A 71,864-nucleotide genomic window follows, 5' to 3' on the forward strand; every position below is an offset into this window, starting at 1 on the left:
AAAACAGGGCCTCAAACAGGGTGGTCTTTTCCCGACTTAGGGAAGCATTCTTCCATGGCAGTTTGGGCTTTGTGTTCATCTGAACTAGGCCTTTCTCTTCGGTACTTATTTAAATGTTATCATTGCTACTGAAGCTTGAGTGTACCATCAATTAAGACAATCCCTAGGTTGTGTTCATTCATGTTCTCTACTGAACGCTTTGAGCTCTGAATAAAACATGAAAGAAAACCTCATAGAAGTGCACCTCTCAAAGCAAAGAAGTGCCAGAGAATAGAGACAACCAAAACTGTATTTTATGCCTCACTCAGCACCACAGAAACAACTTGCTCATACAAAGTTAAACATTCAAGGAGGCATTCATAGTTTGAATACTTCTTGGCACAGGACACGATTATGTTTTATTTGTTAAATTGTATTTCCACATGACAGCATGCCAACTCTATATCTTGGCAAAGTCTTTGTTGCTTAAGGTATGCAATTATTAATGTACCTGTAAAAATACATCACGCCAATTACTAAGTAAACTGACATAAATTAATGAGCGAAGTGAACATTACAAGTGCTACTGATGCTTTTTTTGCAGAGTAAAAACTGCATTCAGATCAAACGAATCATGAGATTGGTGTTTAAGTCTCACAGCTTGCGTAATGTTGTTTGCAGCTGCGCTCAGTGGATTTTGCGCCAGATCGTACTTGGTCTGACCAGTCTGTCATCTCTTCTTCAGCATGGACTACCTGGGAAAGAACAGCCCTTCACAATGTTGCAAAAAAAAAAAAGTCTAATTCTGGGAGAATGTCATATTTCAGATGCATGGTATCATGTCTAGATGCCATATACTAATGCCATACTTTTAGTGTATAACGAGGCTAATGGCTCCCCAGGGTAAAAGGCACATTTGATTTCATTTTCTCCCAAAAGACTGCATAGCAACAAAAATGATCACTGTACACTTCTTTCTCAAACACCTGTTTTGTCACTATGCACTGCAACATTTTCCATGATCCTTGAGGTCATCATCATATGCAATTTCTAAAGGCTGATTTTGAGGTAATTTGATGTAATATTTAATAACTTATAATATGTTGCAAATTCACGTAGCTATTGAGAATCCCTTAAATTGTAACACACACACACACACACACACACACACAGAACATATTGTATGTATATATATATATATATATATATATATATATATATATATTCATATATACAGTATATTCTGTGTGTGTGTGAACATTTTGATTCAACTTTGAAGTGCACACATGTCATTTAAAATTTTATTCAATACTTAATCAAAATGTTTTCAATATATATTAAAAATCTCCCCCTGCCCCCCATCAATATTCAATACAAATAAATTATTTTTTTCATTCTTGATAAATTATACATAAATGATTTATATAACTTATATATTTTTTAAAAGCCAATTTTCCTAATGGGGTGTCTTTACACTAGCTCTATAACCTTTATTGCAAAATCGATGTCTTCTGTTTTATAATTACAAGATCTAATTTCTTGAACTTACATCCTTAAATGTACACTCAGTATTTTTTACTTAATTAAAAGTTTTAATCCTAAAGAAATGAATAGTATTTTTGAAACATACGTATGCATAAAATCATGACCATGACATGTTAAAACACTTTATTCTTGCTCATGTTAATATGCACAGATGACTATACATAAGTAAGCAACAGTAATTTTATTTAGCTGAAAAGTGTAAACTCTGTGATTCTGTATAGAGCTACCAAAACATTGCTATTTGTTTCCACATCCTCAACAATCTGACACAGCAACATTGGCTCAACCAATTTGTAGCAGGACAATCTGATTTTCTGACTAATAGAAAGCGGGGGAGTGTTTGGGAAAACTGTTTGAAAACAATCATTATTCTATTTGGTGATGCTAGTGGCACAGAAAATACACTTCACCTTTAAGGCCAGAAGATCTGAAAAAAAAAAAAAAAAAAAAATTCTTAAAATGACTTGAAGATCTATACTCAAAAATAATTTTAAGATTTATGCATAACAAAATTCCATTGAATTGTGTTGAACCATAACGAAGAAAAAAAATAAAAATAATCTTAAACATATATATATATACATATATAGTGTGTGTGTGTGTGTGTGTGTAGTCAAATTATAGAGTTAATATATTGGTAAAGGCTTGCGAAAGAGCAGAAAATTTGGGTGTGCATTTGTCTTTCAAATGTGGTGACTGGCCATAGGTATTCTTATGATCAACTGAAGATCCACTCCCAAAATTCCATGTCGGCTGAGGATATTTGGGACTAGGATCTATGGCACCGCCACCTAACAGAGTCACGCAAGCTCTCATACAGACACACAGGTGCACCTCCACTCCACACACATTCAATATAATAATCAAGGGAGAAATATTTTGATCCCCATCTAAATATTGAGGAAGGCAACTCAGCCCCTTTGACATTTTTTCTCTTCCAGGCTATATTTGCACAGCAATATTTACCTATGCTGGCATTTCTGCCGTTTGTCAATTTTCCTTATGAGGCTGTCATGTCTGTCGGAATGATGCACAGGCTGACTACATATTTGGCAGGGTAAATGCCTGATATTTGCCTGGACCAAGCACAAGTGAAAGGAATGTGTCTCATATCTGTCATGGTAAGCACAGAGGACAAATCGATATTCTTCATTAGAATTGGATATTCAATTGCCTTTTTTTTTTTTTTTTTTTTTTTTTTTGGCATCTCCACCTTATACTGTCTGTCAGTCAAATCAAGAAAAACACAGAAGGTGCCTTTTTGATTGGCATGTTATTTAAAGTGGCATGCAATCATTTTTTAATTACAATGGCATAAATAAATGATCAAGCCAAGATAGTTGTAAAGTTGGATTTTTTGACTTGGATGTCTGCAGTCACAGTGGAAGAACGTTTCCATTAAATCAGTACTCCCTTTCATACATGAAACCCATTAAATTGCCTTTTCTGGTGAACGTACCACATCTGTTGTTCACGTTTTTTTTTTTTTTTTGTCTTATATGTTACTACTGTACCATTCACCCATCAGAACCAAAATGTCTCAGTCATGTCATTTGCATTCTGTCCTTGCTACTTTTTTTTTTTTTTTTTTTTGTAACGGTCATGCCTTTTCAGAAATTTTAACCTTAGCATTTTTAGTTTACTGATGTGGATTTTGGTCCTGTGTATACCTCGTTCCAGATGGAAGCTAGTTATTTTATCATAAGTAATGGAACCACTTACTGCTCATGTAAACTGTCAACAATTGTTTTTTTTTTTTCATTCACTTGGATGATTTTAAATCTTTGTTCACACACAGCATCACAACTGATCTTTTCCAGTAATGCTACAACTTCTCATTCTGAGAAATTGCCAGAGCTGATTTTACTGGTATTTCCCAATGAGTCTTGTGCACACGTTACCTCTAAATGGAAATAATGGTGTTGATGACCAAGAAAAGGCTGTATGTGTGAAAGAACCTGACATCTTTGTCTCAATGGACTGAGGGGATGCATTCATATAATTAAGTTAGTCTGCATAACCCACTTGAACAGGTTACACACATGTACATTCAGAGCATTCTACTTTTTAAGCAGCAGTAGCGTGATATTTTGAGGAAATTATTCAGAAAGGAAATGAAAGAGAAATGGATGGAGATATCATCCCAGACATGTCACTATTTGACAACTATAGTGGTACTATGTAAAATTGTCCCCCTACAGAATTCTCTGCATCCACAAATGAGCGCACCGAACGAGCACCTGTCGCATCTTGTCTTCTTTTGATGTGTCCATTTTTCATAGATCTGGTTTCAATGGAAAGACCAAAAAAGAAAAAAAAAAAATCACACCTTTGATTATTACTTTATGTAAAATGGAAAAAATGATGTAAAGATGGAAAAGTGTGTGTGTGTGTGTGTGTGTGTGTGTGTGGGGCAGGGGGCGGTCATCTGGACAGCCATCCTAGTTCATAATAGAGTCATTCCCCAGTCAGCCTTTTGTCTGTCTCTGACAGGCCACAACTGCTGTTCTAACCCTCAAGAGCATGCTATATTAAATCAATACATAATACTACCAAGGTCAAAATGCACTCCATGCTCAGCTACATGTGTTTCCCCAACCCCCAGTAACACGGACGCATCCACCTTCCGATGACAAAATTGTTCTTTCTAGAGGCTTCTCTCACACAGCATGTCCTGCTAGAAGACAATGAAGGCACAGATGATAATATTTGATGATAATTTGGATTTAAATTGGAATAATGGTAAATATTTAAGAGACTGGATTCCTAGTGGTTTGCTCTATGGATATTCCACAAAGTCACAGTTAAATAAAATGATACAGGTTAGACTGGAAAAACTTTACTCTGTATGTCACAATACAGACAGCAGTGGTGGAATACTGACTCATGCTGCACACTAAGAAGAGAGAGAAAGTGGGAATGAATAAGGGTTGTTTTCAGTGCAAGCTTGCCATCTGCTGATAGAGTGCAGACACAACCAAATCAAATGCATCAGTTTAAGATTTACTGTGTGGAACAGACAACTGAATAGATGGACAGGGAGTGTCTCAAGATATATTTCTTACAAATACAAATATTTACAAAGAACTATATCAAGATTCAGGAGTAAAACATTTTTTTTGAAATATCAGAATATGACATTTCCTTTCCTGTGGACAAATGTATTTTTCAAAATCTCTCTCTTTTTCTTTTTTTAAATGAGAAAACAGCCCTTTTCACAAGACTACCAGGTATTCAATGGACAGCTGACTGACAACACAACAGCAGTACAAATTTTTGAACTTTTTTGAAGGAGATGGGACGTCACTTCTATTTCACATCTTGATCACTGTCCGAATACTGAAAGAGAGAGACTGATTAGGTATATACTGTAGATCTGAAGTGTAGTACTGTGATGATCTTTCATCATAACATTGAACATATAAATTGATGAATAATTGCATAATTAATTTGCATTTCATGTGTTTTCAGGCATATTGTAAAATACTTTGCTTCAGAAGATAATTAGACACCATAATCTACTTATTTCTCAACTGATGTTTGTGATGCAAGTACATACCAGCAGAATAGTGTTAAGCATATAACAAAAGCAATGCTTGTTGTTTTATCAGCGCAATATAAATCATGACTGTATTCATTAGTAGATGCATAGAACTGACCTTTTCCCAGTGATCATGAGATCAAAGGCTTCGTTAACGTGATCTAGACTCAGTCTGTGTGTCACAAACTCATCCAGTAGAAGCTGTCCGCTCATATAGTCCAGCACCAACTTGGACACTCCCTCTGCACTCTTCCATCCTTTCATTCAGAACAGAAGAACAGGGTAGTAACTTGTATTTTTGCAGATGTCATCTATCCAAACAACTCAAAGTATACTAATTATGGTTAAATTTGATCAAACGGTGATCGAACGAGACTGTAAAAATCATATGCTGAAGTAATTATATAATAAACTGACAACAATGACAATCCTTACCACCAAAATAGGAGCCTTTCAGAGTTTTCCCCAGCAGGATATCCTCAGAGACCAGAGTAAGTTCCCCTACTCGAGTCCAGCCCACCATCACACAGACTCCCCCTGCAGGACTGCATGCTTCCACAGCAGCCCGCTGATCAGAAGACAGGACAATATATTAGTTCATTAACCATAGGTATACAAATCCACATCAATAATTTTCTTCTTTGACTACATGTTAACTTGACATGCTTACAGCATGTGCTATGGAGACCCCCTTGTAATTGTGGTCTATGGTTATTTCAGCTACAAACATACTAATAGTTTCATAAAATCAAGCATACAACAATGCAATCTATAGTTCTGGTATTAAATGTTGTACAGATATACATACAGTACGAGTGTGATGTTCAAGTATCTGTATACTTTTGGAATGTAGTGTATGAAACACCTTTAGAAAATATTTTTCGTATGCTAATATGCTTCAAGACACTTGCTTTTGCACACGTAGGGCCAAAACATACTTCATGCAAGTACGCAAATGCAGACGCAAGCCCTTCACCAATATATGGTCAACACATGGTCCCATTGTACATACATTACATGCACTCTTGAGTTGCTCTGGCGGTTACAAACCTTGCACCACAAGGGGACGAAATAGTTTTTTAGGTGCCACGAAACTGGATATGGTGGAGTCAACATGTCGACAGTTGAGGAGTGTGTGCTTTTATATTTGCTGAAAAGACGACAGAAAAATATGTTTGTATAATCTAACTTGTTCGGAATGACTCTCCTCAGATTGCTGCTCGGCCATGACAGTTGTTGATTGAAAAAAGAAAATCCGCTGTAGTGCCCCTTACGGCAGTGCTGAGAATACAGTGCATACTTGCATTAGGTTATGAATTGCGCTCTGACACATTTCACAATGCAACGACACGTGAAATCAAACTTGCTTAGCAAGATGCGTCTGCGTACTTACATAGAGTATGTTACTGAGCGCACTGGTCATTTGAACTTACCATTACACCCACGTTCCCCACACACTCAAGAGCATAGTCAACACCACCATTAGTCAACTCCTTCAGCACCTCCTGAATAGGTTTACTGTGGTCTTTAGGGTTCACAAACTCAGTTGCTCCAAATGTCTTGGCGATCTCAAACTTATTTGGGTTGATGTCAACGGCAATGATCCTGGTGGCACCAGCAGCCTTGCATCCCATGACAGCTGCCAGCCCAACAGCTCCCAAACCAAACACTGCACAGGTAGAGCCAGCTTCTACCTGGGAAAAGAACATTAAACACCAAACAGTCTGGTACACTGCAAGACAGTGTTTTTCCCCCCATCTTTGGACTTTTTCCCTTTGTGGCATATGGCAATAGAAATCCCTCACAAACACACACTTTTCCTGTGTTCACTGCCGCTCCGTATCCTGTAGATACTCCACAGCCCAGCAGACAGACTTTGTCCAGTGGAGCGTCTGGGTGAATCTTTGTGACGTTGTCCTCAGGCACAACAGTGAATTCAGAGAATGTGCTGATACCAATAAACTGATGAACCTGCTGATTCTTACAGGTGATCCTGCTAGTGCCATCTGCAAGAAGACACTGCTGAGTTTCTTCCCTGAGAACCAGGGAAGAGGAAAGCGAGAAATGATCACAATGCATAATGAACTAATGGACAACAGAACACCATGAACAATTTGGATGATTTATTATTTCATGACTCACCTTGTGAATCATTTGCAGGAAAAAAAAAACATTAATATCAGCAACAACAATATTAACAAACCAGTTTTTTGTGCAGAGGTTTGTCTTTGGGCTCAGGCAACGCTGACATTGTCCACACTGTGGCAACACCAGAGGAATAACTTTATCTCCTGCAGACACATGGTACTGCAATGGTAATGCATTTCAATTGCTGGATATACTGTTCATTTCAAGCTTGCATAAATGCCATTGTTATGATAATGCATATATACAGTATATATACACTGTATGTATGTATGTATGTATGTATGTGTGTGTGTGTGTATATATATATATATATACACACACACACACACACACACACACACACACACACACACACACACACACACACAAAGTCAGAAGTTTACATACACCTTAGCCAAATACATTTAAACTCAGTTTTTCCATAATTCCTGACATTTAATCTTAGAAAACATTCCCTGCTATAGGTCAGTTAGGATCACTACTTCATTTTAAGAATGTGAAATGTCAGAATAATAGTAGAGAGAATGATTTATTTCAGCTTTTATTTCTTTCATCATATTCTCAGTGGGTCAGAGGTTTACATGCACTTTGTTAGTATTGGCAGCATTGCCTTTAAATTGTTTAACTTGGGTCAAATGTTTTGGGTAGCCTTCCACAAGCTTCTCACAATAAGTTGCTGGAATTTTGCTTCACGGTTGGGATGGTGTTCTTCGGCTTGCAAGCCTCACCCTTTTTCCTCCAAACATAATGATGGTCATTATGGCCAAACAGTTCAATTTTTGTTTCAACAGACCAGAGGACATTTCTTCAAAAAGTAAGATCTTTGTCCCCATGTGCACTTGCAGTCTGGCTATTTTATGGTGGATTTGGAGCAGTGGCTTCTTCCTTGCTGAGCAGCCTTTCAGGTTATGTCAATATAGGACTCAGTTTACTGTGGATATAGATACTTGTCTACCTGTTTCCTCCAGCATCTTCACAAGGTCCTTTGCTGTTGTTCTGGGATTGATTTACACTTTTTGCACCAAACTACATTTATCTCTAGGAGACAGAATACATCTCCTTCCTGGGCTGCATGTTCCCATGGTGTTTATACTTGCATACTATTATTTGTACAGATGAACATGGTACCTTCATGTGTTTGGAAATTGCTCCCAAGGATGAACCAGACTTGTGGAGGTCCACCATTTTTTTTTCTAATGTCTTGGCTGATTTCCTTTGATTCTCCCATGATGTTAAGCAAAGAGGCACTGAGTTTTAAGGTAGGCCTTAAAATACATCCACAGGTACACCTCAAATACAGTACACCTCCTATCAGAAGCTAATTGGCTAAAGGCTTGAGACAATTCTTTGGAATCTTCCAAGCTGCTTAAAGGCACAGTTAACTTAGTGTATGTAAACTTCTGACCCACTGGAATTGTGATATAGTCAATTAAAAGTGATACAATCGGTCTGCAAACAATTGTTGGAAAATTTACTCGTGTCATGCACAAAGTAGATGTCCTAAATGACTTACCAAAACTACAGTTTGCTAATATAAAATCTTGGTTATAAAAAAAAGTGGTTAAAAAATTTGTTTTAACGACTTCAGCCTAAGTGTATGTAAACCTCTGACTTCAACTGTGTGTGTATGTGTGTATATATATATATATATACATACATACATACATACATACACACACACACCTGTATACATTTGTCTTACAACTACATTCATGTATATAAAATGAAGATATTGAGATATCTGAAATCCTGTGATACTGAAAACACTTCATAACTGGTTAGTAGTAATATTAGTGGAAAAAAAAAGTCTTGTGGTTTACCTTTGGCCAGCTTTGTGACACCTGGTCCAACACTCTCCACCACTCCAGCACCCTCGTGCCCCAAGACCAAAGGAAAGGGCTGAGGATTCATACCTTTACCAACCTCATACAGCATAGTCCAATCGGTGTGGCACACTCCAGATGCTACTATCTGACATGAACCAGTTAAAAATCATTGTTCAGTGACATACTGCATGGTCCTTAATACAAAAGCACAGTAAAATATTAAAAGTAATTGGAAACTCCCAATCAGTGTGTTGGGAGTTTTAAGCCACACACATTACTGACAGATACAGTATATCAATTCAAGAACACATACACACTATCCTATATTTCATTAGTCATTATAAGTCATTTTAAAATGTACAGTTCCTGGATGCTGATTAGTCACTATAGAATCTGACGCAAAACAGCTGTTCATAATATCACTCTGAAGCACCCATAGCTGATCGTTATTTTATCTTCAATAAGAAGTGTGGCACTTAGTGAAATTGCTTAATAAAAAAATTACACAGTTTTTATATACACACACACACACACACACCCCTCTCTGGAAAATATTAAGAGACCACCAAATTCCAAATAAAACACTGTCATTTAGAGCATTTATTTGCAGAAATTGCTGCCTTGCTGAAGCACCCCCTGATCATCACCGATCCTCCACCAAATTTCACAGTGGGTATGAGACACTGTGGTTTGAAGGCCTCTCCAGGTCTGCGTCTAACCATTAGATGCCCAGGTGGAGGATCATGATGTTCTGGGGGTGCTTCAGCAAGGCTGGAGTCTGGCAGATTCATCTTTGTGAAAGACGCATGAAACAAGCCACATACAAAGGTTATCCTGGAAGAAAACTTGCTTCCTTCCGCTCTAACAATATTCCCCAACTCTGAGGGTTGTTTTTTCCAGAAGGGCAATGCTCCATGCCACACAGCCAGGTCAATCAAGGTGTGGATGGAGGACCACCAGATCAAGACCCTGTCATGGCCAGCCTAATTTCCAGACCTGAACCCCATTGAAAACCTCTGGAATGTGATCAAGAGGAAGATGGATGGCCACAAGCCATTAAACAAAGCTGAGCTGCCTGACTTTTTGGACCAGGAGTGGCATAAAGTCACCCAACAGCAATGCAAAAGACTGGTATAGAGCATGCCAAAAAGCTGTGATTGAAAATCAGGGTTATTCCACCAAATATTGATTTCTGAACTCTTCCCAAGTTAAAACATTAGTAATGTGTTGTTTAAAAATGAATATGAACTTGTTTTATTTGCATTATTCGAGGTCTGAAAACACTGCATCTTTTTTGTTATTTTGACCAGTTTGACCATTTTCTGCAAATAAATGCTCTAAATGACAATATTTTTATTTGGAATTTGGGAGAAATGTTGTCAGTACTTTACAGAATACAAAAAAATTGTTAATTTTACTCAAACACCTACCTATAAATACTAAATCCAGAGAAACTGATCATTTTGATAATTTCATCCTGAGATGCAATTCTTCTCACCACAACTGAGTTACCGTAGACTTTGTCAGTTTGAACCAGTTTTGACATTCTCTGTTGATCTCTCTCATCAACAAGGCATTTCTGTCCATATAACTGCCGCTCACTGAATGTTTTTTTGTTTTTGGCACCATTCAGAGTAAATTCTAGAGACTGTTGTGTGTGAAAATCCCAGGAGATCAGCAGTTCTATCTAGCCTCAACAATCAGCCATGCGATTATCTAATCAGCCAATCGTGTGGCAGCAGTGCGGTGCATAAAATCATTCAGATATGGGTCAGGAGCTTCAGTTAATGTTCACATCAACCATTAGAATGGGGAAAAAAATTTATCTCAGTGATTAGGACTGTAGCATGACTGTTGGTGCCAGATGGGCTGGATTGAGTATTTCTGTAACTGCTGATCTCCTGGGATTTTCACGCACAACAGTCTCTAGAATTTACTCAGAATGGTGCCAAAAACAAAAAAAACATCCAGTGAGAGACAGTTCTGTGGACAAAAATGCCTTACTGATGAGAGAGGTCAACAGAGAATGGCCAGACTGGTTCGAACTGATAAAGTCTATGGTAACTCAGATAACCACTCTGTACAATTGTGGTGAGAAGAATAGCATCTCAGAATGCTATTCAGAGATGCGGGTAGGTGCTGTTTTGGTGGCACGAGGGGGACCTACACAATATTAGGCAGGTGGCTTTAATGTTGTGGCTGATCGGTGTATATATACACTGGTGGCCAAAACTTTGGAATAATGTACAGATTTTACTCTTATGGAAAGAAATTGGTACTTTTATTCACCAAAGTGGCATTCAACTGATCATAATGTATAGTCAGGACATTAATAATTTGAAAAATTACTATTACAATTTGAAAAAAAAAAAATGTTCAGAACTTCTTAAACTACTTCAAAGATTTCTCATCAAAAAATCCTCCACGTGCAGCAATGACAGCTTTGCAGATCCTTGGCATTCTAGCTGTGAGTTTGTCCAGATACTCGGGTGACATTTCACCCCACGCTTCCTGTAGCACTTGCCTTAGATGTGGCTGTCTTGTCGGGCACCTCTAATGCACCTTACAGTCTAGCTGATCCCACAAAAGCTCAATGGGGTTAAGATCCATAACACTCTTTTCCAATTATCTGCTGTCCAATGTCTGTGTTTCTTTGCCCACTCTAACCTTTTCTTTTTTGTTTTTCTGTTTCAAAAGTGGCTTTTTATTTGCAATTTTTTCCCATAAGGCCTGCACCCTGAGTCTTCTCTTTACTGTTGTACATGAAACTGGTGTTGAGCGTGTAGAATTCAATGAAGCTGTCAGCTGAGGACATGTGAGGTGTCTATTTCTCAAACTAGAGACTTCTGATGACTTATCCTTTTGCTTAGTTGTACATCTGACCTTCCACATCTCTTTCTATCCTTGTTAGAGCCAGTTGTCCTTTGTCTTTTAAGACTGTGGCGTACACCTTTGTATGAAATCTTCAGTTTTTTGGCAATTTCAAGCATTGTATAGCCTTCATTACTCAACACAATGATTGACTGACAAGTTTCTAGAGAAAGCTGTTTCTTTTTTGCCATTTTTGACCTAATATTGACCTTAAGACATGCCAGTCTATTGCATACTGTGGCAACTCAAACACAAACACAATGTTAAGCTTCATTTAATGAACCAAATAGCTTTCAATTGTGTTTGATATAATGGCAAGTGATTTTCTAGTACCAAATTAGCAATTTAGCATGATTACTCAAAGATAAGGTGTTGGAGTGGTGGCTGCTGGAAATGGGGCCTGTCTAGATTTGATCAAAAATGACTTTTTTTTAAATAGTGATGGTGCTGTTTTTATATCAGTAATGTCCTAACTATACTTTGTGAGCAGTTTGACCACTTTGGTGAATTGAAGTACCAATTTTCTTCCGAAACAGCAAAATCTGTACATTATTCCAAACTTTTGGCTGCCAGTGTATGTGTAATATATATATATATATATATATATATATATATATATATATATACACACACACTGTGTATTACTTAATCAAATAATAATAAATAAAATGCAATATCACATGCTTACGACTACCATGTCCAATGCAATGAGTTAGCTGGTGAAAAGCCCACCAACACTGGACAAATGCCTCAGTAGAAATGCAATTTCATGTATCATTTGATGGATAAATGGATTTGGTGGATACCAAGAGAGAATGCTACCATTCTAATAGCGTGATGCTTTCTGCACCAATAGTAAATTTTGGTGGAGATGGAATGACATTGTAGATAACCCTGTGTTTGCAAATAAGTGGAAACAATTTAGGGAAGGACATTTGTCTTTTCTGTTTTTAACATGGCAATGCCCACATAATGAGGTCCATACAGAAGTAGTTTGTGTAGATTGGGAAGTTGTGGAAGAACCTGACTGGCCTGCTCAGAGCACTGACCCTGTCAAACATCTTTGGTATTTAATGAAACTTCTACTTTGAGCCAGGCCTAGAAATATGTCTATTAACTTTATGCAAGTCTACATATAGACTTTAAATACCTGTGTATACATTTATATATTGCCTTACAAGGCCAAGGTGTAGTTGACCTACCTTAATGCGTACTTCATGGGCTTTAGGTGGTGCAACCTCCACTTCTTCAATGGAAACTGGTTTTCCTGGTTCCCAGGCCACTGCTGCCTTGCACTTGATCACCTTAGAGGGGAAACAATGACATCTTAATGTATATATATATATATAATAATAATAATATTTCTCTGATGACAACATCCTAGTCTTTTCTTCCCCTTATGTCCTTACCTTGCCCTCAGTATCCATGGCAAACACTTTTAATAGAGTGAATCTTTCCACTGTTGTCCTCTATAGACAGCCTCCTTATGTTGCAAAGACAAAATATTTCAAGTATAAAAGTGTACGATAAAGTTGTACACTGATGCTTACTATACACATTATGTTAAAGGTACTCAAATTTTACGTTACAAAGCCTCAAAATACTATCTTTCGTCACTCTCAATAGTAGAATCAATGCACCAAATATTATTTTTTAAGCACCTAAATTGCGGTTAACATATGTTTAATTTAAATATATAAGTTAAATTTGAAGCAAAATGTAAAACACTGCGCCCTTTTTGATGATGCTCTGTTACTTTATCCAAAAACAGTTCAAGCGTGTTACATCACACAAAACACTTTATCAGTAGTCTACGAATGTCCTAAAAGCTTTCCAATTTTTGCATTTTTCACCCCATTTAAAGCATGTTCGTTAAAGCAGATGACAGCATGCAAAGATTTTACAGGTTACATATGTACATACATAATGTTCGCATGGTATTAATAATAACTCACTCAGAGCTGTTTTATCGCGGCTCATGTGGACCTGTTGGTACTACTTGTGTACTTTGTACCAACGATCATATGCTATTCTGATTGTTGAGAATGTGTGTGGCCGAACAAAATGGTTAACTCTCCACAGCTCTGCAATGGCGTCAGAACCGAAACTAATTTGATCATGATCGCAATCTGCTGTAGCCTTTCAGAAATGTGCAACCCTTTGTAAAATGTGTTGTGTTTGTAATTTTCAGTAGAAATGAATAATTTGGGAAGTCATTCTCTGATTTGGAAAAAAAAAAAAAAAAAAAAAAAAAAAAAGGGTGACATAATTTGTGCAAATTGTAATTGACAATCCACTCAAAAAAATTCGGTAACAGTTTACAATAAGATTGTATTTGTAACATTAGTAAACTACATTATTTTATATGAACTAACAATAAACAAATACTTTTAAAACACTTATTAATCTTGGTTAATGTAAATTTGAACATATACTAATATATTATATTAGTATATATACCAATGCATTTACTAATGTTAATGAATAGAACTTTATTATAAAGTGTTACCAAGGTCCTAATTTTTTCTTATGAAACATACAGTGTAATCAGATCCATCCATCTCCCTGTTACACAACTCTGTTTAAAATAGAACACATTTGATTCTAGAGTGTCTAGAGGGTTCACATTCTCTCTTAAAGCAGTTCAAAGACAATAAAATATTTCCTTTATATAGGAAAGTTGTTTTGCAGGGCAATAATGGTAAATATTTAACTATTTACACTAATAGACCAAAGTCCAAGTTTGCTCTGTGACTGTGTGGAATATAATCACTCAACCTCTTAATAGGTATTCTGCCAGGACTAAATGAAATTATGAGTACAGTATATAAAATAATATGTAGGAAGGACTGGAGAAGCTTTACACTTTAGGTCTCAATGCAGACAGCAGGGGTTGATTACTGACTCAAGATTTAATGTGTGGAACCATATAAATAATTACTTAAAAATGCAATTAGTTGTGCCTGTAAACTATAGTTCCTACATACTGTATTGGAACTAAGAAAGTACCTGTGCATCAGCAGATAATTGTCTCAAAATCTCTCTTTACCACTGTTTAAAGTTTGCAATGAACAACTGACTGTTAGCACAACAGCAATACCACATTTTGTCCTTTTTAAACACTTATACATTGAGATGACGTTGATTCTGCTCTTCATATTCTGACAATGAATAGCTTTGAGTTTCGGAAGGATCCTCTGTTGTCAATAGTGTGAACAAAGTGTTGTCAATAATGTGAAGTGTTCTGTTTGAAGGAGAAGGAACGTCGCCTCCATTTCACATCTCAATCACTGCTCGAATACTGAGGGAGAAAGAGACTACTGTAAATAAAGGTTTTACATTTAAAATGTTTAAAACTTGTGGCAATTTCCCACCCTTGTTGTAATTTTTCAAGCAAATAAATGTATTTTAAATAAACTGGCATTTTTATTATAAAGAATGAATTATATTTTTGTATTTTTAACCACAACATATTACAACAACTGTTTCTTGACAAAATTTTCAAGTGTTGTCATAGTGAATGAATCCAAACAGCTTTCGGTCAATAGTTAAGCGTAGAGGTATCTGACATATAGAACACAGAAAAAAAAAAAATTATAATAATAATAATATATATTTTTTTAAAATTTATAATCAAGCACATAATAGTAACTATGCGTTTTAGTTTTATACAGTACAATACAAATACACACACACACACACACACACACACACACACACACTTTAAGTCAGAAGTTTACATACACCTTAGCCAAATACATTTAAACTCAGTTTTTCACAATTCCTGACATTTAATCATAGAAAACATTCCTTGTCTTAGGTCAGTTAGGATCACTACTTTATTTTAAGAATGTGAAATGTCAGAATAATAGTAGAGAGAATGATTTATTTCAGCTTTTATTTCTTTCATCACATTCCCAGTGAGTCAGAAGTTTACATACACTTTGTTAGTATTTGGTAGCATTGCCTTTAAGTTGTTTAACTTGGGTCAAACGATTTGGGTAGCCTTCCACAAGCTTCTCACAATAAGCTGCTGGAATTCTGGCCCATTCCTCCAGACAGAACTGGTGTAACTGAGTCAGGTTTGTAGGCCTCCTTGCTCGCACATGCTTTTTCAGTTCTGCCCACACATTTTCTATTGGATTGAGGTCAGGGCTTTGTGATGGCCATTCCAATTCCTTGACTTTGTTGTCCTTAGGTCATTTTGCCAAAACTTTGGAAGTATGCTTGGGGTCATTGTTCATTTGAAAAACCCATTTGCGACCAAGCTTTAACTTCCTCGCTGATGTCCTGAGATGTTGCTTCAATATATCCACATAATTTTCCTTCCACATGATGCCATCTATTTTGTGAAGTGCACCAGTCCCTCCTGCAGCAAAGCACCCCCACAACATGATGCTGCCACCCCATGCTTCACGTTTCGGATGGTGTTCTTCGGCTTGCAAGCCTCACCCTTTTCCTCCAAACATACTGATGGTCATTATGCCCAAACAGTTAAATTTTTGTTTCAGCAGATCAGTGGATATTTCTCCAAAAAGTAAGGCTTTGTCCCCTTGTGCACTGGCAAACTGTTTTACTGTGGATATAGATACTTGTCTACCTGTTTCTTCCAGCATCTTTTCAAAGTCCTTTGCTGTTTTTCTAGGATTGATTTGCATTTTTCGCCCCAAACTACATTCATCTCTAGGCGGCAGAATGCGTTTCCTTCCTGAGTAGTATGATGGCTGCGTGGTCCCATGGTGTTTTACTTGCGTACTGTTGTTTGTACAGATGAACATGGTACCTTCAGGCGTTTGGAAATTGCTCCCAAGGATGAACCAGACTTTTGGAGGTCCACGATTTTTTTTGAGGTCTTGGCTGATTTCTTTTGATTTTCCCATGATGTCAAGCAAAGAGGCACAGAGTTTGAAGGTAGGCCTTAAAATACATCCACAGATACACCTCCAACTGACTCCAATTAACCAATCAGAAATTAATTGTCTAAAGGTTTGACATAATTTTCTGCAATTTTCCAAGCTGCTTAAAGGCACAGTTAACTTAGTGCATGTAAACTTCTGACCCACTGGAATTGTGATATAGTCAATTAAAACAATCTGTCTGTAAACAATTGTTGGAAAAACTACTTGTGTCATGCACAAGGTAGATGTCCTAAACGACTTGCTAAAACTATAGTTTGCTAATATGATGTCTGTGGAGTGGTTAAAAAATTTGTTTTAATAAATTCAACCTAAGTGTATGTAAACTTCTGACTTAAACTGTGTGTGTGTATATATTTTAATAGATGTGCAAAACTGACCTTTTCCCTCTGACTATGAGATCAAAAGCCTGGTTAACTTGATCTAAAGTCAGTCTGTGTGTCACAAACTCATCCAGCAGAAGTCGTCCAATCATATATTCCTCAACCAAAATGGGCACAGCTTCTACACTTTTCCAACCTGTAAATCAGAAGGGAGGAACAGAGTCGTTACTTTTCATTTTAAAGATGTTTTCTATCCAGACTACCTGGGTTAAACCTTCTCGAAGGCACAATGTTGATTGTAGGATTACAAAATCAGTTCTAAAATCACACCTACCTGGTGCTGCACCTGCAATATTGATATTAGCAGTACAACTATTAGGCTATAACCACTGCAGATGGACCCTTTTCACATTCCCAGGTTTGAAATGCGGAGTAAACTTCTATAGTAGTAAACGGGAGACCACAGCGTATTATTTTTGATTTCTTATTTGCTCCAACAGCAAAATAAAAAAATAAAAAATAAATCCACTATTACATTTCCACAACAGTCCAAGAGGGAAACAAATTGAGCAAGATAGAATATGGTAGTCAGAAGAGACTAAGATTCTGAAATAATTGTCACTCCCTCAGCAGCTGTATTGGAAACCCCATCACAGTAGTGGTGCCTAGTTTTTATATTAATGCCAGGGTAACATAACACGAAGAATAATGTCTTAAATATACAATAAATAATGATAATAATAATAATAATAATAATAATAAAGGAAAACACAAAAACATTTGCTAGATTTAAGCTGAGAACTTTCTAATACATTCATTGAAGTATGCCGCTACTGGGAATTGAACTGATATTGCTCTATAAACTTTTCCATTTTGAAAACTTATGTGCTTTACCTCCAAAATAAGTGCCTTTCAGAGTTCTTCCTAGCAAAATATCCAAAGGGGCCAGAGTAAGTTCCTCCACTTCAATCCACCCCACAATCACACAGATTCCCCCAGCAGGACTGCACACTTCCAAAGCAGCCCTCTGATAAGAAAACAGGACACTGTTGTGCAATTATGTTCAACTTTCTTACTAAATATGAAACTGAAGCCTCTAAAGTTTAAATAACTTTTGAAAATACACAGCTCTGCAAATATACTTCCATACATCAACATCTAAGATGGCGTGGCCAGCTCGGTATGGAGCTCTCCAGTTCTTTTGTTGTTTTTGTTTGTTTGTTCTGTGTTTAGTAATTTATTTCTGACCAGTTTTACCAGACAATCTTTTACCGGTTTTTGATTATTCGGATGTTCTATTGGACATTTTAGTCGGAGGAGCAGCGCTGTACAAATCGCGTTAAAATATGCAAACGTGGGAATCGAGCCAGCATGCTGGTATAACTCCGAAAGCACAGCTTTTGAACCACATTGCCAAGCATCCATCTAGCAAATCTCCGCTCTCTTCCAAACAAAATGGACGAATTACTTCTCACCTGCAAAAATAAGGACTTTGCAAATTCTGCTGTATTGTGTTTTACGGCAACCTGGCTGAGTGAAGCCATTCCGGACAGCAAATTACATCTGCTGGGCTTCCAGCTGTTCAGAGCACATTGCACTGCAGAGTTAACGGGGAAAACAAGAGGCGGTGGAACGCGTTTTCGTGTCAACGAATGTTGGTGTACAGATGTAACAACGCTGAAGAAGATGTGCTGTCCTAATTTAGAGGCGCTCTTCATAAACTGTAAGCCCTTCTACTTGCCGCGGGAGTTTTTCTTGTGTATTCTTGTGAGTGTTTATATTCCTCCACACACGTGTGTGAGCACAGCACTGCAACAGCTGGCTGATCAGATCGCCAACACGGAGCAACAACACCCGGACTCATTTATTATTATTCTTGGAGATTTTAACAAGGCAAATAAGCACATAACATACCCCACCAGAGACAGAAATAAACTGGATCATTGCTATACAACAAAGGATGCAAATCGCTCTGTCCCACGTGCAGCTTTAGGACTCTCTGATCACTGTCTGGTTCATCTTTTTTCGACCTACAAGCAGAACTAAAATCAGCTAAACCTGTAGTAAAGACTTGAAATGAAGCAGAGCTGGAACTACAAGCCTGCTTTGACTGTACTGACTGGAGTGTTTTTGAAGCTGCAGCCACCAACCTCGACAAGCTCACAGATACTGTGACATCATATATCAGTTTCTGTGAGGACATGTGCATTCCTACTAGGACTTATTTAATATACATCAATTACAAACCACGGTTTACTGTAAAACTCTGGCAGCTTCGTCAGGCCAAAGAGGATGCTTACAAAAGTGGGGATAAAATCTTGTACAATCAGACCAAATACAGAATGACAAAGGAGATTAGAGTGGTTAAAAGAAGCTATTCTGAAAAGCTGAAAAAACTGTTTTCAGTTAACAACCATGCATCAGTGTGGAGAGGCCTGAGAGACTTTCCCAACTACAAGACATCACCCCCCAGCACTGTTGGGAATCAACAACTGGCTAAAGACCTGAATGTGCTTTACTGTAGATTTGAAATGCCGAGTCACACCCGCACCACCCTCCTCCCCTCTCCTGCTACTCAACATGCACTTAAGATCTGTGAAGGTGTATGCTGGGTCTTCCAGAAACAGAAGACAAGAAAAGCACAGATCCCAGATGATGTTTCACCCACTTGTCTAAAATCCTGTGCTGACCAGCTGGCCCCCATCTTCACACAGATCACTGCAGCAGTGTGAAGTTCCCTGCTGCCTCAAATGCTCCACAATCATCCCGTCTCAAGAAACCCAAGATCAAAGTATTTAATGACTACAGACCCGTCGCTCTGACATGAAGTCATGAAGTCATTTGAGAGACTGGTGTTGGCCCACCTGAAGGACATCACTGAACCCTTTCTGGATCCCCTTCAATTTGCTTATAGAGCAAACAGGTCTGTGGATGCAGCCAGTATGGGACTGCATTACATTCTTCAGCATCTAGACAGACCAGGGACCTGTGCAAGGATATTATTTGTTGACCTCAGTTTGGCTTTTAACACCATCAACCACAATCTCCTATGGACAAAATGAACCCAGCTCTCTATTCCTGGCTCTATCTGTCAGTGGATCACCAGCTTTCTGACAGACAGGCAGCAGCTAGTGAGAATGGGGAAATTCACCTCCAGCACATGTACCACCAGCACTGGTGTCCCCACTACTCTTCTACCTCTACACAAATGACTGCACTGCCAAGGACCCCTCTGTTAAGCTCCTGAAGTTTGCAGACAACACTACAGTCATCGGCCTCATCCACGAGGTGGTTGAACAGTTGACCGTCTGGTGCAGCAAAAACAACCTGGAGCTGAACACGCTTAAAACAGTGGAGATGATAGTGGAACACCCCAGCATTAACCCCGCTAACCATTCTGAAGAGCACTGTGGCAGCAGTGGAGTCATTCAGGTTCTTGGGCACTACCATCTCACAGGACCTGAAGTGGGAGACCCACATTGACTCCATTTTGAAAAAGGCCCAGCAAAGGTTGTAGTTCCTTCACCAGTTGAGGAAGTTCAACCTGCAACAGGCGCTGCTGATACAGTTCTACTCAGCAATCATCGAGTCTGTCCTTTGCACTTCTATAACTGTCTGGTTTGGTTCAGCTACCAAGTCAGATATCAGAAGACTTCAAAGGATAGTTCAAACTGCTGAGAGGATTACTGGCACTCCCCTACCCACCCTGCTTGAACTGTACACATCCAGAGTGACAAAAAGGGCTGGTAAAATCACTCTTGACCCCATTCACCCAGCACACTTCCTCTTCAAACTGTTGCCTTCTAGCCGGCACTACAGAGCACCAGAACAGCCAGTTACAGAAAGTTTTTACCCCCTCAGGCAATTCACCTCATGAACAGTTAAAACTGCTCCCAAATGCTTTCCTTTGGTCAATACAACCATGTGCATTATTCAATCCATCCATATTTCATTTATATTCTTTAACATATCCTACCTCTTTTCAATACATCACCTGCACATAACTGTATATAAAATATTCTAACAACATTATTGTGCTATTGTATATTTCTCTTTATTCTGTTATATCGTATTTTTTTATTATATATTTTGTAGTCACTATACGTACATATGTTTAAATGTACATGTGTGTATGCATGTATATACGTTGCATTCTCTTGCACTGGAAGCTTCTGTCACCATGTCAAATTCCTAGTGTGTTTACGTATACTTGGCAATAAAGCTCATTCTGATATACATGCTTTTCCACACGTGCTCAGCAAATTGATTATTGAAATTTACCATTACACCCACATTCCCCACACACTCAAAAGAGTAGTCAACACCACCGTTTGTCAGCTCCCTCAGAACCTCCTGAATAGGTTTACTGTGGTCTTTTGGGTTCACAAACTCAGTTGCTCCAAATGTCTTGGCGATCTCAAACTTATTTGGGTTGATGTCAACGGCAATGATCCTGGTGGCACCAGCAGCCTTGCATCCCATGACAGCTGCCAGCCCGACAGCTCCCAAACCAAACACTGCACAGGTAGAGCCAGCTTCTACCTGAGAAAAGAACATTAAACATCAAACAGTCTGACATGTTACAAGCTGGTGGCACATGAAGTCAGATTGTAATCTAACTGAAACTGAAAGTCATATCAAAGAACATCACACAGAAACACACACTTTGGCTGCATTCAGTGCTGCCCCGTATCCTGTAGCTACTCCACAGCCCAGAAGACAGACTTTGTCCAGTGGAGCGTCTGGGTGAATCTTTGTGACGTTGTCTTCTGGCACAACAGTGAATTCAGAGAATGTGCTGATACCAATAAACTGATGAACCTGCTGATTCTTACAGGTGATCCTGCTAGTGCCATCTGCAAGAACACCTTGTTGAGTATTTGCCCTAGGAGGAGAACAGTGTCCATGAATTTTAAAGAGAGAAAGAGAAGGATATGATGAATTACAAAGGGAACTGGTACACAAAAGCATTAAAATGACATATTCAATGCAATTTAATCTTCCATAACAAAAACACTTGTTGTATTTTAATTTTCACCAGTTTTTTGTGCAGAGGTTTGTCTTTGAGCTCAGGCAGCGTTCACACTGTCCACACTGTGGCACGAACAGAGGAATAACTTTATCTCCTGCAAACATGCATTATGGTAGTCCAGTCAGTGTTCTTCTACGGTCACAAGCAAGGCTCTAAATGTATACTTCACTAGCTAAATCTTCTAGATATCTATATCAAATATCCACAGGATTTTTCAAACATGCACAAATTAATATAAAGCTTGTATATGCCACATGCGTAAGATATTAATAAGAAAACATATACCTTTATCTAACACAATGTATTGAAGTGATTAAGAAATCTGAAATCAATTTTCAGGTTTCAACACTTCATAGCTCACTAGTATAAAGGCTACTAAACAGTCTTCATAATAGATTTTTTGGTTTACCCTTAGACACCTTTGTGACACCTGGACCAACACTCTCCACCACTCCAGCCCCCTCATGCCCCAAGATCAAAGGAAAAGGCCGGGGACTCATTTTACCAGCCTCATACAGGTAAGACCAATCTGAGTGGCATACTCCAGATGCTGCTATCTGACAAGGGTCAATGAAAAATCATAGTGCAGAGCAAAATACAGTTCACAGCAAGAAGTATGTGAACACCCCTTCTAATTCTAAATACCCCTTTTAATAACACCCCTTTTTTTTTTGGAATTAACATGCCCTACCCCCTACCCCCACCCCAGCCAATGTATAAATTTAAGTACATATGCTGTACAAGCAATCCCATTTTTGTTTCATAACTTTCCATAGCTGTCTACTTATAGACTTCATTTGACTACATAGCCTAACCTGGCCAATGTAGTGTAATGGGCCTACCTTAATGCGTACTTCATGGACTTTGGGAGGGGCAACCTCCACTTCCTCAGTGGAGACAGGTTTTCCTGGTTCCCAGGCCACTGCTGCCTTGCACTTAATCACCTTTGAGAACATTTACATATTCAGCAGACACTTTCATCTAAAGTGACTTAAAAATTAAGAATACTGCAAGAAAAATAATAATAATAATAATAATTCCAGTCTTTTTTGTATACATGAATCATTCATAATTTCTCTCCTTATGTGCTTACCTTACCCTCAGTTTCCATAGCAACCACACTTTTTAATACAATGAATCTTTCCACTATTTCCTGCTATAGGCAGCCTCCTAAAAGTTTGCAGAGAGTGAGACAATATGAAATGAAACATTTAGGACAATTAAAGTGCTGGCAGTTGTGTTACAGCAACATTCTAAAGATAAATGTAGCATTTAATTGACGCAGTGCATTTAAAGAGTATTTTCTTTTATTTATCAAATTAAATCGGTCAAGAATGTATCCTGACTACTATCTTCTAGTACTTTACCAAGTACTTCTGCCACAACAGCAACAGTCTATACAATTCTGCATATGAAAACAAACATTCATATATAACTGCATAGAAAAAATGCTTTACTGCTGCATATGTATACATGTTTGCATTGTATTAATTCTCATAACTTACACATTACGATGTGTTTTTTAGGGCTTAGTAGTGATTTGCTGATCATTCTGTACTTTCATTCCTATTCTGACAGTCAAAATTTGGGATACTGACGAAATATAAGATTGGCTAACCATCATTCTTCAGTGGTGGCGGAATCAAAACTAGTTTGAACGTGATCGCCATCTAACGTATCATTTTGGAAATGCGTTTAATCAAGTCCTGAAAAGATGCTCCCGAAAAGGCCATCACCATTTCAGGCAGCATGTAGTAATTCCACTTATAAAATCCCATCCAGTTGCTAATGAAGAGATTAGCATCTTATTTAAAACAGCAATGGCCAAAACTTAGAAATTTGAACAGCTTATCTCCGTGGAGTTCACATGAACAGGTAGTACTAACAAATCCACTGAAACCACACGGACCTCCCACCAACTTACAGTTGATCCCTAATGCTTAAACAATTGGGTTAACGTTTTCAGTATGATGGTGAAGCATTCATTTGAATATACAATAATAACTGAATATACATATACAATTCTATGGAAAATTCTTTTTCTTTGCAATTGGTCGCCAAAGTCTACAGGTAATGAGTTAATTGATTCACTTGATTAGTGAGTCGGAACAGTGGGTCCAATTAATAACAGCTGGTTTACAAGCAACTTGGCCTTACAATTCTCATAATAATATGTAGTGAGTGTATCACTGAGGTGAAATCCAACAGACCACTGATGGCTTTATTAGCTGTTGTTGTGCTGTTTGTTTTAAGATGCTCTAGCACATTGATAGCTGAAGGTAGATTAAAAAATATGAAAAAGTAAAATGATTTGACTGAGCTGTGTTTTTGACTAACCACATGTCTTTAAGACTATCGTGTGGCCTTTTGGAGTGTGACTGTGTGGTTTTGAAAAAGACTTTGCCTCATTTCAAATTTGACAATTGTTGTTGTTAATATGCTTTAAATATTCCTTTAAGAAAGTATTAGCCGTAAGGGCAACAAGCGTCTTTTAAACATGGTCAAGATTACCTATTTTCTCATGAGCTGTGTGGCCAAGTTTCTTGAGCATGTTCTTGACTGATGGGTTTATCCTGTTTTATGTCTAGAGCCCCCTCGCACAAGCAAGAGCACTTATGAAGTTTTGTCCTCTAATGGAGCCAACACGACAGACACAACCTATGGCTTTGTGGCCTGTGTGTTTGCAATGCTGTTGTATGGCAGTAACTTTGTTCCTGTTAAAACAATTGATGCTGGTGATGGTGAGGAGTTTAACTGTACTTTTATCCCCCAAACCATTATTCAAACCACCTCTCAAATTTTGTTATTTTTGTAGGACTGTTTTTCCAGTGGGTATCCTGCTCAGCTGTATGGATTGTTGGACTGGTTGCTGACATATTGTTCCACCCCTCCAGAGCCCATCCTGCAGCTATGCTTGGGGGAGCGATTTGGGCTACTGGTATTGTGGGAGCGAATAAACACGTGTTTGATATATGTGGATGTTTTTTTTTTGTGGTAACAGGTTTTCCTTTTAGGAAATATAACAGCTGTCCCAGTTGTGAAGTTTATTGGTCTTGGACTTGGAGTTTTGATTTGGGGATCCAGTGGATTGCTATTTGGATGGGCAAGCTCAAGGTAAGTCTGCTTGCTGTTTGACAGGAGATCACACTTAACCTGATGTAAAAGCTTTGCTACAACCCTGCTGAAAAGACCCATTTAGACCAGCATGAATTTCTATACTGGTCCTGGCTAGTTTATGCTGATTAGTGGTGAATGTCTAGCTAGTAGACCAGGCTAACCATGCTGTTAATTGGCTAAATTTAGCTGGTGAGCTGGTCAACCTGCTGGTTAAGCAAGAACACCAGCATTCCACACAGCCGTCAGTTGTTATTTTAGGTCTTTAATATTGATAAAGTCCTATTGTGATCTGAATGTTTTTGTTTGTTCTCGGACTTTTTTTTTTTCTTCAATTGGGGTCATGCTGTTTTTTTTTTTTGTTGTATTTTGTTGTACTGTAACATGCACTTCACTTTTTTTTTTTTTAACTATAAAGGTATGGTTGGTTTGGGCTTCATCCAGAGGAAGTATCCAAACCGATACTCAATTACTGTGGAGCTGGCCTCTGTTTGCTTAGGTAAAGGAGAAATGTTTTCTGTATTATTCTTCAAGCAAGGAACATGATGTACTGCATCATTAGTTACATGCAAAATATTTGGTGGAAGACCATTAAGAGGATGTTTATTTGTATAAGTTTGTACAGTTTTAGGTTGCCATGCTTCTGTTTCTGGAATTTTACACACATTCAACTACGAAGTTGCTTTCAGTCCTCACCAGAGAGGATAGACACCACACCCATGGAAAGGAAATATTATAAGCAAACCTTTTAATATGGACAGACAATATTTCCATCCCCTAAGGATTTCTGGTATACTTAAGAGTAAGATTTCTCAAAGATGCCTTTTGAGATCAAAATGCTGCTGTTTTACTCACCTTAAAATCAGTTTCTCTGATATTGAAAATGCAATATTCTGTCTAAGGTTAGGATAGATCTCTTCCTAAGACCTGAAGTGAAGTTTTATTGGATCCACAGTTCCATCTGACTCTTAGATATACAATAAAAAACATCCTTGCCTTTTATTTATTATGAGGAAAGCCCTTTTGGATTTTTTTTTTTTTTTTTTTACATAATCATACCTTTTGTTTCAGTGCCATCATTTTCTTCTTTGTGAAAAGTGATGTTCAAAAACCTCAGTCTACTGAATCCATGCCTTTGTTGATTGATGATAGGGTGAGTGAGTTCAAGTTATCCACAATGATAGCCTTTGGATGTTACACAGAATGTTCTTTTTACTGACATTTCGCGTGTGTGTGTGTGTGTGTGATTTGCTTGCAGAGGTTGAATTCTGAGAGCGCAAGCCCCAGTGATTCATGGGTGGACACGATTTCACCAAGGAGCAAGAGAGTGTTGTAAGTGTCTGCAGGCCTTCCCATTTCATTCTTCTGTGTTTCCCAGACATATTTCTAGTTCATGTACACTGCAAGACAAAAAAAAAAAAAAAAATGTGCATGTGATAGTATTAGCAGCATGCTGAGATTTAGGGATTTTATGATTGATAAATTTCAGAATTTATATTTGTCTATTTTAGAAATATTGTGAAATCTACAAACTATCCAGCACTATACGTTTTTCATAATATCCTCTCGTTATAGCGGCTGCATCTTGGCCATATTTGCAGGTGTCCTTTATGGCTGTTCTTTCGTGCCGATTTTCTATATTAAAATTCATGCCACAGCCAATTCAAGTATGTTCACTGGATCCAGTCAGAATGGTATGTGCGTTTGCATGACAGAGTTTAGAGGGCAAAGTAAATGACATGCAGTTGTGTTTGTGTTGTAGTTTAATTCAATATGTTAAGCAATTTTATGGGCATTTCTTCTAACATGTTTTATGATCCATTTCAGAAATTGACTACTGCTTTGCCCATTACAGTGGAATATTCCTCATGAGCACAGTGTATTTTGTTGCATACTGTGCAGCTATGAAGAACAGGCCTAGGATCTATCCCAGAGCCATCTTACCTGGTAATGTTGCTCACACGTCCCAAGATTAAAATAAGAAGTATTCTCCTGCATCATCTTTATTTTAACTTTGGAAGGTGTGGTAGTGGTTTAAAAGACATTTTGCTATACCAGGTTGCTTTTTTCCCCACTGCATTGAGTTGTAAAATGTAAAGTTTAGAATCAGCCACTGAACATGGTACCTCCTGTTAAACATTCACCCTCAAATTCTACCCTTTTTCAACTGAATAGGTTGATTTCTTGAAGTTGGATTCTTTCATTGATTTTAAGATCTTTCATGCAGGTTTCTTAAGTGGCCTGATGTGGGGTTTAGCCACATATGCCTGGCTTTTGGCGAATTTCTACCTCAGTGCAGTGATCACATTCCCTATAATTAATGCTGTAAGTATTGTGTATTATAATGGGCAAATCAATTGCATGTTCTGTTTCACATTTCACTGAATATTGTATGTAGTGATTGTACTGTATGTCCCATGCATTTGCTTTCAGGGTTACGGGTTAGTAGCTGCTCTGTGGGGAAGTGTGGTATTTAAAGAGATCAAAGTAGGCAACAGTAATTTTCATTCAGTATTTCAATTGACATTTTATTAACCAAAGATTCATTTAAATTTGTATTTTGATTTCGAGAGCTATTACAACAGAAAATGCATTAGCTTTTGATATATCATTTTTATGTGTAGTGCTTTTACAATACACATTGTTTCGAAGCAGTTTTACAGAAAATGATGCTGTAATGTCTAAAGTCTGTTGAGTAGTTTCAATGTATAATGTCACTGAAAATCGTACCTTAAAAATTAGGCCCCCAGTGAAGAAAAGCCAAAGGCGATTGTGGCAAAGAACCCAAAACTCCATAAGATGTTAGTAAATGGAGAGGGGAAAAATAGCCTTAGGAACAACCAGGCTCAGTTGGGAGAGCCAGTCCCCTCTGGCTATACAGCAAAAATATAATGCCAATATCAGTTAGCTATGTGTAATGCATGCATTAATTGACTAAACTGAATAGATTTTTGATGGGGAATTCTTTTCAAAGTAAAATTGTAATTGAACTGTAAGATTAATGATTAAGTGTCTTTGAAATCCATCTTAAACTGACTGCTTAAGTGCACATACTGTAGATGCAGTGTCCTTTGTTAATTGACTGACAAAGGCTTTAGTTGATAATTTGTAGTTGATAATCTATGTATTCTGTGTCATTGATTCATTACCAGCAATGGTAAAGAAATAAAGTAAAATTATCTTCTATTTAGGCCAACTTAACATACTGATTCTGTATCCTCAGGGACTGGGGAACTTGCTGATGTTTGCTTTGGCATCTTGTGTTGTCCTGGCAGGCTCCCTCTTAACTGCTTATTCAAAGATCTAAGTTTATACGTTGTATTACCACAAGGTGGCAATGGCGGACCAGGTTTAAACAAAAACTGCCCTCCAAACTTTGCTGTCTTATCACCTGGAATAAGGCCTCTGCAATAGCTTAGTTGCCCTGGGTGTAATTTGCACTTTCCTTGCTCTTGCATTGTAATTGTTGTCGAATTAAATTCCTGGTGTTTAGTAATTTAACACACATTTATTCATTGGAATTAAACAGTTTCTCTTACCAGCACAGGGTATGTATTTCTGCATTGTTGCTATCTCACTTGTTTTTAGTCCTATATTCTGGAGATACCATAAACAACCGTAAAGCCAGTGTTGGGCCAAAATTTGACTCCGGCCAATTTCTGACTCCCTGCTACATGATTGGCCCTTATCCTTAAAGCCCATTCCTACACCTACCCCTAAACAAGAATATAGGGAGTCAAAATTGGGCATGACACCAGCGCCACACTAGCCAATTTGTCCAGTGATTTTTTTTCAGGTGTGAGCTTCATTAACCATCACCGGCCAGGCAGAGGGAGATGATGTGCACATTAGTGATGCTAATCACTTGACCTTAATGATTCCAGCAATGGAGAAGCACATCAAAACTGCTAGAAAAAAATTCTGTTGCAGAGGCAGGTCTTATGTTCTCGTCAAGTAACCAATGTGCTTGTTCTAAAATACAAGACGTCAAGCTGATCTGAACGTTATCGCACTCGGCTACATGCAATCAAAAATGCTGATTGTAATCCATAGTGATTGTCACCAAGCCTTTTTTATTTTCTTGCCTTTTTTTCTTATGCTAAAATGACAAAGCGGATACACAACAGTCTGTTTTTATTGAACGTTAATAGTCTCTGTAATTTCTTTACTCACTGAAAGCTGCATATGGACATACGTGTTCTATGGCAGGCCATGAGGGGATACTCCATGAATCACAGACCTCGCTCGTTTGGAGCATTTGTTTTGGAACCTGTTGTGTTTTCTCCCTCGGTTCGGTTCGTATAGGCATATGAACATGGCAATCACACTCTTATCCGCACAATCGGTCAGACCACTTGGACCAAATGCAAATGAGCTGTGGAGCGGTTCACTTGTGGTGAGCATGCAATCTGACCCAAAGGAATAATGAACCAGACAATATCCCTATAAAAAAACCATGGAAATACCTGATGGATCTGCAGAGAAGTAATCTGTAGGTCAGCTCGTCACTGTAATTCATCAAAAAACAGGCATGGCGTTTGGTGACTATATTAGATATAGTTGCACATTTAAAATGCGAGTTATTTAATAATTCCTGTGATAATTTTAGCACAATTGCTTCTCTCTTGTGGAAAGCGGCAGAACAGACAGCGGTAGGACAGCGTCGGCAACTTTTTGACAGAAATAAACATGGCTTTACTGTTCAGTGTGTATGTGTCCGTGCACGAGAGGGAGAAAGAGCTCCGTGACCATGAGAACAGGTGGATCAAAATAACCACAATGGAAATTATACAACTTATCTGTGTGTCAGATAATGTTTATTTGCAGTGCAACCTCTGACTGGAACGTGCATTCTGTACCATGCACTGACATTTTGCATAACCGTGACTTAAACAATTCTTGAATATTTGTACCCATTGACACTTTTTTTTTTTTTTCTCCCCCCCAAGTATATAATTTTAATTGGTATATCGAGCTAAATCTAGATGAAGAAAAAGCAACATTGTGACTACTTGCCAGTTTCAGAACAAATCAAGCAAGCTACAGGTCTGAAAATGGTCTGATGGGGAGGCTAAATCACATTACAATTGTTTATGCTCACGAGGTACTCCTGTTGTTACAGTATTTCAGCAAGCTCCATGTGACATGGAATCAGAGAGAGTTGCTGAGAGTTGGTATGTTTGTCACCACTCCACAATTTTGTATCATCATGTCATACCTCTGACTGAAGAGGGCAAGATCTCCGCAAAACAGTCTGAAAGTGTAACACCCTCTGCCAAAATCGAGTTGTTTGGAGTCTGCTAGTGTGGCGCCATCTTTGCATGGGTGTTTTGCCAAACATTATTACATACTCGGGTCTTTAGCGACCCGGGCTGGCACATATATCTATGACAAATGGATCTACAAAATGCCCAGTAGGTGTCCAATTTTTCAAGATGTTTTATTTTTCATATGATGCAACAAATATAGAACAGGATTAATTCCACACTGAAATTACATGAGACGCAACTGGCTGTCAAACGCATGTTGAGCTACACATGTATTTTCTCAGAGACTTTCTGAGTGAATAGAGGCACAATATAATTTCAGTAGTGCACCAAAATGACAATAGCCAGATCATACTGTTTGTGTTACACTTGCTATAGTTTACTTCCACATCGCTTTTTCATCAAACAGCAATGTCAAATGTAAAACCCGTCAATCACTGAAACATCAGCTCCATCTTAAGTAAGAAATGGTGTGTATAAATGTATGTGTACATGCATATACATGTTGCGGTCAGGGAAACGCTTCTGCTCCCTGATGGCCAAAACAGAGAGAATGAGAAGGAGCTTCTTTCCCCAGGTCATCCGTGTCCTGAACCAAGCACAACACCAGGAATAGGTTCACTATTCAACACCACACACCTGAAGCAATATTATACTCTGCATTATCATATTATTATATTATCATTATTATACATCTACAACATCACCTCTATAACATTAGCCTGTTGCAGGTCAACATTACTGCACAATTGCACTTTACATTGCACAATGTACATATTGCCAGTCATACTGTTGTTGCTACCACATCTACATCTGTCATTATGCACTATTTACATACTTTGTACATGTATGTTTCTTCTATTTTATTGTGTTGTAAATTGTTTTTTGAATTTTTTTTTATCTCTCTCTCTCTCTCTCTCTCTATATATATATATATATAAAAATTTTATCCTAAACTGTGGGTAGAAAAGTCGTACCAAGAATTTCCCTACATGTACTGTGCATGGTTATGTACAGTGGTGTGAAAAAGTGTTTGCCCCTTCCTGATTTCTTATTTTTTTGCATGTTTGTCATTTAAATGTTTCAGATCATCAAACAAGTTGAAATATTAGTCAAAGATAACACAAGTAAACAGTTTTTAAATGAAGGTTGTTATTATTAAGGGAAAACAAAATCCAAACCTACATGGCCCTGTGTGAAAAAGTGTTTGCCCCACCTGTTAAAACATAACTTGACTGTGGTTTATCACACCTGAGTTCAATTTCTCTAGCCACACCCAGGCCTGATTACTGCCACACCTGTTCTCAATCAAGAAATCACTTAAATAGGACCTGCCTGACAAAGTGAAGTAGGCCAAAAGATCTTCAAAAGCTAGATATCATGCCACGATCCAAAGAAATTCAGGAATAAATGAGAAAAAGTAATTGAGATCTATCAGTCTGGAAAAGGTTATAAAGCCATTTCTAAAGTTTTGGGTCTCCAGAGAACCACAGTGAAAGCCATTATCCACAAATGGATAACAGTGGTGAACCTTCCCAGGAGTGGCCGGCCGACTAAAATTACTACGAGCGCAGCGACGACTCATCCAAGAGGTCACAAAAGACCCCACAACAACATCCAAAGAACTGCAGGCCTCAGTTAAGGTCAGTGTTCATGACTCCACCATAAGAAAGAGACTGGGCAAAAATGGCCTGCATGGCAGAGTTCCAAGACGAAAACCACTGCTGAGCAAAAAGAACATTAAGGCTCATCTCATTTTTGCCAGAAAACATCTTGATGATCCCCAAGACTTTTGGGAAAATACTCTGTGGACTGTTCCAAAAAGACAAAAGTTGAACTTTTTGGAAGGTGTGTGTCCCATTACATCTGGTGTGAAAGTAACACCGCATTTCAGAAAAAGAACATCATACCAACAGTAAAATATGGTGGTGGTAGTGTGATGGTCTGGGGCTGTTTTGCTGCTTCAGGACCTGGAAGACTTGCTGTGATAAATGGAACCATGAATTCTGCTGTCTACCAAAAAATCCTGAAGGAGAGTGTCCGGCCATCTGTTAGTGACCTCAAGCTGAAGCGAACTTGGGTTCTGCAGCAGGACAATGATCCATAAAACACCAGCAAGTCCACCTCTGAATGGCTGAAGAAAAACAAAATGAAGACTTTGGAGTGGCCTAGTCAAAGTCCTCACCTGAATCCTATTGAGATGCTGTGGCATGACCTTAAAAAGGCAGTTACTGCTCAAACCCTCCAATGTGGCTGAATTACAACAATTCTGCATAGATGAGTGGGCCAAAATTCCTCCACAGCGCTGTAAAAGACTCATTGCAAGTTATCGCAAACGCTTGATTGCAGTTGTTGCTGCCTAAGGGTGGCCCAACCAGTTTTTAGGTTTAGGGGGCAATCACTTTTTCACACAGGGCCATGTAGGTTTGGATTTTCCCTTAATAATAACAACCTTCATTTAAAAACTGCATTTTGTGTTTACTTGTGTTATCTTTGACTAATATTTAAACTTGTTTGATGATCTGAAACATTTAAGTGTGACAAACATGCAAAAAAAATAAGAAATCAGGAAGGGGGCAAACACTTTCACACCACTGTATGTGACCAGTAAAACTTGATTTACTGATAATTCACCATTGTCACACAGAAAATCAAATTGATATTATTTGTATGAGTATAGTGCACATTTGTCTTGTAATAAACAAAAATTTATATCCTGTGATTGTAAACTTAAATAGATATGAAATAATCATAAACATATCTCAGGTCTTCAGTGACCCTAAATGACCCTAATTTGGAAATTAATTATAAAACATATATTTTTTGTTGTTACACTATTCAGAAGAGAGAGGTCGAAAATGTGTGGACACAACTCTTTAAAAAAAAAAATAAAAAAAAAAATGGATGAGGTTCGGGGGGTGGAAGAAGGTCCTAGCTCACTGAAGACCCGAGGTACGCATTAAAGGGTTAAAATGTAGCCTGTTGCTTCATAGATTTAAAACGGGTAAATTCAAGAGCAGAACTTGCATGCATGTCTCTCCCTAGTAGCGAGTGTGCTATTTCCATTATTTTTTGTGCTCTTCCTGACAGACCTCCTGGTTAATGAGACACTTTCCTGTTTTAGAGACTGTCCACAAAAGGTGGAACATGATGTTTTGAAACTAGTTGGGCCGAGGCCATGTAAAATAGCCTATTGTGAGCAGCCACGCTGTCACCACCAGCCCGAATTTTATGTTCAGATAGGCCTACATCAAACAGGATTGTTAAGTTTAGAACTCTAAATTATTCCCCATACACCTGCAGTGTAGACGGCTTTGGTTTCTAGTTTTGTCTCGCGTCGCTCGCTTACAGTGAAGATAAGCGACATTCTTATTAATTCGGGTTTGTTATCTCAGCTTATCCGACACTGGGACAGTTGTCTTCATTCATTCTGGAGCTGTTGCGTTGAGCGGAGCGTCTGGAGTTGCATACCACCTAATATGTAAACGAAACAAACACTGTCCCATGCGTGTACAAAAGGGAATCAACTTTTTGACCGTTGCGTTTTGATCGCGTCTCGTTGTTTTTTTTCAAGGTCTCGCGCAGGAGCGGCGCGTTTTTTAGACGCCGCTTCGGGTTAAAAAGAACGTCCACTTTTAAACGCGCTTCCCGAGACACCTGCGTTCTGTTTTGTGCGTTTCGCCGCGTCTAGCTTTCTTTTTAGCGCAATAACGCGTTCGGTTTGAACAGCCCCTAAATCATGCGGAAAACCCATACCAATGGATACGTATTCGACTCGTTCTGGAAATATAGGGGACACTCTGATTTATTGCTCCATAACGTTTTTGAAAGTATGTAACTGCTGTAGGAGATATTCCGCCTTTAGGAAATATTTGATTATAGCTCTTGTGTGTTTTGTGTATTTGTTTTTCACGGTTCATGTAAATCACGCGTCTACTCACCAAGACAAACGTCCCGACCTCTGGACTGGCAGTGTGTATACTCAGAGTAAAACTAATCAGGACCCTACTGATGGGGAGGCGAATGAATCTTTCATCCCAACTAGGTCTAATGTGGTGTACATAACGCTCAAGTCTAAGCGGCACAAGCCTGCCATCATCAGGGGCACAGTGCGACCCAAATTCCGGAGAAAGAAAGTTAAAGTGAGATACCAGGGCTCAAAGGATGGCAAACAGGACAAAGCGAACAAGTACGAGGGACACAAAAATACAAACGGCAATGAGAAATCATGGAAACGATTAGGATATTCTGAGCAATCGTTTAATAAAATGGACCGGTTTGTTGGCAGTGATTATTCAGCCATCAGGATATACAGTCAAAGAGCTCCTCCATGGTTCAGCAATGATGACATAGCGGCCATGCGCTTTCTTGCCGACAGTAAAATCACGCATATTGAAGAAGTGACACCTCGGGGGCTTTCTTCATTAATTTTATTTAAAAGTGTAACAAATCACACGGACGATGCTGATGGGTGTCGCAAATGTTGCGGTGTTGTCAAACGACCCTTGGACATGAGTGAGGTGTTCGCCTATCATCTAGACAGGGTCTTGGGACTGAACAGATCTTTGCCAACTGTCAGCAGAAGATTCCACTCTCTTGGAGGTACTGTTATTTTATTTGCACGTATTGCAATTATTTAATGTACATTAAAGGTGCACTCAGTTTTTTACTCCTTAAGCAATGAATCGTAATTTTGAAACATATGTATAATATCACGAGCACTCACATGAGATGTGGACTCTAATCATATCAGTAATCTTATAAAAACGTTTTTATTCTACATGGGGCAGGGGCGCCCTCATGGGCGCTGCCATTTTAGAATTGCATGACCAGCTGAATACTCTACTTGCTTAATCTCAGTAACTGTCTTTTTATTGGATGCTTCAAGCTTGGATTAAATTAATCATGGCTGATTGTGAATAGTAAATTTATACAAAGGCATCTGTAACAGAAAACTATTGATTTTGAATGATGCTAGATCCACACAACTGGGTGTCACTGAAAGTCCAAGATGACATGAACAAAAAGTTACTGAGTGCACCTTTTAGTTAATAAAGAATAAGCATTTGCAGACAAACATTGACTCCAAAAGAATATGGACATTTTAGGCACACTTAATATATATCATTGTCATTGATTTAGATAAATCAAAACAAAACCAAACCAAGTGGCATTTACTCTATTGTAAGAATGATGTTTTGCCTGAAAAGTGTGATTGTACTTTATCATAAAAAGCAGTTTGTTAGGTTTTAAATTATTAAACAGTAGATGTACTGTTCAAAATAAAGACAATTTGTTCTTTATGGTTGTCAGTATTCAGGAATTTTTGTCCCAAGAGCCAGATTAACTTCGGACCATGGATAATGTGATGACTAAGCTCACTTGTGGTTGCTCTACTAAGACACCGTGTTAAACTGAAGGGAACTGACTGCATGCATACATTAATTTAAATGACCAGCAGGCCAGTTTGTTTAAAGTAACTGCAAAAATAGCAAGTGGAGTTAGTTTTGAGAAAAGGTCTAGCGGCATCATATTTGCAAATGCCACTTACTTTGATAATTTGGTATATCTAGCAATGCAATTTATGCATTTAGTGTAGCCTAAGTAAACAAATACTTCCAGCGTTTCATTTTTGCAGTATTAATTTCCAGTGTAATCACACGCTGCTTGCTATGGAGAAAGCAAATATGGCTGATGTTGATGGTTATACCAAAATATCCATCTCCTTTCAGATGGTCATCCTTGTCCAGTAGTTTTGTGGGATCCTTCTATAAGCCCAGTTGTTGATGCAGATCACCCCTCTGAGAGACTGACCTGGGGCTCATACCAAGCCTCTCTCAAGTACAAGTGCTGGCATCGGGGCGTCACCCCTAAACCAGAATGGAGCTGCACCAGCATCCACCACTATGAATGGAGCAAGTTGGTAGTCTTTGATTTCCTGCTGCAGGTACTCTACCCCACATTCATTAGTTTTTCTTGTAAGCAACATTCTGCATATTCAGAGAAAGTAAATTATTATTATAGTTTGAATTTGGTAAACTAGGTATTTAAATCCATAGAGCAGAAGTTAGATGGCATTGTGTATCTTCACAGATTTATGAACGGCTAGATAGTAACTGCTGTGGGTTCAAGCCACGCCCAGAAGACACCTGTGTTGAGCTTGGTCACCATGGAGAATGTAGAGACAAGGACAACACAGAGCTCACCCATATAGTCCACCGCCGACACGACCCACACCACCTGGTTTTCTTTAACAACAAAGGCTACTTTGACCGGGATGAGGAAAATCTGGACTTCAAACTACTAGAGGGGATTAAAGAGTCAGTAAAACAAGAACAAACATATACTTTTTTCACAGAGAATGTTAAAGTTCAGATATGATCACTTGATCTTTCATGATATTTAGTTGCAGATCATTTGATTGAATTACAAACCTTACAAGTTTCTGGTAAGAAAAAGAGAAGATGATATCCACATTTTTTATTAACACCAACATTCAAATGCTGTTGGCAATAATGTGTTAATAAAAAAATATTTTGGGTATCTTCATCTCTTGTTCTTTCTTAACCTGGTTACTGTAATTCAATCTAACAAACTGCACCCAAGTATTAGTTCCTGTGAGGCCACAAGTTTAGATTTTCAGTTAGCCAACACCACTGAAGACATAGGCAAACACATACGCAAACATTCTGGCACATGCTATCTGAGCTAAGGGATTCTGCTGGCAATACTGCTAATGTGATACCTCTGGGAACTGGTTGCCATTTCAGTCTGTGGAAGTGCAAGCTCAGTTGTGCCATAACATAAATCAGAAGAGCTGGTGGTCCATTACTGTGTTTTGAGTGCTATAGCTTGCACATTCTATGCATTATGACTATGTGCTTTAAGGGGGTTGTGAAAACTATGTAAGCATTGGACTGAGTTTTAGAATTTATACACACACATAGATAGTGTTTTATGCTGTAAATGATGAAAAGGTGGTTATTTCCTCATATTCCTTAATAATCAGTATTAAAGCAGCGGTTCACCCAAAAATGGTAATTCTCTCATTTACTCAGCCTTATGTCATCTCAAACTCATATGACTTTATTTTTTTTCTGTGGAACACATACAATGATATTTTCAAAAAGAAAATTGTGTTTATCCATATGATGCACGTCAATGAGGGCCTTGCGCTTGATGCAAGGACTTGTAATCGAGCTTCTCTCATGATCGTGTCTAGGAGATCACTGAAGTCGTATGGATTACCTTTATGCTGTCTTTATGTCCTTTTTGGCATTTGTAAGTTTTGGACCCCATTGACTTATTATATGGATATAAATCATATCTTCATGTGAGTTTGAGACGGCATAAGGGTAAGTAAATGAAATTATCTTTCTTTTCTTTTTTTTAAATTAATCATTCATTTGATTGTATTATGATTGGAGAATATTTAAAAAATAAATGTTGCATAACAATATTCTTTACCCTTCCTCCTTTCAGGCTACCAGATCAGTCTGTATCTGTGTTGAGATCTCAGCGTCTCAGAGAAAAGCTCCTGCAATCGTTGTTCCTAGACCAGCAGTACTGGGAGAGTCAGGGTGGCCGTCAAGGCATTGAAAAACTCATTGATGTTATTGAGAGAAGAGCCAAAGTCTTGCTTACTTACATCAATGCCCATGGCATTAAAGTGGTACCTATGAGTTCTTGACAGATGGAGCTTCAGGTTTCAAGAATTCTGTCTACACTGTAAGGCGACCCATCATCCTCTTGGTTTCCAAAGAATGCTGAAGTTTTCATCTGTTTGGTATGCCATTTGTAAGACCTGCTGAATTGAAATTCTGTCAGTCTGCACTTCAGATATGAAGAGTACTTTGTGAATTTGTAAGCACAACGTTCATGTACAGTAGGGCAAGAAAATGCAATCAAGTTTGATAAAAAAAAAAAAAAAAAATTATTTTATTTTTTTGTATAATTACATTAAGCATAGTGCTGACCTTACATGGTTCTCCTAAATGCTCTTGTAACAGGGGGGTTAAAATGGGAAAAGAGGCGGCGGGAATCGGACGAACCATCAAAGTAATATTTAATGAAAACTTAAAAAGACACAAATATAAACACACGGCAGCTGCGTGTGGCTCTCTCTCTCTTGAACTGCCGCATCCGGCTCATCTTTATCCCTCTCCTCGGCTGATTAGCCCGATTGGGGCTGGGCGTGCGCACTCACGGCCTAGCCCCGCCCTCCTCCTCATCATCACACTCCTCCCTCCTTTGCCTCAGGCCGGGGAACCACGGCATGACGTACATCCCCCTTTCCGAGGAGCATTGTCTTTCCGGCCGCGACTGCCGGCAGGCTTTCTCCACCATCCTCGAGACCTGGGAGGGAGACAAGGGGAGGGAAAAGGGGAGAGGAAAAGAGCAAGGTTGAGCAACAGTGAGAGACAGAAGAGAGAGAGAAAAAATTGCTCGCCAGTTCCCAGACATGCCGTCTTATCCTCGACCACTCCTCCACCCTCTGGCGGATGACAGCCACTCCTCCCCAGGTGGACAGCAGCAAGTCCTCCGACTCCTGGCGGACAGAACGCCCCTCTGTGTTCTGGCGGCCGGTAGCGAGCCCCTCCGCCCCTGGTAGCGGCTCCACCGCTCCAGGTGGCCGGCAACGACTCCTCCGTCCCCCGGCAGACAGCCACGGCTGCTCCTTTGGGCAGACGGCAGTGGCGAGGACTCCATGACAGCCCATCCCTCCTCCCTCCTGGGTTTCAGCACCAATGTAGCAGGCGGGTTAAAATGGGGAAGGAGGAGGCGGGAACCGTATGAACCATCAAAGTAATATTTAATGAAAACTTAAACAAAAAGACACAAACATTAACACACACATGGCAGCTGCATGTGGCTCTCTCTCTCTCTAACTGCCGTATCCAGTTGATTAGCTGATTAGCCTGATTGGGGCCCGGCGTGCGCCCTCACGGCCCGGGCCCACCCTCCTCCTCATCACAGCTCTACACAGAGTCCCCCACAAACCAAGACAATATTCACAAGCACCCTCCCTTTCTCAAAAAATTGTTCAAGTGAATGCCAAGCTGTGCATTTTACATTGTAATCTTGATTTCTTAGTGTTTTTGAATCAAGTTATTTAAATATAACTTATTTTAAATAATTTTTCAGATCATGAGGACCCCTTTGAAGTTTGCTGAGGCCCCCTTGTGGGCCCAGGCCCCCTGGGTGAGAACCACTGCCACTGGTCTAGAGCACTACTAACATTCCACAAGTTAAAGGTGCTGTAAGTGATGTTTCCTATAGGCAAATTTTCAACAGACTTAGACAGCCTCCACTCTCCTAAATCCTGCCCTTTCAGCAAACCTGTTGTGAGCAACCTGAACGCTTATTTACTGACTGACAGGAAGAGAGCTCCTCAAAGACTTCTGACTGTCTAAACAATACAGTAGCAGTTAGATTCTGTTTTGCTGTCTACAGAGCAGTTGTCACTACAGTTCACAGAGATGGGTATTGTTTTTCAGGACACCTGAAGGAGACATGCCAGGACACCTATTTCAGAAATATGTGTCAGGTAGTAGGGACATTTTCAATGGTGTCCCATTAAAAAAAAAAAAAAAAAAAAAAGAAATTAAAAATACAATAATCACTTACAACTTCAACAGCTTTAATTCCAGTTTGTAATCAATGCATGTTCTCTCAGTATTTAGCCTCAATATTAAGTCACTCAGCAATTCTGCTTTTAAATATTATGTCTGCTATAATCAGTGTATCCATGAGTTTTGTCAGCTGCAATAGAGGTGTTTCGTGCTGACAGTTCCAGAGTATCACCAGTGTTAAATCACCCTGGTAATGTTGCACGTTTAAGATTTTACTATCAAGAATTTGGTAAATTAGAATTATTAATATAAATGGTAGTTTTCAGTGTGCTCTCAGAAGTGTTTATTTTTTTATATAATGTTATTTGCTTTTATAAAAACAGACTCGAATAAACACTGTTCCAAATCAGTCCATTGCAAAATGTAGTGGTATTGAAATTTGTTACAAATATGTGGAGATGAAGGATGAAAGGACAATATAGTAAATGCTTTGTAGATTAAGGTTTGTTTGTGCTATCTGCAGTATTTGGCATTAAATTACTTGGCTAGATTTGAGAAAGCATGTTAACACTTTAAATACCACCTGGTCTCATAGAATCACGTAACTATAGGTACATTTTTGCTAAATGATTTGTATGTGGCTTTTAGTACATTTTGCAGCACTTTCCTGTTGAAATTAACTCTAGAGGCACTAGAAAAACAACGACAACTACTTTTATTCCCTTTTACACAAATCACAAGTAAAATGACAGATTATCAGTTCATAAACGCTTACTTTTAACCCTGTTCCTCACACAATGCTATCTCATGACTTTTATTATAGTGCATAACATAAGGCAAAACCTGTTTACGTTTGCATTACATAACCAACTACATTCACAAGCATGTTAAAGTGTGATCAAATTGTGTGGTAGCTCAACTGATAGAGTGTTGCACTTGCAACACAAAGGACTGGGATACAAGTCCTGAAGGGCATGCAAGTCGACACATGAGCACAAAGTGTCATAAAAGCATCACAAAATCATGTGGTTGCTTCAGCAGTTGTGTTTTCCATGTCACATTTGCTTTTTATGACAATATTGGTTACATTAAAGGATTAGGGAGAGGTCTTGTTGACTTAAAACTCGATAGAGCATTAACCTCCCCTATTTAGGAGAAAATTTAACTCACTTTTAGCACCACTCAGTGAGCATTTCACTTCAGAACTGCTGCAATACCAGTAAGGATCCACGAAATGTCATTTTACAAAAATGTCACCACAGTCACAGAATTTTCAGGCTGTTAAATTATCATGAGTCACTGACAATTAACATGGGAACAGTATTTCATTCTGTCCTGGAACCAGTATAGCTCTCATGTTCAGTTGTCTGTTGAGTGCAGCTACATTTCAGTAGAGTGCAGCTGAGTTCAGCTGTCATGTTTTCCTCCTGGCTGGTCCACTCATTTGCATTTTGGTTTGCCAGCCAATTTCCAGTGCCGAAAGTGACCCCTTTTGAAAGTGATAAAGACCCACAGAAATACAGTATGCACACACAAGGGCCCTTTTATGAGTGTGAAATTACTTAATGTTTGGCCGCACTCTCCTTGCTCTGTGGGCTTGCTGTGTCTTGCCACGCTCCTTTGCCAGGCAAAGTCAGGTCATTCAGAAAGTCAAATTGCCACTTCTCATCTGGATGATATACAAACACTTCAAGAAAAACACTGAAGTGCACATGTTTGTCATGCCAACTAATGAAAACTAATTTTCCATACTGCAAATGTTTTCTCAAATCAACTGTATAGCATGTTTAACCTAAATAGTTGTGAACTCTGGAGAAAAGTTTCTGCTAAATAAATGTATATGTTCTATTATACAAAATCACAGATATTTCCTTTACTGTAAACAAAAGCAATGCTGTTGGTATCATTTCATGTGTAGTCCTCCCTGATGTATAGAAAAAAAAAAGATTTTGCTCATGGCCTCATCTTTGCAAAGTGTAATGACATTCCTTTGAGTTGACACTGATTCCAAACTAATCACTTTCCTGTCTGTTTCTTCAGCCTGGTTAAACAATGTAAAACATGTCTGTTTTTACTGGTAACATACATCAAGACCACACATCTTGGCATCAATGAATATTTTATAGCACTTTTCCCCATTTTTTAATCCACTGTACTTCCTTTCTAAGTATCTGATTTGATTTTATGGACATTTTGCATCCCAACAAGGGGGGATTTATATCAGTAAATTTGATAGTCATTACTCATGCTAAAACATTACCACCATTTTCCCTCCAATAAAGTAGTCATTCTTCTCTATTTCCATCTCTCTCTCTTTCTCTGCCTAACATAGCTTGTGACCTTAACCAGACTTGTAAAAGACAGCTGAACATCTCGTTAATCCAAAAGACTTTTTTGTGTTATCACCATCTTTCTTGGAACTAAAGTGGCATAAAGGTGATGTCATTTGTTATGTTAAAATACTATAATACTTTAAAGGGATAGTTCACCCAAAAATGAAAACTATCTCATGATTTACTCACCCCCCTGGAATACCAGATGTGTATGACCTTCTTTCTTCTGCAGAACACAAAGATTTTTAAAAGAATATCTCAGCTCTGTAGGTCCTCACAATGGAAGTGAAGGGGTGCCAACATTTTGAAGCTCCAAAATCCACATAAAGGCAGCATAAAAGTAATCCATAAGACTGCAGTGGTTAAATACATGTGTTCAGACACGATTTGATAGGTGTGGGTGAGAAACAGACCAATATTTAAGTCATTTTTATCATAAAATATCATAAAAAAAACCCTCTACCCAATAGGGGGTTATATGCATTAAGACTGTGAATCACCAAAAACAGAAGGAGAATGTGAAAGTGAAACTGAAGTGGAGATTGACTGAGCAGGGAGGAGAATTTATAGAAAAACATTTACTTAAATATTGATCTGTTTCTCGCCCATACCTATCATATTACTTCAGAAGACATTGATTTAACCACCAGAGTCATCTGTTGTACTTTTATGTTGCCCTTATGTGGATTTTGGAGGTTCAACATTTTGGCACCCATTCACTTGCACTGTATGGACCTACAGAGCTGAGATTTTGTTTTAAAAATCTTCATTTGTGTTCAGCAGATGAAAGAAGGTCATACACATCTGGGATGGCATGATGGTGAGTAAATGATGAGAGAATTGTCATTTTTGGGTGAACATTTCCTTTCAGTAAGCGGTTATAATAGGCCATTCATAGGTTGATTCTCCTGAGAAGTGTAACACTGTTGCTTTCTTAGCGCTATCAAATTATAATTTTTTTTTTCCTGACCAGTCAGACAAAACGTCCTGGTTACTTTCATAACCTCCGTTCCCTGATGGAGGGAATGAGACATTGTGTCGATGTAGTGACACTAGGGGTCACTCTTGAGAGCCCCAAACACCTCTGCTTTTTTTGAAAAAAGGCCAATGAGAATTGGCGAGTGGAATTTGCATACGGGTATAAAAGGAGCTGGTATGCAACCACTCATTCAGGTTTTGTGCTGAGGAGCCGAGACCAGGTCCCGGCCATTTCAGTGGGTAGTTCAGCGTTGTGGCAAGAGGGACACAACGTCTCATTCCCTCCATCAGGGAATGGAGGTTACGAAAGTAACCATGACGTTCCCTATCTGTCACTCACTCAACGTTGTGTCGATGTAGTGACACTAGTGGTCCCTATACAGAACGCCACAACTAGCTGAACTGTGTTGCGTGAACTGGCGGTGTGTGACAGGCAGACTGCTGTGTGCCTCGTAGCCAGCGCACCAGGCCATCACGTAACCTCCCCCAACTCTCTTATGAGCGTCAAACGGTCCTTCAGGAACAAGTCGACTGCCCAACTATAGGGACAGGCTAGCCCAGCCGAGGCCTCTTTTCCCTCTCTTTTCTCCCCTAAAAGAGTGGAATTTGTTAACTGACTGGGAGCCATAAGTGTCTGCATCGGGGGGTGTCCCTCCCAAGAGGAAGACACCGCAGAGACCACACCCCGCCCAAAAGGGGGGGGGGGGTATTTTGAGTGGAATACGTCACACGGTCTTACCGAGTCTTGTCGGAAGTATGTCATGTGGAGAGGTCTCATGGTAGGTCCTACCCAAAGGGGGAGGAGTTTCTACAGAGCATGGTGACCGGGGGCAGAAGGGCCTCTACTCAAGGAAGGTGCAGTTTGCCATCAGGGAAACAACTGTGTGGAAGATATCACATGGGGTCGCCTTCAGGGGTCACCTCAGTACAGGGGCTCATTAGCGCACATACTGGGCCAGTCAGCGAGTTTATCCGCAAACTCATCTGCCAGAGGGCTAAGGAGGAAAGTCATCCAGGGATCACAGTCTGTGAACACGACTGGGAGTCAAGAGTGCACGTCTTCACCGCAAGCGGTACATCTGGCCAGTTGTCCTGGAACTTACCTGCTTGTGCCTGCCAATACATGGGACGAGACCAGCTCAACCCGGAGATTGTAGAACCTCGCAAAGGTATTGGGTGTTGCCCAGCCCGCTGCTCTGCAGATGTCTGCCAAAGAGGCGCCATTGGCCAGGGCCCAGGAGGCCGCCACACTCCTGGTGGAGTGGGCTCGTAACCCCGCAGGGGGTGGCATGTCCTGAGCCTGATATGCCATCGTGATGGCGTCGATGACCCAATGGGCGATCCTCTGTTTGGAGACAGCGCTTCCTTTCCGCTGTCCACCAAAGCAAACAAAGAGCTGCTCAGAGCTTCTAAGGCTCTGTGTGCGATCCAAATAGATGCGTAAACCTTGCACCGGACACAGCAATGCCAAGGCTGGGTCTGCCTCCTCCTGGGGCAGCGCTTGCAGGTTCACCACCTGATCCCAAAAAGGGGTCATGGGAACCTTGGGCACATAGCCCGGTCGGGGTCTCAGGATCACGTGAGAGTAACCTGGACCGAACTCCAGGCACGATTCACTGACAGAGAATGCCTGCAGGTCCCCTACCCTTTTGATGGAAGTGAGCGCAGTCAGGAGGGCAGTCTTCAAAGAGAGTGCCTTAAGCTCAGCTGACTCCAAGGGCTCAAAGGGAGCTCCCTGTAGACCCCGAAGGACTACGGAGAGGTCCCATGAGGGGACGAGGCGCGGTCTGGAGGGATTCAACCTCCTAGTGCCTCTCAGGAACCTGATGATCAAGTCGTGCTTCCCCAAATACTTACCATCTACTGCATCGTGATGCGCCGAAATAGCGGCTACATACACCTTCAGGGTGGAGGGAGACAGCAGCCCCTCCAGCCTCTCCTGCAGGAAGGAAAGCACTGATCCGACTGCTCATATCTTGGGGTCTTCATGTCGGGAAGAATACCACTTAGCGAACAGACACCACTTCAAGGCATACAGGCACCTTGTAGAGGGAGCCCTAGCCTGAGTGATCGTGTCTACCACCGCAGGTGGTATGCCACTTAGGTCTTCCACGTCCCATCCTGGGGCCAGACATGGAGATTCCAGAGGTCTGGTCACGGGTGCCAGATGGTGCCCATTCCCTGAGAAAGAAGGTCCTTCCTCAGGGGAATTTGCTGGGGGGGAGGGCTGTCACGAGGAGCATGAGATCCGAGAACCACGTCTGGGTGGGCCAGCAGGGTGCTACTAGGATGATCTGCTCCTCGTCCTCCCTGACCTTGCACAGGGTCTGTGCAAGTAGGTTCACTGGGGGAAACACTTATTTGCGTAGTCCAGGGGGCCAGCTGTGTGCCAGCGCATCTATACAGAGGGGTGCCTCAGTCAGGGCGTACCAAAGCGGGCAGTGGGAGGATTCCCGGGAAGCAAACAGGTCTACCTGTGCTCGACAGAATCCACCTGAGGGTGGAGTCTCCACTCTCCCCTGAGGGTAACCTGACATGAAAGCGCATCTGCTGCGGTGTTGAGGTCGCCTGGGATGTGAGTGGCTTGTAGCGACTTGAGGTGCTGCTGACTCCAGAGGAGGAGACGGCGGGTGAGTTGTGACATGAAATGGGAGTGTAGACCGCCTTGGCGGTTGATGTACGCTATCGATGCTGTGTTGTCCATCCGGACCAACGCATGCTTACCCTGGATCAGTGGCTAAAACCTCCGCAGGGCGAGCAGTACTGCCAACAACTCTAGGCAGTTGATGTGCCAACGCAGCCACTGGCCAGTCCAGGAGCCGGCGGCTGTGTGCCCGTTGCATATGGCGCCCCAGCCCGTCTTGGAGGCGTCTGTTGTAACCACGACGTGCCTGGAGACCTGCTCTGGGGGAACCTTTGCCCATAGAAATGCAAGGTCGGTCCAAGGGCTGAAGAGGGGGCGGCAGATTGGCATAATGGCCACGTGGTGTCCTGTGGCGCCATGCCCATCTCGGGACTCGAGTCTGAAGCCAGTGCTGAAGCGGTCTCATATGCATCAACCCGAGCGGTGTGGCTGCCGCTGAGGATGCCATATGCCACAAGAGCCTCTGAAAAAGTTTCAGTGGAACCGCTGCTCTCCATTTGAACACCTTCAGACAGTTCAGCATGACTGTGCACGCTCATTCGTGAGGAGCGCTGTCATCGAGACTGAGTCCAACTCCAGACTGAGAAAAGAGATGCTCTGAACCAGGGAGAGCTTGCTCTTTTCCCAGTTGACCCGAAGCCCCAGTCGGCTGAGGTGCCGGAGCACAAGGTCCCTGTGTGTGCACAGCAACTCTCGAGAGTGAGCTAGGATTAGACAGTCGTCGAGATAGTTGAGGATGTGGATGTCCACTTCCCTTAGTGGGGCAAGGGCAGCCTCTGCGACCTTTGTGAAGATGCACGATTAGGGGACAGGTACAGGCCAAAGGGGAGGACCTTGTACTGGTACGCCTGGCCTTCGAAGGCAAACCGCAGGAAGGGTCTGTGTTGAGGTAAGACCGAGACGTGAAAGTACGCGTTCTTCAGGTCTACCGCCGCAAACCAATCTTGATGCCGGATGCTCGCTAGAATGCGTTTTTGCATCAGCATCTTGAACGGGAGTCTGTGCAAAGCCCGGTTCAGTACTCACAGGTCCAGGATTGGTCGCAACCCACCGCCTTTCTACAGTACAATGAAGTAAGGGCTGTAGAACCCTTTCTTCATCTTAGCTGGAGGGACAGGCTCTATCGTGCCCTTGCGCAGAAGGGTAGCAATCTCCACACGCAAGGTAGCGGCGTTCTCACCCTTCACCGAGGTGAAGCGGACGCCGCTGAACCTGGGCGGGCGCCTGGTGAACTGAATCGCTTAGCCGAGTCAGATGGTCCGGGTCAGCCACCGCGATGGGTTGGAAAGCACGAGCCACGCGTCCAAACTCTGGGCGAGGGGGACCAAGGGAATGATCACGTCGGACATACCGGTGGGTGGGGCCTCGCGGCGGGGCGGAGTTCGAGGTGCCACGTCGAGGGGATTCGAGCCCCGTGGCCATGCTGAGTCCAGGGACATCGAAGCACTTACCTGGCTCCTGCTGCCCACCATAAGATTGGCTGTGGAGGGGGGAGGAGGAGTCTCATCCCCGTAGTCCACCGGATTCAATCCAGTGTGGCCGTGTTTGTGTATCAGCTGGGTGCACAGGGGCGTGGGGACCGCCGCTGGGGCGCCATACCTGCAAAGATGGGACGGTGGACGGTGGTCGTGATGACGGCTGTGCACACCGAACATGTGACCCAGGGAACAAGAAAACCGCTCTTTTGTTGAATTTTTGGGTACCACAGCTTCTTGGACATATGGCGAAATTAAATGAAGACGAAACAAAAGATTCTTCTCCCGGCCCTCCACTGTGGGATGGAGTGGTCTGCTCACCAGCTCCGGAGAAGCAGGTCTCCTTGCCCCTGGGTCACCCATCTCAGGGGTGCTTCGAAGCCTTCCTTGGGTTCTTGTCGGCCGGCTGTGAGACGGGTGGCGTCTGCTTCCTGCGCTGGGCTCCAAGCTGGGGCCAGGCCACGGGGGTGGGCTGCGGCGGAGCCAGTGTTGTAGTTGAAGGAGGACGCCCTTGGTGTCGAGCAGACGGGGTGCGGGGTCTTGAGCTGCACCGGGGCAGGATGTGCTGTATGGCCTCAATCTGCTGCTTCACCACCGAGAAATGCTGGGCAAAGTCCTCGACATTGTCACCAAATAGGCCAACCTGGGAGATGGAGGCGTCAAGGAACCGTGCCTTGTCAGTCTCGCGCATCTCAACCAAGTTGAGCCAAAGGTGGCGCTCCTGGACCACCAGGGTGGACATCGCCTGCCTGAGAGACCGCGCCATGACCTTCGTCGCCCGGAGAGCAAGGTCGGTCGCCGAGCGCAGTTCCTGCATCAATCCCGGGTCAGAACTACCCTCGTGCAGTTCTTTTAGCGCCTTGGCTTGGTGTAATTGCAGGAGAGCCATGGCGTGCAGGGCGGAGGTGGCTTGTCCAGCGGCACTGTAGGCTCTAGCCATCAGGGATGACGTAAACCTACAGGCCCTGGATGGGAGTTTCGGGCACTCACGCAAGGTGGCGGTGCTCTGCGGACACAGGTGCACTGCGAGCGCCTTATCCACCTGGGGATCACCGAATACCACCTGGCCGCTCTGCCATTGAGGGTAGCGAGAGCGGGGGAACTGAAAGACTGGGACCGGGCAGTAAAAGATGCCTCCCACGATCTTGTCAGTTCCTCATGCACTTCCGGGATCAATGGAACGGGGCCACCCACGGCCACGCCCCGAGCCCAGGAACCAGGAACCAATGTTCTCACGCAGTGAGGACAAGACCCATCCACGAACGATGTCTCCACGTGGGTAGCGCCCAGACACGAAAGACAGCGATCGTGGCCGTCAGAAGTGGAGAGATATCGACCGCAACCAGGAATAACACACAGACGGAAAGGCATCTTTAAAAAAACGTTCCGTGTGTGCCGCTCTTTTAGAAAGAAAATATACTCTTTTTTTAGAATATACTCTTTTAGTTGTTTCTGCCGAAGCGCCCAGGGGCGTTCTCGGCACTCCACGGGTGCAGAGGGGGAGAAGCCGCTGAAATGCGGCGTAGAATCCAGCAGATGAGGTGAATGAACTTCGCGGAAGAATTCAGCTTCAATGAATAGAACCACTCGGCTCCGAAGAGAAAATCTGAATGAGTGGTTGCATACCAGCTCCTTTTATACCCATATGTCTGGGGGAGTGGCATGCAAATTCCACTCTCCAATTCTCATTGGACTTTTTTCAAAAAAAGCAGAGGTGTTTGGGGCTCCCAAGAGTGACCCCTAGTGTCACTACATCGACACAACGTCGAGTGAGTGACAGATAGGGAACAACACTGGCTCAACCAATGCTGTGAGTTTGGGGCGGAACTATCTGTTTGTGTAACAAATAAAAGATGGGGGAAGTATTCTGGGGAACCTTTTTTAAAGTCATTATGATGTTGACATCCTAACATATCTTGCATTTGTGTAATTTGAAGCTCAGCAATATCCCACCTGGGTGGCAGACAGATGTATTTGGGTTTGAGTGCATAGAATAGGGGTAAAAATCATCAGATTAGAACACAAGCAATGATAACATAGCAATGAAGCTCTAGACATAACAAGAGAACATTAGCCTCCTCTCAGTTTCTCATCTGGGAGACGAGTCTTGCTCAACATTAAAAAGCTCTATCTGAAGCCAAAATTTTAACAGATGCTACAGATGGTCGAGAAGGGGGATTTAATCAAATATCTCTTAGCTCGAAGGGTTTCCACGCATTAGGGCATGTTATAACCTGAAAACACACTCTGTGATGAGATAAAGGAACACTTCAGTTATGCCATAGTTGAAGTTTGCTGAGCTGCATGTTGGTCATGGGTTTTTAGTTTGGAAAGAAAAGATGCTATCTGCGTGTAAAAACAGCACAACACGCCCGAGGCATACAGCCAGGATTCCTTCAGTTGTTCTGTTCACTTTGTCAAAAATAATCTCTCTTTGGGGACTGTGTGCAGCTGTCAGATCTAACAGTGTGATACAAGCCATTTAACTCTTCCCTAACCACAGAAAATCATGCATGGTTAGGAACAGCCTGGTCTCATGGAATCACACTTACTCTGTCCTCAGCTCTTGACAGTATACCATGGATCCCTTTGTCTGCCTGAAAGGAATGCACATGGAACAAAAGAGTAAAATAAGCTATGCATGTGAGGTAATGATATGTGCATAGCTTTGTGTGTTCGTGTGTTCGTGTGTGTGTGTGTGTGTGTGTGTGTGTGTGTGTGTGTGTGTGTGTGTGTGTGTGAAAGAGAGAGAGAAAAGTCTCTGGCATGTTTAAAAAAGCTCTGTCTAAAGCTGTCTCTGTCCCCATGTGTTGGGGGTTAACAATACATGAAAACCAGATTAGGGGACCCAGCACACTCCACTTATTCAAATGTTCAGATATAAAAGCAGGCCAGAGCATCTGCCTCACATTGGCATCTGAATCATCTGTGCTTCTGTTAGACTTATAGAAAGACACTGCTCAGTTATGAGGGGCCTATGTCATTTCACTAAATATAGACGTGACAAAACATTCCTTTAGAACCCATTACAGCTCAAAATAAGTCTTGTAAATCAGCACTGAAGTGACATACTTAAATTAAATGCACAGAAATTTCATCAGCCCTTTCAAAATATTTTTGAATAGGTCTTTTTGTCCCAAAGTTTTCTTGATAAAGTAACACTTTAGCTGACAAACACTACCACAAGTGAAAAAAGTATTTGGAGATTTTTGAGGATACTTGTACCCTTTTTTAGACTGAAGTAATGACTAGTGCTACTGCAACCATCATGTAATAATAACTAGGTTGAGTTTAACCACAGTCAGTATCCTGAAATACCACGAATGTGTAAGATGGTAGTTAATTGACTTGTTGATAGAGCTCACATTTTGATAGATGTATCATAATAAGAGTGATGTAGAGGCATGCAACCCCTTATTTATTGTTGTGTCAGTTGATTTATGAGTTGTTTCAGCTGAAGTACCAGCTCATAAAGGAGAAGGCAGGTCATGTTTAGAGGGTATCTATTTGGGAGCTGTAATCTATGCTGGCTCCAATTGGGACAGAAACAGTGTGTAAATCAAGACTTAAGACAGCTGCTGGATGTTATAGCAAACATAAACTAATCATGAAAACAAGTCCAAAATGTCAAATTTACCAACAGTAACTGTAAAAACTATGTTTATTCACAGAGGTCATTAAGGATGAAGGTGGAACTGAAACAGATGAGCATCAGTCAAAGAAATATATACATACAGCTGCTTACAGCATTTTGGTAATATTCACAGTTTAACTAAGAAAGTGATGATTTTGGTTAACTATTAAGTGTTGATCACTTGCCAATAAATTAGTTACTTTTTATAAAGTGCAGTATAATGCTTGCGAGTGCATGTGTGTGTGTGTACATGTTTATACTACATTGTGGACCAAATGTCCCCACAAGGATAGTAAAACCTGAGATCACCTACCTTGTGGGGCCCAGCCAGCAGTCCCCACGAGGGAAATGGCTTATTAAACATACTAAACAATGTTTTTTTTTTAAAATGTAAAATGCAAAAAGGTTTCTGTGAGGGTTAGGTTTAGGGGATAGAAATTATCGTTAGATCTGTATAAAATCCATAAAATGCATAGAAGTCTATGCAGAGTCCCCACAATGATATAAAAACAAGTTTGTGTGTGTGTGTGTGTGTGTGTGTGTGTGTGTGTGTGTGTGTGTGTTTGTCCTTTTTGGAGCTTCACAAACATGATCATTATGAACTGTCATTGTATGGCAAAGGACTGCATGAAGAATTCTTTAAAAAAAAAAGGTAACAGCATATGGATTCAGAATGACATGGGGGTGAGTGCATAAATAATTAGATAATTTTCTTGTTTGGGTGAACTTTTAAACTTTTTGATCAGTAGCTGCATAAAGATAGAGAGTTATGCTACAGAGAGCAAATTAGCACCAATTTTTTTCTTCCCAACATTCTGGGAAATTCCTCAAACAGTAAGACAAACAGGAATGGGCAGCTTGGACTGGAGCAGACAGCCAGCTAAATGTGGCAGGATGGACAAGAGACAGGGAGGCAAAATCTCCATTCCTGCTGTTGAACGTCATCTGAGGCCAAAAGGAAATGAAGCAGCAGACCTTGGTGTAGTCATGCTTAGCTTAACCTTTCCTTCTCTTCTGCTGTGTTAAGGCTGACAATGTCTACATACCAGCAAAAGCTAAATCTCCCAGTAAGGGTGTGAAAGTATGAATGGGGTGACGTAGTTTTTTAATATGGCAACTCCGAACACAAATCCAAAAGAGAGACTCGTTTATTCTGGACTCTTAACCACACATACAATCCCATTTTTGAGAAAATCCTCTGCTGTATGTAATAGTTTACATATTTATTTAGCTAAGCCCTCTCAGATGTAGTATTGGTGCCTCCCAGTCCCAACCACAAAATTTATTTTCTAATGAGTAACTGTCTCCTGGCCTAACAGTGGCAACACCCGATGGTAGCTTGGGAGCAAATGGGTTAAAAATATCCGGTCAGGGAGAGTAAAGAGACATTACATCACAGTTCAGTTTAGACTCTGCCGTCTAACCCATTTTTAACGTGCAATATAAACCATTTTAGAATGCATGCAATTCAAATAGTCCATATATTTTAATGAAGGTTTAGAAAAGAGATCATTTTAGTTTACTTTAACATGTATAATTTTAAAATCAAACTGTTTTCACTCACGAAAGCAAGGTTAAGAGGATTACTGCTTAAGCAGAATAAAAAGTCAAAACAGGTATCCATCAGCTGTATTTTGAATGGATAATGGGTATACTCTAAGCCCTGAGCTAAACTGACTGGTAATGCACAACACTCCTACTACATAAGAGAAGTAAACTATAAAAGTTTTTGGTAAAAGAAGTTTTAATGAGACATGACTAAAATGAAACTATACTGCCATCTACTGTCAAATGATAGAGACTTATTTTCTGTATCTATATTATTAAATGTTATTACATATTATTAACAATTTTTTCTGTATTAACAATTATTTTTTATTTTTTTATTATTATTATTATTATTTTATAGATATGTGAAACAAATATATGGTCACATTTTTGTTAAAAAGGAGTGTTTATTTTGCATTAAAAATAATTTATTTGCCTGAGCCATTTTTATTTTGTCAATGTAAATGCTGTTTTCTATGAGTCAGTACTACTGCAGCCATAAGGGGGCGCTGCTTATGGATGTTAGTGGCACGCAAACTTTCAGCCTTCAGCCTTCAGACACTGACAAGCAAAGCCTGAGAAAAGCCACTAACAGTCGTTCAATGCAAGTGAATGGACCAAAATGGCGCCCACCTATGGAGTGAAAATAGTCTCGAAACCTCCCACAAATGCACGCAACAGATCCACACAAACACACACACATGCACACACAGCGATCCACAAATGCACGTAAAAGATCCACACACAGCGATCCACAAATGCACGCAACATATCCACACAAACACACACACATGCACACACAGCGATCCACAAATGCACGCAACAGATCCACACACAGCAATCCACAAATGCACGCAACAGATCCACATACAGCAATCCACAAATGCACGTAACAGATCCACACACAGCCATCCACAAATGCACATAACAGATCCACACACAGCGATCAACAAATGCACGCAACAGATCAGCACACAGCGATCCACAAATGCATGCAACAGATCCACTCACAATAGCCGCCGTCAACAGTATTACCAAGGCAATACTACTTTTCTCCATTCAAACAGCTTCATTAACATTTTTAGCTCTAGTAAATAGGCACTAATGCATATCTCTCTCTCTCTCTCTCTCTCTCTCTCCCTCTCTCTCTCTCACATGCAGCATTCTGCAGCTCATTTGATGCTTGTCGTGTTTAGTGTGAGTGCACAGTGAGCAAAGAAATTGCATTGTTGCGTATTTGCTGAACGTAAAAATTAAATATAAGAAAAAATATTAAAAATATAATGTTAATTCGACATGAAAATGCTGTTATACTGCATCGCTGTAAGCGAGCGACATGATAAAACTATCGTTCCTGTTCATAATCAACAAAGCTGTCAGCGCAAGCGTGCATCATTGAAGAGATCTAGTTTTGTCTCAAATCATGCCGTTCGCTCATAATACAGCACTTTTGATAGGAAAGGCTGAAACTGTAAAAATGCTTTTTGTGAAATGCTAACAGAATTACTCAGCTGTAGGGTGAATAGAAGCTTCATCATCCTGATAAACACCTCTAACATCTCTCATCTCCATCTCTCTAGAGTTTCACCTAATGAATAAAGGTAATTTCTCTGCCATCTGAATCAGTTTAAAAGTTGGCCATATGTAACATTAATAATATACATATTAATAATATAAATACAATAATATTAATAATATACATGCATAATATTCTAAATATAATTATGTTATATTTTTAAATACATATTATTCAATAAACATCATAACTTATTTAGCAGTAAGGTCCCCTCTTTTATTTCATTTGTTAACATTCTGTCATAACTTCACTTTTTCATGTTTTTGCAAACCCAAGACTTTTTTTTTTGTGGAACTCAAAAGGAAGTGTTAGGCAAAATGTTAGTCTCAGTATTCACTTTTATTGTCTGGAAAAAAGAAGTGAAAGTGAATGATGGCTTACATTCTGCAGAATGAAAGAAAAAAATTTATGTGGGGAACAACATGAGGTTGAGTAGAATGACAGAAATAAAATTTTTGGGTGAACTACCCTTTTAACTACCTGATTAAGTTTTTGCTAAAGGTATTTTCCAAGAACAACAACATACAAGTTAGCACATGACTGCATTACGTCTTGCTAGAAAACAAGTGACTGAAGACAAGGGCCATAATGTAGGCTATACACTTAAAAAAAAAAAAAAAAAAAAAAAAAATTCCATAAGAATAAAGCTAGAGGTATGAGTTGAGAAAAGTTTCTTAAGCAGTAAAACAGTTTTGGGATCATTTAGAACACAGGGAAGAAACAGAGTGCTGGATGAAGTGGATAGTTGTCTACAATCAGTTGAAACAAAATGCTACTTTTTTGAGAGGTAACATTGACAAACTTCAAGTGCTGTGTCACGTGAACAAGTATTTGAGAAATGCTTTGAATTTTGCATGAATTGCATGAATGTTAGTACACATACTGAAGAAAATATACAAATGCCTTTCTCAAAGTCATCATTAATTAACGCTTTGGTGTTGTTTTTGAAAAATAAATAAATAAATAATAATAACAAAAAATGATGCACTTCCTGAATCCTCCTCCACGGGAAGCGTGACCTTACCAGTGAGCTTACGTCATCCCTGAGATGCGTGCGTCACAGAGATGTACAGAAGCGTACATTTGTAGTTAAAAAGTATATAAGTATTCTTTGTTTCTAAAAATAATCAATCGTTTGCATTCAGAAGAACTTTATTTGTGGACTGGACCTAAATATGCATTTTGGAGTACATTCACTTGCATTGTTTAGAGGAGGAGGCCTGAAATGAAATCCTAAAAGTCTTAAATTCTGTTTTGATGAAGAAAGAAACTCAGATACATCTTGGATGGCCTGAGGGTGAGTAAATTATCAGCAAATTTTCATTTTTGGGTGAACTATTCCTTTAAGAACACCAATATTAAAAGTAAAACACGCAGTGGTATGTGGATTGCTTGTCGTAGCATGCGTCTTTAAGAAATCTGTTTGCATTAAACAGCCCCGCCCCCTCGATGCGCGTGTTTCTCGCATCAATTTTCAGCGTGCGGTGACGCTCACTGAGCATGAGCACCGGATGCGTCATCACACGAAAACTTACTGAACAGCGGCCTCTAGTCACAGATCTCGATAGGTCACCGATTTTGACACAACACCTGGTTTTATATGCACAAACTGGCGGCGCTCTGGGAGACACAAGAGATGATGATGATGATAAAACCGGCTTCTTATTTTAAAATTCTGCTTTTTATTTTAAAATTATAGTGCCCTCTCGGCCTTATTGTTTGGTCTTTGCATGTGTGCATTGTGTGTTTTTTCTCTCGCGTTCTCTCTCATTATTCTCAGGTGTGCGGGAACCTGGAGGGCTGATGAGTGCTGATGGGGTGCACCTGCTGCAGTGTGTTTTCATTCTATAAACTCTACGATCCATTGCTGAAGGGTGCGATTGGAGGTGGGAGTTTCTGAACTGTGATTATCCTACTCATGTGGCTTTCAGGGCTTGCCATCTGTTTTCATGGTTTTCACTGCTGGAGTGGACATTTCGGTGTTCGTTCTTTTGTGTCGTGCAAAAATGTATGCATAAAACACATCTGTTTGATTGCTACCCTCTCATCTCCCCATCTTTGTTGCATTTTTTAAAAGTGTAACATAAACGAAACCTCCAATTATTAAATTATTTATTTGTTTATTTGGTGTTTCATAAGCTACTGAATACGAGATTTACATATCTATGGACTATAAGAATAAGAGAGTGTTCTCAAGAATGGAGGAAATAGTGTGTTTATTACTTTACCTAGATGAAACAATGTGCAATTTAGATGCAATAAGTGTGTGTGTGTGTGTGTGTGTGTGTGTGTGTGTGTGTTAATTGGCACTAAATTATTGTAAAGTGAACAGTCTCAAGGCGTTAGAAATATCCTTTAATGTGTTTCACTACATCAGAACAGACTAGCTCTTAATTTTCTATTTTCATAGGTTGAGATATGTGTGTGGTTCTACATACATAAAAGACAAGAATTAAAAGTAGGCTAATAATATTAGTTAACTACTGGAAAGAAAAAAAGTGCAAAAACCATGAGTGTAATTTTTACCTAACTCAAGCTTAAAATGATCCGCTATGAACAATACTGGCTTTCTTCTTTTCTCTCCTTTTTTTAAATCTCAATTCCAATCCACATCTTGACATTTTCTTTAATTTTGAACTCTATGTGGATATGTTAATTGATACTTTTGGCATTGTCCTTGTTTAACACTTGAATAAATATGTTAAAAGATGAACAATACTTACAGTATAATTTGCTGTATTCAATAACATGCAATAGCCTACAACAGGGCTACTCAACTTCAGAAAGGTCAGGGGCCGCAAAGCTGGATCCTTGTACCCTTGAGAGCCGCACTCTTAATTTGTAGGATTATATAAAGTATATATACTGTATATACACCGATCAGCCACAACATTAAAACCGCCTGCCTAATATTGTGTAGGTCCCCTCGTGCCACCAAAACAGCGCCAATCCGCATCTCAGAATAGCATTCTGAGATGCTATTCTTCTCACCACAATTGTACAGAGCAGTTATCTGAGTTACTGTAGACTTTGTCAGTTCAAACCAGTCTGGCCATTCTCTGTTGACCTCTCTCGTCAACAAGGCATTTCCGTCCATAGAACTGCCGCTTACTGGATGTTTTTGGCCCGTAGCTGCATGATTTTGTGCACTGCACTACTGCTACACGATTGGCTGATTAGATAATCACATGGATGATTGTTGGTGCCAGATGGGCTGGTTTGAGTATTTCTGTAACTGCTGATCTCCTGGGATTTTCACACACAACAGTCTCTAGAATTTACTCCAAATGGTGCCAAAAACAAAAAACACCCAGTGAGCGGCAGTTCTGGGATGGAAATGCCTTGTTGATGAGAGAGGTCAACAGAACTTGAATCAGCATCTCTACGTGTATGACAGCCATTCTATTTCAGTGTCTGTTGAATTCCAACACAAGCACACCTCATTCTAATTAATGAAGTACTGATTAGGTGATCACCTGAACCAAATCTTATTTAATGAGGAAAGGTATAAAAACCCTCTTGCAATAGGACCAGCTGGATGGCAAAAACAGTGTTAGTAGTACCTCAAAAATAATTGGAATAAAAAAATAACTTTTGACCATGCCAAAAGAAAAGTTGAAAAGCAAAGATTTCAGTGAGGAAAAGAAGGGTTCAATTCTGGCTTTACTGGCAGAGGGATACAGTGAGCATCAGGTTGCTTCCATCTTTAAAATTTCAAAGACGGTGTTTCATAAGAACAAGGTCAAGCAGCAGACATTGGGGACAACAAAGCTACAGACCGGCAGAGGGCGAAAACAACTCTCCACTGACTGGGATGACCACCAACTCATTCGAATGTCACTCAACAACATAGGATGACATCAAGTGACCTACAAAAAGAATAGCAAATGGCAGCTGGGATGAAGTGCATGGCCAGGACGGTTCGAAACAGGCTCCTATGGGCAGGGCTGAAGTCATACAAAGCTAGAAAAAAGCCCTTCATCAATGAGAAGCAAAGAAGAGCCAGGCTGAGGTTTGCAAAAGACCATACTGGACAGGATTGGACTTTAGAGGACTGGAGTAAGATCATCTCTGATGAGTCCAATTTTCAGCTTTACCCAACACATGGTCATCTAATGGTTAGACGGAGACTGAAGAAAACTTGCTTCCTTCTGCTCTGACAATGATCCTCAACTCTGAGGATTGTTTTTTCCAAAAGGACAATGCTCCATGCCACACAGCCAGGTCAATCAAGGTGTAGATGGAGGACCACAGGATCAATACCCTGTCATGGTCAGCCCAATCACCAGACCTGAACCCAACTGAAAACCTCTGAAATGTGATCAAGAGGAAGATGGATGGCCACAAGCCATCAGACAAAGCCGAGCTGCTTGAATTTTTGCACCAGGAGTGGCATAACTGGTGGAGCTGTGATTGAAAATCAGGGTTATTCCACCAAATATTGATTTCCGAACTCTTCCTAAGTTAAAATATTGTGTTCTTTAAAAATGAATATGAACTTGTTTTCTTTGCATTATTCGAGGTCTGAAAACACAGCATCTTTTTTGACCAGTTGCCATTTTCTGCAAATAAATGCTCTTAATGACAGTATTTTTATTTGGAATTTGGGAGAAATGTTGGCATTAGTTTATAGGGGAAATCCTGAGAAACTGATAATTTTGCAGTGGGTTCTTAATTTTTTCCAGGTGTGTGTGTGTGTGTGTGTGTATGTGTGTGTGCGTGTGTGTGTGTGTGTGTGTGTGTGTGTGAGTATTAGAATGTTAGTTAATGGGGTAGTTCACCTAAAAATGAAAATTATCTCATAATTCACTCAACTTCATGCCATATCAGATGTGTATAACTTTCTTCTGCTGAAGACAAATTATGATTTTTTTTTTCTTTTTTTTAGAAAAAAATATCTCAGTTCTGTGGATAAGAGACAGATCAATATTTAAGTCTTTGGCTTTTTTATTATAAATCTCCATTTTAACTTTCAGATGTTAAAGTGAAACTAAACAGGTGCCACATGTGACCTACAAATGTGAAAGTGGAGATTTATAGTAAAAAAATTACTTAAATATTGATCTGTTTCTCATACAAACCTATCATATTTCTTCTGAAGACATGGATTTAACACTGGAAACGTATGTATTACTTTTATGGTGCCTTTATGTGCTTTTTGGAGCTTCCAAGTTCTGGCCACCATTCACTTGCATTGTATGGACCTACAGAGCTGAGATATTGATATTGATGATGATACATCATCTCTCGTGTCTCCCACAGAGCCCCGCCAGTTTGTGCACATAAAACACGGCAGGAATTGAATGATCTAGTTACTGTAAATGCAGTTTGTTTGAAAATCATCCCCTATTTAGATGCATATTAATATATTATTTGGCTGTACATCCTGTACTTGTGTGTTAGACAATAACCCCACAGCACTATATTCTGTGTTATTCTCCTTATAGATATTTATTACCTTGAGCCAATTGCATGAGAATTTTAGCAGGCGACTGCAAAATACAACTATTTGTTGCAAAATAAGGTGGATAGACCTTTATCACACGTCATCACTTTGCGTTGAATAAATTTAGAGGACGATCCTCATATATTGGAGATCAGCTTGCTCAGTGTTGAATCCAGACTTGCACATTTGTTAATCAAGTCCATGGAAAAACAGTCTCAAAAGGATCCACAAAGGCAAAAGCACATTCACGGACACACATTCACATTCTCGAGGCACAACACCAATAGAAAAAGGCTTGGCATTTATTTTGTGCATTTGTGGATTGTGTTGTTGTGACCATAGAAAACAGAATACTTGTGCATTCTGTTACATGTATTTGTTAGCACATGTGGATGTGTTGTGTGCATTTGTGGATCACTGTGTGTGTATATCTGTTATGTGCATTTGTGGATTGCTGTGTGTGTGGATCTGTTGCAAGCATTTGTGGATTGCTGTGTGCGTCTGTGGATCTGTTGCATGCATTTATGGGAGGTTTCGAGACTGTTTTCACTCCATACCTGCCCCTTAGCCATTGTATTTTGAGATTATTTTCGGCTCAGTTTTTGTGTTTAAGTAGTGAAACGGCTCCACATTTGTTTTTTTATTTAAATCACATGTTTGATTTAAGTTTTAAGTGGTTATTTTTGTCCAAATGTTATGTTTAATGTCAGATTGCAATACTAATGGTGTAACTGTTGTACAGTGACGTCAAACGTTACAGAGTTTACATACACCCAGCACAGTTATATTTCAGCACTGTTCACAGAAGAAAACCCAAAAAATGGCTAACTTTGTGGGACATCATTTAATATTCAAAGCATTTGAGTGAATTATATGGTGATACGTTACCAGAGGTAGAATATATTAAGAAAAATATATTATTATTTCATAGCTTTATTATATATAGGCCTATATGTATATGTGTATTTGTGATTACAATTGTGATGATTATTCACATATGGTGAAGTTGTAAAGAAAAAGTGATACTAGATCAGAGTGGACTGTAAAGAAACCGATGTATAGTAATTGTGAAATATGCATTTATTATAAAGAAGACATTTTTCTCATTAAAATAAAAAATAAAAAGAAAGAAATTAAATTAATTTAATAAATATCTTGTGTTCTTTTCTCCTGATTTCTCAGGTACAAATTAATCTGTCACTCAGGTCCTATGCCTAGGACCTGTAACAGATACCAAATGTAATAAATCAATCTGATATAATAAATTATATATTATATATTATATATTTTGTATAAATATCATGTAACATTTTGCAATTCAAGATGAAAGTGTTAATTTTCCACGATGATGAAAGTAACTCCACTGAAAGACTTTTCAGTCATATTTAGTTATATTACTTTTTGACTATTATGTGAGCTAACATTGGCTATTATTATTGCAATAATCAGAGTATAAGAAATTAAATTAAGATGTTTCCATGATTTGGGCAAACCGCTTCAATCCCGTTTACATGCTACTTACCAATACTCTGATTATTTGCTGGGAAATGTGATGTTTTAATGCCTTTTTTTATTAATATTTATTACAAAAACATCTTGATGCAAATGTGTAATACAGCTTGGCATAAGGAAAATTAGTCAGTCAGTTGGTGAGTCTTTTTGAATGATTTATTTAAAGAACTGGTTCAAAAGAGTAATTTTCGACAACACTGGATGCACTGTCTGTGTTGATTCACTAAAAAGAATCGGTTCATAAGAGTCATTTGTTTGTGAATCAGAATACACGCGTTGGATGTTGTTGTGTTCCGCCCACGAGGCCAAACTCATTTGAAAGACTTGTTTTCTTGCCATTATGTTGTGGTATATGGTCTTATTTTTATCTTACCAACATTCAATTCAGACTGTAACCAGGCATTCACAACTCAGGAAAATATGTTTGTTTGTTTGTTTTTTGCCGTGGGGCTGTAGATTCTGCAGTAAAGGAGCACCATTGCTGGAATACAGGCAAGAAGTGTGTGAAGCCGAGAAATAAGGCAGCTTCTTCTGTTTCACGATTTTTACTAACCTGTGCTTGAGCATAACATCATGTATAAAGCCATTAAAATAGGTGTACTCCACATATCTTACTGCGGTTATTATCACTCTAATTATCAGCATAATCTTAAAATCATAATCACAGTATTCTGTTTACATGAGCTACAGTTAAATCACAATATTGCCTCACATTGTAACCACTAGCCATTTACTGAAATAATGTCTATAAAAAGTTACATGTAAAAATTAAAACGAAAGGGTAAAGAAAATTTGCTCTACAATCACCTTTATTGTAGGAGTTCGACAAAGGATGCCAGGCCACAGCTGAAGCCTACACCTGTTTATTATCATTTGTGCCCCAACAGATCCTGGTTAATGAATTAAGCTTGTGTTTATCTCTGTTTTACTCTCCCTCTCTTTCTCATTTTCATGCTGTGCATCTGTATGGAGTAAGCTATTAAAAAGGTGCATGTCTCCACTATCTGATAATTTTTGTGAATTGGAATTTTCACTTGTAGGCTGGTTCCCGTGGCAACTGCCTCACTGCTGGATGTTAGAGGGCTCCTGTGCAGATACTCTTTCCAGCCCACTGTCTGACACTATGCACTTGTGGTGCTCATACTGTAGCTCTTTCCAGCAGTGAATAAATCTGCATCAGCTGGCCAACAGAGGAGATATCTATAACGCACAAGAAGCACCTTACTGAATATGGCAGCGGGGGCATGGTCAAGCATCCATCCGGAGAGAGAGTCTGGCATGGGTGAGGGTGAAGTGTGTGCATGGGGATATTCACAATTACCCCATGGTGACCCTTGTGATAAAATTTCGGGGAACAAAACATAGAGTGGAGGCCGGGGTTAGTTCCCGCCTCACCCGTTCGCTGATTTTGGGGACTAATTGGCCTGAATACAGAAATGTGTTAAAGGGAATATGCGCGGATGGGTCCTGCATAAAAGCGATGAGATGTGAAATGTGCAATGCTCTGGCAGGGGAGGCGGAGCTGGGGCCGTCTTCGTCAGCTCCACGTCAGGATGACGTGAGGGGGGAGAGGCTGCAGCCCCTCCATCCTCCGGGGATTTCCCGAAGGGGATTTTCCTTTGGAGCAGTCGCGAGACGAAGCCCTTAAGCACGACTTCGACCATGTGAGAGTGATCGATGGTCAACAACTCTGGCCAAAAGTCGCACTTTCATATCCCTATTTCGTAATTATAAATGAGCAGTTGTATAGAGTGACGCAGGATGCTCAAACAAAGGAAGATACAACCCAGCTCTAAATACCACGGAGCCGTCCGGAAATGGTGTTCCAGGCGGCTCATTATAATCCCATGGTGGATCATCTAGGGGAAAGAAAAACACTGAACCATCTAATAGCCCATTTTTATTGGCCAGCATTGGCGGCGATGTCCACAGGTGGTGTGCGGCTTGCCGTGAATGTCAGCTGGTGAACCCGCCGGCCACCCCAAAAGCGCCGTTGCGCCCCCTTCCACTGATCAAGGTCCCCTTCGAGAGAATTGGCATGGACCTCGTCGGGCCATTAGAGCGGTCAGCACGTGGACATCGCTTTGTATTAGTCCTAGTGGTCTATGCAACCCGATATCCGGCAGCAGTACCTCTGCGCAGCATCTCAGTTCTTAGTGTTGTGGAGGCACTCTTCAAAATCAGGGCACAACCTTTATGTCACAGACACTACGCAAGCTTTATGAATTATTGGGCATTAAGTCAATTTGCACCAATGTTTACCATCCACAAACAGATGGCCTGGTGGAGTGATTTAATAAGACCTGTAAAAGAGTCACAAACTTATCGGTTCCGGAGTGGAACTTCAATAAATGGCCCTTTGAAGGTCTCTGCATTGTTCTGTCTTTTCTGAGCACTGAAGTAAAGCAATTATTGTTAATTTACACTTTACAAATTGACTCCATTATTAATCTTATCTGACTCCAATTTTAAATTAATCTGACTCCAATTTAAGTTGACCTCTAATTAAGATTACAGCTCTAATTAACTTCTGATCATTCTTTTAATTTGATCTTTTTAAGTTATTGATTACTCTGAATCATCTTAATTTTCATTTGTCCTTTCGATCAACACTTGAATGTCGCTTAGAGTCTCACGCCGGCCATTATTTCAATTACGAGGATCTCACGTCACAAGCGAGTCAGTTCAGTTCATAGTCAGAGGTTATATGGTAATCTCAATATCATCTGATTTGGCTTCTCTCATAATCAGATGATACCATCGCTTAGACATGTACACACAACTTGCTATGACAGACGATAAGCAGTGACTGAAGTCTTACATGGATTCTCCTATCATTAAGCTTCAGTAATGGTCTTATCCTGGTCTCATACTTGCGGTAACAAACAGTATCTTAACACAATCTACCGGTCACAAATGATTTTGGAAGAATTCAGAATAAATCAAATAATAAAAATTTATTTGCCAGGTAGGATATAAAACATTGTTACAAGAATTCAATCAAACCTAATTTCACATATGATTAGAATAAACAAATATTATATAAGTCAGAGAAACATACTTGGCAAATAGAACTACATACAGCAACAGTATGGGAGATCTGAATACAGACTCCTCGAGCTTCTTGCCAACTTTCCTTAAATACCCAGACAGAATAAACATTGTGTACCAAATGGTATTATCCTTTGAACAATGAGAATTTGGGGGTGAATGGGTTCTTGACTTCCTGGGGTTTAACCTTGTTAACCTTCAGGAGATCATTTAAATTGTAGATCAAGGAGGGGGATAGACCTCCAGAATTATGCAGTATTTGGCAAAGACCTTATAACTTTGTTACCATTAGTTTTTTCAACATGGGAAAGAGACCATTATACCAGTCGCACAGTTGCATTCTTTGTTTTCATGGTATTTGTTATATTTTTACATATAAATCTTGTGTCTTTGTATTGGTCCTGAGCTGTTGAAGGGGAGAAGGAGGAGAGAGAAGAGGGGGCAGCAAGGTGATTTGCAATTTATCACACTGTGGTGATATTCAGGTGAAAATTTCAGCTTTGTAAAACAATGCAAAGGCGATTTGCAATTTATCACACATGGTGATATTCAGGTGTAGATTTCAGCTTTTGTGAGAGAGTTCTATGACGTCGATTCTCACAGAGTTCTTTGACTTTTACTGGAAATGGCGCCTTTTGGGTGTAGACATCCTGGTGCCAGCCTTACAGACCCTTAAAAACATGATTCGTAAGTTCTTGCACGAGGATGCTAGAAATTGGGACAAATGGCTCAATCCCCTGTTATTTGCAGTACGAGAGGCAATGCTCGATATGGGGGTAGTAGAGGAATCCCACAGCCATTGGTCCAGCCCAGTTGTTCTAGTTCCTTAGAACAACGGGTCTGTACGGTTCTGTGTGGATTATAGAAAAGTCAACATAATGTCTAAATTTGTCCCCAAATTGACAAGACGCCGGCGATTGCGACCTGCCCGAGGCCCAAGACCAAAAAGGGGGTGAGACAGTTCCTGGGGCTGGCTGGCTATTATAGGAGATTCGTGCCTAGTTATTCAAATGTCACCAGCCCGCTGACTGATCTCACTAAAAAGGGAGCTCCAGTGGACAGAGCAGTGTCAACAGGCGTTTATGCAGGTTAAAGCCGCGCTTTGCGGGTAGCCACTTTTACATTCTCCCGATTTCTCTCTCCCTTTTGTGTTGCAGACGGATGCTTCAGACAGAGGGCTGGGGGCCATACTCTCGCAGGTGGTGGAGAAGGAGGAGCGCCCGGTGCTGTACATTAGCCGCAAGCTCTCGCTGAGGTAGACTAAGTACAGCACCGTAGAAAAGGAATGTCTCGCAATCAAATGGGCGGTCCTTACTCTCCGCTACTACCTGTTGAGGCAGGCCTTCACCCTCTGCTCGGATCACGCCCCACTCCAATGGCTCCACCGCATGAAAGATACCAACGCGCGGTCACCCGTTGGTATCTGGCTCTTCAGCCATTTAAGTTCAAGGTGGTCCACAGACCAGGAGCGTAGATGGCTGTCGCCGACTTCCTTTCCAGAAATGGGTGGGCGGGGAGTGGTAGACAGGCCGGATGTCTCCCCAACCTGAGTTGGGCGGTGGGTATATGTGGCAGCAGGGGCGTGGTCAAGCATCCGTCTGGAGATAGAGTCTGGCACGAGAGTCTTACGGTGAAGCTACTGAGTTGTGACATTAAGGAATTGTGATAAAGAGTGTATGATTATTAAAAGGCTGTGACTAGGAGCCTGTGATGCTAAAGAGTTTGTGAAGCTGAAGAAATTACGGTGCCAGTTGTGACAGTGTTAACCCGAAGTTTGTGATTAAAAGCTCACCTGAGACCTGAAGCACCCTGTTCCAGTGTCCTCCTTCCCTCATTCTGAGTGTCTTTGCTTACACTGAACTTAGTTTTTCAAAGACAGCAAATTAAACAAAAAAGAACCAAACAATAAACCAGATATCACTCAGAATCTGTTTATACCTGGTATTATGATACGTCTTGGTGATCAAATCACAAGTGAACAGTGTAGGTAAATGCGGTCCTAAACATTTCATGATTGTTTCATTCAAACCACATTCATAGGTAGTCCGAGCATCTGCAAAAACTGCTTGCCTGAGTCTTTAAACTGAAAATCAGTGTCCCTATTTTACTTTCTGTTGGACTGAATGTCATTGTGACAATGTGGTTTAAGGGCCTCACCACTGGGAGGCCAGGTTGCCAGTTTTATAGAGCTGAGTGCATGGTTGGCACTCTTTTCTGATAATGACAAACTGACAATTGCTAAAAAGGCTTGCTGAGAGCACAGGACCTTTAGAGCTGATCTCTGTGTGTCTTTAGAGAAAAGTGAGAGCGGTTATCCAGGGAAATAAAGAAATATCACACTTTTATGTCAGCTTACAGGAGCTGTGACAGAGGGTCTCTGTGGATCATCACCTTAAAAACTCTTTATTATAACATTGACTGTGGACATTTTAGCATTGTCAGTTACATATAATGCAGCAGATTAAAATATGTTATATTGATTGATTATAATAATAACACATTTATGAGTTGTCATTCATTTTAAAGTTGTCACTTGTCAGTATAAAAGTTTAATTTACATTTCCAGTCAACCTATTAGTCATCTGGCCCATACCTGATTTTAAAAGACCAACTATATGTTGTCAGTTGCCTAATGAGGACAACTGCATTTTGAGATGAAATGGAGTGCTAATTTATAGCTTTCTCCCTTATTATTGACCTCCTTGGTCTGACCAATAGCATACAAAAACACAGACCCTTGATTGGATTGCGAAGATGAATAAATCAGTGCACTGTTTCAGCAGCAAAGGAAAACTGGGCCATTGTGTGAGTTCTCAGGGGGAGAGCATGAACAGCATTTCAGGGACAAACCTATACTATATAATTCAATAAGATGTGCTGAGGTTCATCAGCAATGTGCACTGGTACATCTCTTGGCCATGCGTAGCAAGCCCCTACAATACAATTTTTGCCCAGGGTCAGACTCATCTATCAGTGTATGTAATGTATCAGTGGATGGTAGTCTATATTAAGTGCTGGACACTCTGTACACAGGGGATGTAAACATTGTTGACTACCAGGATGCACCAGACCAGACAAGAAGAGACTAGAGTGGTGTCCAAAATTTTAAAAGACAGCCAGAAAGGATCTTTAATGACACATTAGTATAGCAAATAAATATTATATTAGTCTAGAGTTCCTTGAAGTTTGTTCATATTGCAACTGGAGCTTAATATTCAGCTTTCACTGTCCCTACTCTCTCAAAGCCATGGTGAGTTCAGACTGCATGGATATGGAGGGTGCCTGTGATATGTTAAAATAATATATGGTAGAGAAATTCAGAGGTTGCCAGAATTACACCTGTGCACAACTACAAACAGGGGACAAAAGGCAAAGAGCATGCGCAGTGAACTAATTATTCATATAGTCACTTTTCAGCTTCAATGCAAAATAATTCCTTTCGTTCTATAAATCTACAATATATGAAGAGTGTTTTTTTATTTTATTCAAATGTTCTGCACTGTTAAAGGTGGTAATACCTTTCCTTGCAGATTTTTTATTTTATTTATTTTTTTACATTGGGGGTTCCTGGGTTGGCGTAGTGAGAGTCTGGCTGGGGCGCCTGTGTCTGTGAAGGTTGAAAACCCCTGCTTTAAATGGCCATTGGAGGGAAGTACTTCTTTGCAGTTGATGCAACAAAGTTTAAATGCAAATTTGCTGCTTATTAAGCCACAAATGCATTGAGTGTGTTTAATATCAAATGTGACCACTCCTGTCACTAGAGATTGTCAGGCTGAATGCATGCATTCTGGCCATTAAAACATTAGAAGTTCTGGGTTACATAAAATTTTCATTGCCTAGTCAGGGTTGCTTATTATAAGCCAAGAGAGTGTGTTTTTAAGCAGTGTGCTGTGTTTTTTAACATAAGCTCACAGAAAAAAATTGTTTTCAAGTGAACAATCTGAAAAACTGCTGATACAGATGCCATAAAAAGAGAGAAAGGGAGATGCAGAGGGATTTATTTATTTATTTATTTATTTAGATACAAATTATAGCTTTGCTCTGTCCAATGAATTTGAAGTGGCTTAATACGGTCCTTGCTCTTATATCCCCACAATTCCCTTGCTTCATGGAGATGCACTTTTACTCTCAACAATCTCAGGCAGATTAGTCCACCTTAGTCGCGTCCGAGTCTTTAAACAATCGAGTCCAAGTTGATTCCGAGTCGGACTCAAGACTGAGTCAAAACAGGCCGAGTCCGAGTTGAGTCCGAATTAATCTGTCCATGAATCTGAATTCAAATTGTAACCGTAAACTCAACATCAATATTTTAAGCTTATTTTAACTTTCAAAACTAAGAAAAAAACAATTGTCAATATAAATGTAACAAAAACACCTCTATATTTTATTAGTTTTCTGCTGAACAAACCTCAAAGTGGTTTCAGAATGAATGCATATGCTTTAGGTGTATGAAGACAAAACTGTCCTTCAGAACAATTCTTATTGCGTTTTGTTGACATTTCAGTTATTTGTTGCTTTTTTTCCCTCCGCTCAGACATAGACTAAAGAAAGTGAAAGCTGCGTTAGTCATTACAACCAGAGTTATTATTGTTTCGAATTGTATTTTGTTTTTTATTTCTATTTAATTTTCAATTTGTCCTTCAATTTAGTTTAGTTTTATTTAAAATGATCCCTATCTAAAAAATAATATATACTGAGATTTATTTATTTATTTATTTATTTATATTTATTTATTTTTTTCTCTCTATCTGCCGACTGGTTTGGGAAAATAATGCGTGAACACAGTAGTAATTAGCACTCGCTGAGAAGTTACAAATCACAACTTGACTGCAAATGCTACATCTGAAAACACTGGAAAAGCCCACTGCTAATATTAAGGCCATTTAACACGGACATGACTGTTAATTCGCGGAAAACGTGGGGCAGTTCTATGCACTGCTTGTGCACCTAAAACCCTGATGCATCCGTGTGTTATTGTTTTAAAAAAAATAAGAGGTATCATAAAAATTTATTTAGTACTACTTTGAAGAAGCTATTTGACAACAGATACTCACATACTGCATATTCCACAAGACAAAATGGTAAATAAATTTAAACAAATGATCCAGTTCAAAAGTTTACATTCTCTTGGTTCTAAAAGTATTAGTTCACCCAAACATTTTTAATTCAGTAATTATTTACTCACCCCTGTGTTGATATAACTTCATATGATTTTCTTTCTTTTTCTTAACAATTTTTGCAAATTGTGAAAAAAATAAAAATAAAAATAAAAATAAGTAAATTGTGCTCAGTGATGTCACACAATGGTAGTTTATGGTGATCACTTCTACAAGCTTCAAAAGGACACAAAAGTATAATTCAGAAGTCTAACAAATTATTGTATGTGACTCATGTCATGTTCTGAAGGAATACAATAAGGTTTGGTGAGAAACAAAACAAAATATGATGTATTATTAAGTGAATCTCTTCACCGACCATTGATCTTCTGTGCACGTTCATGAGACAGACTGCACGCGAGCTTTAGAGCTACTGGCATGAGAGCAAACCCTTTAATATGGTGTGTTGCTTTCTCTATGATTAATGACTGTTGGAGTATTGTTCATGAGTCCCTGCTTCATCCTGAGCTGTAAAGCTGCCCACTTTTCTTTAGAAAAATACTGTACATTCTTTGGTTTCCCAACATCTTCTGCACATTTGAGTTCTTCCTAACAGTGGCTAAATGATATTGATATCCAGCTTTTGACACTTAGAACAACTGATGGACACATACACAACTATTACAAAAGGTGAAACATTCACTGATGCTCAAGAAGGCAACACAAGAACCATGAACCAAGGGGATGCAAACTTTTGAACAAGATGATTTGTGTAAGTTACAGTACATTTTGTGTAACGTAGCTTTTGAAGGGCAGTACTACATAAAATATATAATCTTTTATCTCTTATATTTGCATACATTCTGAAAGGGGTGTGAAAACATATAGGCCTGAAATAAAAGGGGTATGCAAACTACTGCAATATTTACAGTGCATCCGGAAAGTATTCACAGCGCTTCACTTTTTCCACATTTTGTTATGTTACAGCCTTATTCCAAAATGGTCTGTGAATACTTATGTACATGTGATTTTTCTTTTTTCTTTTAGTTTTTTATTTTTAATAAATTTGCAAAGATTTCAAACAAACTACTTTCATGTTGTCATTATGGGGTATTGTTTGTAGAATTTTGAGGAAAATAATAAATTTAATCCATTTTGGAATAAGGCTGTAACATAAGCCTTATTATAATACTTTCTGGATGCACTGTAGTTTCTGAAAATTTATATTTTATTTTATATTTAGTTTTCCACTATTTAACCAATTTTTTTATTTTTCATTTACAAATTCCACGTAACCTATTCTATCAATATAATTTCATATTACATGTATAATTTTGAGCAGACTTGTCATGTCAGGTACACATTTTAACAAACCTAAAATTCAAAATATAATCCCCACATCTCAACATTTAAAGGAATGTTCTAGGTTCAATACAAGTTAAGCTCAATCAGCAGCATTTATGGCATAATATTTATTATCACAAAAATTAATTTCGACTCATCTCTGCTTTTCTTTAAAAAAAGCAAACATCGAGGTTACAATGAGGCACTTACAATGGAAGTGAATGGGGAAAATGAAAGTGAATGTGGCCAATATTTAGAGGGTTTAAACAGATTATATTAATTTTATAAAAGCACTTGCATTAATTCTTCTGTTAAAACTCATGCATTATTTGAGCTGTAAACTTATTTAAATTGTAATTTTTACAGTCATTTTAGGGTTTTAGGGTTTGTTGACATTACATTGTCATAGCAAAGAAGTTTTAAAATTGTCTATAACTTTACACAGTAAAGGTTAGTAAGCGATTTTATCACACTAAAATCATGTAACACACATATTGTTTATGTTTTGTGGCTATACTTTCGAAAAAGTGAGTATTTTAACACTCAAAAAATAACTTCATATTTCATATTGCATTTTATTGTGGAAAAAACTGTAAAAGAATATATTTTAAGCTCTCGTCAATGCTTTTAAAATAGAAAAACAATAAATAGGTGCTGTTTGCAGTCTGCTTTAGCAATAAAAAAAAAATGTCCAGACTATTTCAAAAGTTACAATTAATTCATCAAGGACCAGTTTAAACTAACAACACTGCGTGGACCACAAGTGATTAGATGCCTACATGTGTGGATACATTCGGATACTGAATCCAAACTCGAGTACCCCAACTCTAATTGTTTTCAATAAGTTCCTTCATTATTCCTGTAATGAATAGTTAGTTTCAGACCTTTACTTTGACTGGACTAGAGGCATTTCAAGCGTGGTTTATAGAACTGTTCTATAAAATTACTATCACACTAGCATAGGTGATGTTGTACTGAATATCAGCACGGCTGTGATGAGGTCTCCTTTCTGTTGCCTGCCACCTCTCACCCATTACAAATGAACAAGGAACCCACTTGTCATTAACTCAGGGGGATGCCGCTTGTCATTAAC

General features: G+C 39.7%; 4 protein-coding genes across 8 annotated transcripts; 2 read left to right on the forward strand and 2 right to left on the reverse strand.

Annotated features, from left to right (window-relative positions):
- Positions 1-4,347: 4,347 nt before the first annotated feature.
- zgc:77938 (Alcohol dehydrogenase class-3-like) lies at positions 4,348-14,055 on the reverse strand. Its single transcript, XM_051658004.1, has 10 exons — positions 13,866-14,055; positions 13,320-13,393; positions 13,113-13,214; positions 9,034-9,184; positions 7,269-7,356; positions 6,881-7,100; positions 6,499-6,759; positions 5,501-5,633; positions 5,184-5,322; positions 4,348-4,863 (listed from the first exon to the last, which is right to left on the reverse strand). The coding sequence occupies exons 2-10, from the start codon at positions 13,335-13,337 to the stop codon at positions 4,839-4,841; spliced, it is 1,137 nt and encodes a 378-aa protein (XP_051513964.1). The 5' UTR covers positions 13,338-13,393; positions 13,866-14,055; the 3' UTR covers positions 4,348-4,838.
- An 812-nt stretch (positions 14,056-14,867) lies between these two features.
- LOC127417783 (alcohol dehydrogenase class-3-like) lies at positions 14,868-23,818 on the reverse strand. 4 transcript variants are annotated; one of them, XM_051658005.1, is made up of 10 exons: positions 23,687-23,818; positions 23,275-23,351; positions 23,024-23,125; positions 22,591-22,738; positions 22,188-22,275; positions 21,815-22,034; positions 21,431-21,691; positions 18,044-18,176; positions 17,207-17,345; positions 14,868-15,211 (listed from the first exon to the last, which is right to left on the reverse strand). In XM_051658005.1, the coding sequence occupies exons 2-10, from the start codon at positions 23,290-23,292 to the stop codon at positions 15,187-15,189; spliced, it is 1,134 nt and encodes a 377-aa protein (XP_051513965.1). In that variant the 5' UTR covers positions 23,293-23,351; positions 23,687-23,818; the 3' UTR covers positions 14,868-15,186. The 4 variants fall into 4 exon arrangements, 3 of the variants coding, with proteins under 3 accessions (XP_051513965.1, XP_051513966.1, XP_051513967.1); XR_007893337.1 differs by lacking the exon at positions 18,044-18,176; XM_051658006.1 differs by lacking the exons at positions 23,275-23,351; positions 23,687-23,818 and having other exon boundaries at positions 23,024-23,152.
- Positions 23,819-24,396: 578 nt separating this feature from the next.
- tmem144b (transmembrane protein 144b) lies at positions 24,397-28,661 on the forward strand. The gene is made up of 12 exons (XM_051658064.1): positions 24,397-24,460; positions 24,770-24,922; positions 24,997-25,119; positions 25,196-25,295; positions 25,714-25,794; positions 26,367-26,448; positions 26,554-26,627; positions 26,871-26,989; positions 27,123-27,242; positions 27,523-27,620; positions 27,729-27,782; positions 28,519-28,661. Exons 1-12 carry the CDS (start codon positions 24,397-24,399, stop codon positions 28,600-28,602), a joined length of 1,152 nt encoding a protein of 383 aa, XP_051514024.1. The 3' UTR covers positions 28,603-28,661.
- Positions 28,662-33,789: 5,128 nt separating this feature from the next.
- Positions 33,790-40,173, forward strand: gask1b (golgi associated kinase 1B). Of its 2 annotated transcripts, XR_007893389.1 has the most exons (5): positions 33,790-35,164; positions 36,295-36,509; positions 36,656-36,882; positions 38,045-38,348; positions 39,707-40,173. XR_007893389.1 is itself a non-coding variant. In XM_051658707.1 (4 exons), the coding sequence occupies exons 1-4, from the start codon at positions 34,321-34,323 to the stop codon at positions 38,250-38,252; spliced, it is 1,494 nt and encodes a 497-aa protein (XP_051514667.1). In that variant the 5' UTR covers positions 33,790-34,320; the 3' UTR covers positions 38,253-40,173. The 2 variants fall into 2 exon arrangements, 1 of the variants encoding a protein (XP_051514667.1); XM_051658707.1 differs by having other exon boundaries at positions 38,045-40,173.
- The last annotated feature ends 31,691 nt before the right edge of the window (positions 40,174-71,864 follow it).

This window comes from Myxocyprinus asiaticus, chromosome 27 (assembly GCF_019703515.2).
Source record: "Myxocyprinus asiaticus isolate MX2 ecotype Aquarium Trade chromosome 27, UBuf_Myxa_2, whole genome shotgun sequence".
Taxonomy (NCBI): domain Eukaryota; kingdom Metazoa; phylum Chordata; class Actinopteri; order Cypriniformes; family Catostomidae; genus Myxocyprinus; species Myxocyprinus asiaticus.

What these genes read in the sequence shown, in the direction of transcription:
- zgc:77938 (XM_051658004.1), bottom strand. An exon ending in AACCTCTGCACAAAAAACTG is followed by an intron (nt 7,101 to 7,268) that starts GTTTGTTAATAT and finishes CCTGGTTCTCAG; the next exon opens with GGAAGAAACTCAGCAGTGTC. An exon ending in TGGGGAACGTGGGTGTAATG is followed by an intron (nt 5,634 to 6,498) that starts GTAAGTTCAAAT and finishes TCTTCTGATCAG; the next exon opens with CGGGCTGCTGTGGAAGCATG.
- gask1b (XM_051658707.1), top strand. Translation starts at nt 34,321, where the DNA reads ATGGATACGTATTCGACTCGTTCTGGAAATATAGGGGACACTCTGATT. An exon ending in AAGATTCCACTCTCTTGGAG is followed by an intron (nt 35,165 to 36,294) that starts GTACTGTTATTT and finishes ATCTCCTTTCAG; the next exon opens with ATGGTCATCCTTGTCCAGTA. An exon ending in TCTTTGATTTCCTGCTGCAG is followed by an intron (nt 36,510 to 36,655) that starts GTACTCTACCCC and finishes GTATCTTCACAG; the next exon opens with ATTTATGAACGGCTAGATAG.
- tmem144b (XM_051658064.1), top strand. Translation starts at nt 24,397, where the DNA reads ATGGCTTTATTAGCTGTTGTTGTGCTGTTTGTTTTAAGATGCTCTAGC. An exon ending in TTTGGATGGGCAAGCTCAAG is followed by an intron (nt 25,296 to 25,713) that starts GTAAGTCTGCTT and finishes TTAACTATAAAG; the next exon opens with GTATGGTTGGTTTGGGCTTC. An exon ending in CCAAGGAGCAAGAGAGTGTT is followed by an intron (nt 26,628 to 26,870) that starts GTAAGTGTCTGC and finishes CTCTCGTTATAG; the next exon opens with CGGCTGCATCTTGGCCATAT.
- LOC127417783 (XM_051658005.1), bottom strand. An exon ending in GAAAGGCACTTATTTTGGAG is followed by an intron (nt 17,346 to 18,043) that starts GTAAAGCACATA and finishes TCTGATTTACAG; the next exon opens with GTTGGAAAAGTGTAGAAGCT. An exon ending in CTCATAGTCAGAGGGAAAAG is followed by an intron (nt 15,212 to 17,206) that starts GTCAGTTTTGCA and finishes TTTCTCCCTCAG; the next exon opens with TATTCGAGCAGTGATTGAGA.